Source organism: Arachis ipaensis, chromosome B4, assembly GCF_059453495.1.
Source record: "Arachis ipaensis isolate K30076 ecotype BB chromosome B4, ASM5945349v1, whole genome shotgun sequence".
Classification (NCBI taxonomy): Eukaryota; Viridiplantae; Streptophyta; class Magnoliopsida; order Fabales; family Fabaceae; genus Arachis; species Arachis ipaensis.
The window spans coordinates 104,970,040-105,042,128 of record NC_142439.1 but is presented as its reverse complement, the minus strand read 5'-3'; positions in this window follow the sequence as shown (position 1 = coordinate 105,042,128).

Sequence of the window (72,089 nt, the reverse complement as noted above, 5' to 3'; positions counted from 1 at the left end):
GACGATCTTATTATTTTTTGGTCACTATTGATATTGTTAACTATGGGTCGTTAAGGGCTCAAGCAAATAAATACATAATGTACCGAATAACACACATTAAAAATTGATAAAAAAAAAAAAAACCATGTATTATATATTTATAAATAGGTGAACCTTTGAAATTTGCTCGTGAAAGACATTCATATATGTGAGGAAGTAGAAACTAAAACTTTACCATTATGATAAGTGTAGCATTTCACCAAACACTTGAAAGGCATGTAAAAAATAATAAGATGCATAGACATAAACAAGGAAACGAAAGAATGAAACAAACCATAGTGTAATTGGCAAAGGACCCAAAATCCAAAGGCTCCACCAACACTGTATATCCCATCAATGTGTCTCATCAACCTAGAGCAACGTTTTGCATCAGACCTCATCAGTTAGCCATCGAAAAATCCCAAGAAATGTTACAATGACATCTTATTATTTTAGCTGACACAATTATTAGCACCATATTAAAAGATTGAATGATTATTCAATTTAGCTACTGGTTCACTGGATCAAAGGTTCAACTGTAGTTCAATTGGAATAACCGAATTATAATAAAATAATATATAAAATATAAATAAACATACAAAACATAATTATATTATAATATAAACCTTAAAATCTCATCCAAATTAAAAATTCTACATCAACCAAAGTGTTATATAATCTCATCCAAGTCCGCACAAGTCAAATAATAAAAGAAATATCCAAACAAGATTAATAAGTAGGCAGTAATTAGTATACAAATAAATAATAGAGACGCAAATTTTATAAACTACAAACTACCGGCAAGTGCACCAAATTGTACCAAATAATACCACGAAAGTGGATTATCATTTTCACGAGTATTAACGGATTAAGCAAGCAATGATCGATTGATTAGTCTAGTCAGACAATTAGAATTTAGAGTTTCAATAGCAAAAAGCATAATAAAGTGAATTAAGTAAAACAAATAGTAAATGTGTGAGAAAATAATATGAGAAAAAAAGTTAAGGCTTTGGAGATAATTATTTTTTTGGATTAACAATTCTTGTCGTCTACCTTGATCATGCAAAGATTTAATTCATGGCAAATCCTAGGTGATTGAATTCCAATTCCTTGGCAATCCAATCTCTTCTAACCTAATCAACCGTTAATTCTTGATCAATTAATTGGGTTAAAAGGTTAAATTCAAACTCTTATTCAAGGACCACATAATTCTTAAGAACCCAGAAATAATCTGATTATATGTCACGTATCATATTAAATCCAGATAATTGAAGAATTATGAGAAAAGGGTTTCAATCTTTAATTCCAATGATGTAACTTTTCCAAGATTCAAAGGGATTCAATTTAGATTAGCGTTATTTTCCAATATACTCTAATCCTTAGGATGAAGAACGAAACCAATTCTTGAATAGAAATCAATGCATTAATTAAAAGTAGAAGAACAATAGTATTAATCTATCAAAATAAATAGCGCTCCTAACCATAACAGTGGAGGTTTAGTTGCCCATAGTGTAGAAAAATTAAAATCCTAATCTAATGTGTAAAACCTAAAACTAAACGAATGAAAAATGGAAGAGAGAGAGTCTCCCCATAAAAATGGCGTTGCTTCTTTTATATTAGAGTAAAATTGGGCTCTAGGCCATATTGCTGGCATTTAGCACCAATTGGGTGGTGTTTGGCGCCAGTTTTGATGAAATTCATGATTCCTTGCTGTCCGTCTAGCAGTTAGTGCCGGTTTCCCGACATTTAGCGCTAAGACTCCCGCATGGAATGGTGAGTGGGACGCGGTTTGATATTTAACGCCACTTTCACTGCATTTAGGGCCATGATTCTAGAGAGTAATTGATGACCGGAATTCACACCCCATTCAAAATTGGTGAATTAGTCCTTTTGGCAAGCGCACCAAAATTATCGTCAAGTAATAACCCACAGTGGCGTGGGATCGTATCCACAGAGATTGGCAAATTCGAGCAGTTTTAATCAATTGATGAATTAGTCAAGCGGATCAATAGGATTGTAGAGTGCAGAATTGTAAATGACATAAATGTAAATGACTAGAATATAAAGAAAAGCAATAAAGTGCAGAAATATAAATGGCAGAAAGTAAAGGGCAAAATCATAAATGACTTGAATGTAAATGGGAATGGGAAATTGCTGAATGTAAAAATAAGTTGTAAAGAAATGGATGGATAAGAATGGGGAAATTCATTGAGATTGGGAGGTGTTGTCTCTTTGGATCAAATCTAGCTTATATCCCCTTCAATCATGCAACTCATTGACCTCTTGGCAATCATGATTGATTGAGTCCCAATCCCTTGGTGACTCAATCTCTCAGATCTTGATCAATAGCCAATTCTTTGGTCTAATTGCTCATGAAGAGAGATATGCTTGGTCCTTGATTATACCACACACCATTATAGGTCCAAGTAGAGGGAGGATTATATATCACATATCCAAACACCAAAACCCAGATTCTACTCTAGTGTGAGAAGGGATTTCAAGCATGGTTCCATGTTTCCTTTCCCAAGGTTCCCATGAAACCCAATTGCATTCAATCTCTTTTCCAAGATAATTGAATACTAAGCATTAAGAATGAAATTCCTTCTAGCAAATCAAAGAGAAGATGAAGAGAAGAAGGATTTCAGTATCATCGATCCATCAAGTACAACAGAGCTTCCTCTCTCAATGAGAGGGAAGTTAGCTACTCATAACTCAAAAAGTACTCAAAAGTGAAGTGTAAAAGTGGATCCAAAACTGACTGCTTAACCCCCTTCTTTAGTACTCCTTGGGGGTATTTATACTCCTCCTAGTAAAATAAAAGAATTACAAAAGTGAAAAAGGAAAATTACATTTTGGAGGGAAAAGAAAACACTCAATAAGCATGACTTCTCAGCTGGCGTGTGGCTGGCGCTTTTCTGGCATGTCACGTGCCCTTCATTTCCAGCTTAGCGTGCCACGCCCAATCCTTCAAGTGGCACGCTCGTCCCTCTAACAACGTTGGCGTGCCACGCCTTCGAACTCAAGTGGCACGCCCCTTGCCTTTCTCACTTCTCTTTGCTTCTGAAAACTTGTACTGGCGTGCCACACCCTTGCTTTATGCTTGGCTAGACTTCTCTGGAAAGTTGAACTAGCGTGGCACGCCCAGGGTCTGGCATGCCACGCCCCTTTTTTGAGTGAGTGGTTCCTCTGTTTGGTGTGCCACGCCACGAACTTAAGTGGCATGCCCCAATGCTTCTCTCTGAATGACACTGGCGTGCCACGCCTGGTTGCTCAAGTGGCACGCCTAAATGAAGAATGGTGAATGGCGTGCCATGCCTTCGATATCAAGTGGCACGCCCCCATGTAATTGGCCTCCTTCATCCTCTCTAGAAACTTATACCAGCGTGCCACGCCTAAAGGCTGGCGTGCCACACCCATGATCTTGTCTTGGTTCCAGTAGTTGGCATGCCACGCCTCAGTCTTCAAGTGGCTTGCCATAGTGAAATGCTAAGGTTGGCGTGCCACGCCTTCGATACCAAGTGGCACGCCCAGTCCTTGCTTTTGGTCCTTTGTGCATTGGCGTGCCACGCCTGGTTGCTCAAGTGGCACGCCCAGTCTTCAATTGCCTTCAGCCACTTCTCTGGATTGTTGTACCAGCATGCCACGCCATGCTGCTCAAGTGGCACGCTCATGGATTTGTGAAATCTCCAAGGTTGGCGTGCCACGCCTAGGTTCTCAAGTGGCACGCCCAAGTGACTTCTTGGACCTGGCGTGCCACGCCTTCGACACCAAGTGGCACGCCATAGTGAAGGTTCTTCTTGGAATGGTGAGTTGGCGTGCAACGCCGCTTTGCTCAAGTGGCACGCCCATAGTAATTGATGGCCCAGGCGTGCCACGCCCAGCTTGGCGTGCCACGCCCCTTTTGTGTCCTCCATTGTAGCTCTCTGGAATTTTGTATTAGCGTGCCACGCCCAGTCTCTGGCATGCTACGCCCACATGCATGCCTGGACTTCTTCTCCGGACTTTAGTACTGGCGTGCCATGCCCAGCTCCTGGCGTGCCACGCCATTGCATTTTTGTGGCGTTTGCTTCAAGTGGCATGCCAGTTTCACACGCCCAGCTTCTTGTTTGTCTTCTACCCAATTTTTGATGCTTTTCTCACCTGAAATTCAGCACAACTCATCTCAAAGTAGTGTACCATAATATTCATCAAATAATGCATGAATTATACTGATCAAATGAGATTTATGCTCTTTTATGGTCTTCTTTATGCAAGAAAGAAGGGTAGATGATGCAAGTCATCACAACACCAAACTTAAGTTTTGCTTGTCCCAAGAAAATCAATGTGAGTAAACTTTTATAACTTGAGGCTTTGCCTTTGAGTGACTGTAATACAACTAAGAGTAAGACTAAGTGTTCAACACATGTATGAATGTTTTAATGTCATGAAAAGCTCTTGGATCCTTGAGGGTTCTTTCAGGTATAGGCTTTAGGGGTCCTTTCTATTGATTGTCACCTTGAAGTAGTAAGAGTTGTTGTGCTTTCTTGACCACGACTCTAAGTGTTTTGTCTCAAGACAACCCTTTAATTAGTCTTTAAATTAGCACTCCCAAACTAGTTGGTTTTAGGGTACTAGGTGTTGAGACACCCCTAAGAATTTACTTGCCCAGGTCTCTTCTTGACACATCTTCACCACAAGCATCTATTAAGATCTTTAATTCCTTTTTAAGCTTTTTAATGTTTCTTTTTCTATCCTAGTAATTGATGCTCAGAGCCTTGGGTCTTTATTGCTTACTACCTCTTGGTTCTATGGATATCCAAGGAACACTCCTTAACCTTCCCCTTGTTGTACCTTCTAGGACTAGTTGCTCTTCCATGACTCATTTTCTTTTTAGTTCATCCAAGGTCTCACAATTGGCTACTTATTTCTTAGTTTGTTTGATGATCTCTCTTGTCCTTGGTCTCTCTCATTGTTTTTGCACAACTCACAGTGACTCTTAGGGGACAAACTCTACTTTTATTTATGTTGGAATGAAGACTTGAAATACATGACATTTTCTTTCTTGAAAAAAAAAAACTCATAAAGATTTCAAACAAGAATTAAAACTAAGCATAAAACATAAACTATCCTAGCATGACTATTTATTCAAAAAGTAAATAAAGTAAAAACTTAAACAAGATTTCAGAAGTTGGGAAATGTCAACCATGGGACTCAACAACCTTGAGCAGCTTCATCTTCAGTTCATTGGCCCTTTCCCTTTGTCCTTCTTCTTGGAGAAGGAGGAGCCACCTTCATCTGGCTTGGAGGAACCTTCTTGTGCTTTGGTGTCCTTGGGCTTCCAAAATCCTAGCCTCCTCATGTAGGATTTCACATTCTCCTTGTGTTGGTATGCTATTTCCTCTTGCCTTGAGCTAAGTTCCTCTAATTTCTGCATATAGGTGGGGTAGTTGGGGTTCATGTTAGCTACTGCATTGCATAGGTAGCTCAACTTTGTTTGCGCATAGCAATCATATTCCCCTATGGCTACAGTTCTTTCTTTATAAAGGTGTCTGAATTCAGCAAGGTTCTCCATTTGTTGTAATTGCCGTCTCAGAATCATTCCTAAACTGCCTTGCATTTCTCCCCAGTTAATTTGATCTTGCTGCTCCTTGAGATCCTCAAAACCCCCTTGGAGTTGTTGAATGTTTTGGTTGACTTGGCTCCATTGTTGTTGTTGAGTTTCTTTGAGTTGATTGACATCTTCCCTCAAGTGGTGTAGATCTCCCTTCATTTGGTGTACATCTCCTTGTAGTTGCTCCCAGTTGAATCCCTATGGAAATTGCTGATATTGGTATTGTGGTGGTGGTTGGAGTGCCAGGAATTGAGGTTGCTCTTCTGCCTCCTCTTCTTCTTGTTGTTGTGGTGGTTCATGGGCATGAGCTCTTCGTTCTTTGGCCCTGTTGAGTGGGTGCACAGCTACCATCTTGGCCATCTTTTTGGCAGTTATGAACTTGTCTTGCTTCACAAGCACTTCATCAATGATCTTTTCAACTCCAGCCTCATCACATAGCCTTTGTATAATGCTGGGGAATGCCAACCTTGTGTTGTCATTGGTGCTTTTCAGCACTTTGTTGATGTTGTTGGCAATCATCTCCCCCACGTTGATGTTCTCTCCTTTCATGATGTTGTAGATGAGTACAGTTCTCTCCTTGGTCACCTCTGAAGTGTTGGATGTGGGGATTAGGGACCTCCTCACAAATTCTAGCCACCATCTAGCTTGGGGGCTCAAATCTCTTCTCCTTAATTGATTGGGTATCCCATCCTTGTCATTGATCTAATGCACATGCATCTCACAAATCTCATTCAGGATCTCATCAAACCCAGGGTCTTGCTGCTTCATTCTTTCTTTATAGCTCCGAGTGGAGCTTGTCCTCTTCACCATTAGCATTCTTTCTATGCTAGAGGGACTGTAGTCAATGGACTTTCCCCTTACATAGCTAATGTAGCCATAGTGTTGCCCTGGTTAAGGTACTGCGTTGGCATAAAATTCCCTCACCAAGCTCTCTACTACTTTCCTTGGTGGGTTGCATAGAAGTGACCAACCTCTATTGTTGATCTCATTGTTAATTTTAATGTGCTCGTTCCTCCCTAATTAGAACCCAACTTCTGGAATGATCTCCCTCTCACTCACCCAACCATAGAATTGATTTTAGTTGAATGCAGAGAAGAACTTGTAGTCATTGAAGGAACTTGAAGATCCAAAGGTTGGTTCCTTAATTTTTCTTTTCTTTGAGGCTGAGCTTTTTGGTGGTGCCACGAGGTTGAGAGAGTGTGTTTGAGAGTGAAATGGGGGTTACAAGAAAGAGCAAGCAAAACAAGGTTTTGCTCCAACACCAAACTTAGGACTTGATTGTCCCAATCAAGAAAAAAAAAAGAAAGAAAGAAAGTAGGGAAAGAGATGGTAAAAGATGAACAGAGAAAGGAAGGTGAGGGCTGTATGCTCTTCGTGTGTGATTGGGGTTGTTGAAGTGGAATAGGAGATGGTGAAGTGAGGCTTTTATAATGGGTGAATGTTGTGGTGGGAAGGATGGGAATTAAAAAGGGTTAAATGTTTTCCCACATGGGGAGTGACGCCTAGCGTGGGAAGAGGCGCCAACTCTTTTCTCACTGTGTCTTCTGCGTGTGTTGAGTTCCAAAGTGTAAGTACACTTTGACTTCCTTGCTTTGTGAGTTGATTACCATGTGGACCCCATCTTCTCTCCTGAAATGAAACTGAACCCATTAGTAATGACAAAAGAACCCCTTCACATTCATTCTCATCAAGCGTGAATTGGATTGCAACTGATGGGTGTCCCTTGGGACACCAAACTTAATTCTTTGGCATCTTAATAAATTAGTTTCATCATTGTGTATTTAGTGTGTTCATAAGAGTGGAATAACATCAATCTTTTCATTTTCTTTTGATTCCAATTCCTCTGAACTCATTAAACCATATTCATGTTCTTACCAAAAGCATTAAGTGCTTTCAAATTGGGTGACTTGGGCTACTAGATGATTCTTGGTGGTGGCCACACCAAACTTAATCCTTGGGCTTACTCTTCAAATCAAGATATAAATTGTTTGTACGCCTAGATTAAGTTAGTGAGAGGCCACACTAAACTTAGCAATTTAGCTAGTCCTCAGCCCATTCACTCATCATGATCTATGGCTTCATCAAGTTGCAATTCCGGAAAAAAATGTAAAGAAAATCTAGCTACCAAAGCTAAATTCAAATTTCTAATATGCAATTGTAAACTAATCCTGATATGGTAATACAAGATAAATGGGAGACTGAAAATTAAACTACCTAATGCAACAAATTTTTAAACTACTTCTAAGAAAAGTAACTAAATCAAAAAGGATAAAGTGTTGGGGTGCCTCCCAACCAGCGCTTCTTTATTGTCATTAGCTTGACATTCCTTCATCTTTAGCTGAGCTTGTAGCTCACTCCCTGCTCCTTTAAGGAGCCTCCCAAGTAGTGTTTGAGTCTATGGCCATTGACAGTAAAAGTTCTCTGAGTCTTGTCCTCCATGAGCTCCACATGACCATAGGGAAACACCTTGAGTATGGTGAAAGGTCCTGACCATCTAGACTTCAGTTTTCCAAGGAAGAACTTGAGTCTTGAGTTGTAGAGTAACACCTTCTGTCCTTCAGTGAACTCCCTTCTTGCTATCTTTTGGTCATGCCACCTTTTTGTGTTCTCTTTGTAGATTTTTGCATTCTCATATGCTTGATTCCTAAATTCCTCCAGCTTATTGAGTTGCATTAATCTCTTTTCTCCACCAGCTTACTCATCATAGTTTAACATTTTTAGAGCCCAAAATGCTCTATGTTCAAGTTCAACTAGCAAGTGACAAGCCTTGCCATATACCAGTTGGTATGGAGACATCCCAATGGGAGTCTTATAGGCTGTCATATAGGCCCATAGTGCATCATCCAGCTTCTTAGACCAATCATTTCTTGAGCTTCCAACAGTTTTTTCAAGGATTCGTTTCAGCTCTCTGTTGGAAATTTCAGCTTGCCCGTTGGTCTGTGGGTGGTATAGAGTTGTCACTTTGTGCTTTACTCCATATCTGAGAAGGAGTGTCTCGAGTTGTTTGTTGCAGAAGTGTGTCCCTCCATCACTGATGAGAGCTCTGGAAACTCCAAATCTACTGAAAATGTTCCTTCTCAAGAAGCTTATCACAACCTTGTTGTCATTTGTTGCAGTGGCTATGGCTTCTACCCACCTTGAAACATAATCAACAGCCACCAATATGTAGCTATTTGAGTAGGAGGTTGGAAAGGGTCCCATGAAATCAATCCCCATACATCAAATAGCTACAACTCTAGTATGAATTGCTGTGGCATCTCATTTCTCTTGGTTTGATTACCAGCTCTTTGGCATTCATCACATCTTGACACCATTTCCTTGGCATCCTTAAACATTGTTGGCCAGTAAAATCCGGATCGAAGCACTTTTGCTGCTGTCCTTTCTCCACTGAAGTGACCTCTATATGCAGATCCATGGCACTGCCATAATACTTCCTGTCCTTCCTCATGGGGTATACACCTTCTTAGGATTCCATCAGCACACTTCTTGAACAAATAAGGGTCGTTCCAGATGTAGTGTTTGGCATCTTTAATTAGCTTCCTTCTCATGTGCCTATTGATGTTGGTTGGTAGTTCCCTAATAGCCTTGAAGTTGGCTATGTCTGTAAACCAAGGAGCTACTCGAATCATCATCAATTGTTCATCAGGGAAGTTTTCATTGATTGCTACTTGCTGCATCACTTCTTCTTGTGGGATCCTTGAGAGGTGGTCAGCTACCTTGTTCTCTGCTCCGCTCCTATCTTTAATCTCAATATCAAATTCTTGGAGCAACAAGATCCACCTTATTAGTCTGGGCTTAGATTCTTGTTTGGTAAGCAAGCATTTGAGTGCTACATGATTAGTGAACACAATTACTTTTGAGCCAATAAGATATGATCTAAACTTGTCAAAAGCAAAAACTATGGCTAAAAGTTCTTTCTCTGTGGTGGTATAGTTCCTTTGATTCTCATTGAGAACCTTGCTAACATAGTAAATAACATGTACTAGCTTGTCTTTGCTTGGGGTTCCTTCTTCTACAACCTTCCCACTTCTTAGAGTAATGGCTTTGCATTTCTCTCTTGGGTTAGCCATGGTATCACTAGGAAATGTGTGTGTGGGAAGTGGGATTTGCTTGGACAAAATCCCCACTTGTGCTTCCAACTTTGAGATTGCTGCGCCTTGATTTTTCAGATTTGACCTGTATTCCTCTTGATTAGCATCTATCCTTCTGTCAGTTTGTGCTTGTCTGCCCATGAGGGTGGAGACTGCTCCTGTAATTTGTGAGGACAGTTGTGCTATTGCAGCTTCCATCCTTTCAAAGTTGCTCTTGATTTCACATGGTTGCATAGTTGAGGATGGTGTATCTTGATTGAGGTTGTTGCGTGTGGGTTGGTTACTATGGTATGATGTGTTTTGCGAGTTGTGGTAGGGTCTATGGTTCCCTGTTTGATGGTTGGGGTTGTGGTTGAAATGCTGATTTGATGAATAAGGCTTGTTGTGGTCCTGGTTGTGGTTTTGTTGATTTTCCCACCCAAAGTTTGGGTGGTTCTTCCAACCTGGGTTGTATGTCTTAGAGTGTGGGTCATATGGTGGTCTGGATGAATTTTTCACATAATTGGCTTATTCCTAGTCACCTTCAGATTCTGGTGCATTCCCTTCTTGTTGAGGAGTTTGGTCTTGAATGACTGAGGCTTGGTTGGCCTCCATCCTTTTGGTTAGAGCTGCTATTTGAGCTGCGATTGCTTTGTTTTGAGCTAACAAAGCATCTACAGAGTTGAGCTCTAGCACTCCCTTCTTCTGAGTCCTCTCTGAAGCATAGAAATACTCATTTTCAGCTACAGTCTCAATGACATCTATGGCCTCTTCAATGGTTTTCTTCTTGTTGAGTGAGCCTCCTGAAGAATGGTCCACAACCTTCTTTGCTTCATAGGATAGTCCCTTATAAAAGATGTGTAGTTGTACCCATTCATTGAACATTTCTGGTAGGCATCTTCTTGTCAGATCTTTGAATTTTTCCCAGGCCTCATAAAGTATTTTTCCATCTTGTAGTTTGAAAGTTTGCACCTCAGCTCTCAGCCTATTAATTCTTTGTGGGGGGTAAAATCTTGCAAGAAATCTGTTCATGACCTCCTCCCATGTAGTTAGGCTATCCTTGGGGAATGATTCTAACCACTTTGCTGCCTTATCTCTGAGTGAGAAAGGGAACAAGAGTAGTTTGTAGATGTCGGGGTGTACCCCGTTGGACTTTATAGTATCACATATCCTCAAGAATGTGTTGAGATGTTGATTAGGGTCTTCTTGGGCACTTCCTCCATATGAGCAATTGTTCTGAACAAGTATAATGAGCTGAGGTTTCAGCTCAAAATTATTGGCATGAATTGTTGGCTTTAGGATGCTTCTGCCACAATTTCCTGGGTTTGGGTTGATGTAGGAGCCTAAGACTCTCCTTTCTTGCCCATCATGATTTACTGGGCCTTCTCTAGCATTGTGAGCTTCTTCTTCATGGTGGTTCTCCATGTTCTCCTCCATGTTTGTTTCAAAATACTCTTCCTCTTCCTTAGCACCAACGACTCTTTTCCCTCTTGCTTCCCTCCTTAATCTAAGGAAGGTCCTCTCAGGTTCAGAATCAAAGGAAGTTGAAGCCCCGCTTCTTCTACCTGTCATACAACCAACAAGGCAAAACAAAAGAGAAAAAAATTGAATAAAGAAGTTACTCTTGTTAGAGTGGATGTTAGTGTGAGTGGTGCAATTAATCAAACAGTTAGAAGAGTGGAAATATGGATGATAAAAAAATAGTCAAAGAAGAAAGAAATGGAACTCAAAATTAAAGAAAATAAAAAGGTGCTAAACAAAATAAAATAACAAGGAATTTAAATTGCTTAATCTAGCTCTCCAATTGTTTTAATCACTGTCAAATTTAAGCCAATCTCTGGCAACGGCGCCATAAAACTTAATGACCGGAATTCACACCCCATTCAAAATTGGTGAATTAGTCCTTTTGGCAAGCGCACCAAAATTATCGTCAAGTAATAACCCACAGTGGAGTGGGATCGTATCCACAGAGATTGGCAAATTCGAGCAGTTTTAATCAATTGATGAATTAGTCAAGCGGATCAATAGGATTGTAGAGTGCAGAATTGTAAATGACATAAATGTAAATGACTAGAATATAAAGAAAAGCAATAAAGTACATAAATATAAATGGCAGAAAGTAAAAGGCAAAATCATAAATGACTTGAATGTAAATGGGAATGGGGAATTGTTGAATGTAAAAATAAGCTGTAAAGAAATAGATAGATAAGAATGGAGAAATTCATTGAGATTGGGAGGTGTTATCTCTTTGGATCAAATCTAGCTTATATCCCCTTCAATCATGCAACTCATTGACCTCTTGGCAATCATGATTGATTGAGTCCCAATCCCTTAGTGACTCAATCTCTCAGATCTTGATCAATAGCCAATTCTTTGGTCTAATTGCTCATGAAGAGAGATATGCTTGGTCCTTGATTATACCACACACCATTATAGGTCCAAGTAGAGGGAGGATTATATGTCACATATCCAAACACCAAAACCCAGATTCTACTCAAGTGTGAGAAGGGATTTCAAGCATGGTTCCTTGTTTCCTTTCCCAATTTTCCCATGAAACCCAATTGCATTCAATCTCTTTTCCAAGATAATTGAATACTAAGCATTAAGAACAAAATTCCTTCTAGCAAATCAAAGAGAAGATGAAGAGAAGAAGGATTTCACTATCATCAATCCATCAAGTACAACAGAGCTCCCTTTCTCAATGAGAGGGAAGTTAGCTACTCATAACTCAAAAAGTACTCAAAAGTGAAGTGTAAAAGTGGATCCAAAACTGACTGCTTAACCCCCTTCTTCAGTACTCCTTGGGGGTATTTATACTACTCCTAGTAAAATAAAAGAATTACAAAAGTAAAAAAAGAAAATTACATTTTGGAGGGAAAAGAAAACACTCAATAAGCATGACTTCTCAGCTGGCGTGTGGCTGGTGCTTTTCTGGCGTGTCACGTGCCCTTCATTTCCAGCTTGGCGTGCCACGCCCAATCCTTCAAGAGGCACACTCGTCCCTCTAACAATGTTGGCGTGCCACGCCTTCGAACTCAAGTGGCACGCCCCTTGCCTTTCTCACTTCTCTTTGCCTCTGGAAACTTGTACTGGCGTGCCACGCCCTTGCTTTATACTAGGCTAGACTTCTCTGGAAAGTTGAACTAGCGTGGCACGCCCAGAGTCTGGTGTGCCATGCCCCTTTTGTGAGTGAGTGGTTCCTCTGTTTGGCATGCCACGCCACGAACTTAAGTGGCACGCCCCATTGCTTCTCTCTGAATGACACTGGCGTGCCATGCCTGGTAGCTCAAGTGGCACGCCTAAATGAAGAATGGTGAATGGCGTGCCACGCCTTCGATATTAAGTGGCACACCCCCATGTAATTGGCTTCCTTCATCCTCTTTGGAAACTTATACCAGCGTGCCACGCCCATGATCTTGTCTTGGTTCCAGTAGTTGGCGTGTCACGCCTCAGCCTTCAAGTGGCACGCCATAGTGATATGCTAAGGTTGGCGTGCCACGCCTTTGATACCAAGTGGCACGCCCAGTCCTTGCTTTTGGTCCTTTGTGCATTGGCGTGCCACGCCCGGTTGCTCAAGTGGCACGCCCAGTCTTCAATTGCCTTCAGCCACTTCTTTGGATTGTTGTACCAGCGTGCCACGCCATGCTGCTCAAGTGGCACGCTCATGGATTTGTGAACTTTCCAAGCTTGGCGTGCCACGCTTGGGTTCTCAAGTGGCACGCCCAAGTGACTTCTTGGACCTGGCGTGCCACGCCTTCGACACCAAGTGGCACGCCATAGTGAAGGTTCTTCTTGGAATGGTGAGTTGGCGTGCCATGCCCCTTTGCTCAAGTGGTACGCCAATAGAATTGATGGCCCAGGCGTGCCACGCCCAGCTTGGCGTACCACGCCCCTTTTGTGTCCTCCATTGTAGCTCTCTGGAATTTTGTATTAGCGTGCCACGCCCAATCTCTGGCGTGCCACTCCCACATGCATGCCTGGACTTCTTCTCTGGACTTTAGTACTGGCGTGCCACGCCCAGCTCCTGGCGTGCCACGCCAGTGCATTTTTGTGGCGTTTGCTTCAAGTGGCACGCCAGTTTCACACGCCCAGCTTCTTGTTTGTCTTCTACCCAATTTTTGATGCTTTTCTCACCTGAAATTCAGCACAACTCATCTCAAAGTAGTGTACCATAATATTCATCAAATAATGTATGAATTGTACTGATCAAATGAGATTTATGCTCTTTTATGGTATTCTTTATGCAAGAAAGAAGGGTAGATGATGCAAGTCATCAGTAATCATAGAGTATTATACATCGTTGGAAAGCTCTAAAAGTTAGCTTTCTAATGTCGCTAGAACTATATCATTTAGACCTCTGTAGCTCAAGTTTTGTGCATTAAAGTGTGAAGAGGTCAAGGTTGATAGCATCCACAAATTCTCTCTGCCCATGTCTTCAATTCTTGGTTCCTCCTTGTGCTTTTGCTTATCTTTTCTTAACATTTCCCTAGAAGAAGCATGAAACCAAGAGAATCAAAGTACTAATAGAATAGCTTTAAAAATCATATAATTATCAAGAAAAAGTCATAATTTTTCTATAATAAATGCCGATGAAAAGTGCTTAAGATGCTCATGCATCACAACACCAAGTTTAAGCTCTTGCTTGTCCTCAAGCAAGCAAAGAATAATGGCTTAGTCATTAAACTTTTCAACCTTAAAATACAAGGGTGAATGATTGCAATCTAAATAAGTGTGGTTAGCTGTTTCACTTATGCACAATTCAATATAATTGGTTATAATCTTTCAAGGCCTTTGTCCAGATTAGATTATAGAATTCTTTCTTGAATCATCACCATGAAGCAAGCTTGTTTACTTTCTTTCCACAATTTATTTTCATTGGGTGCTTTGCACCTTAAGCCTAGTCGTGACTCTAAATGTTTTGTCTGAAGCTTTTCTCAATACAGAAACACTAAAAGCACTTGATTGGAGAGCTCTTTGAGGTTACAATGTCCTTTTAACATTTCCCATCATTGGTGCTCAAAGCCTTTGGCTTTCTCTTCTTTTTTTTTTGGGTGGGGGGGGGGGGGGGGGGGAGGGGGTTTGCACCTTAAGCCTAGCCGTGACTCTAAATGCTTTGTTTTCAAGCTTTTGCTTGATACATAAGCACCACAAGCACTTTACTCGGATCCTTAGTCAGTGGTACTCAGAGCCTTTGGCTTCTCTTTCAACCCGTTTTTATTTTTTGTTATTCATTACATGTTGCTCCTTCAAGGCTTTGTCAAGTGTATAGATCCCATAATAGTCCTCTAGACTAAAGTCTCAAGCAATTTGGCTCAACTTGGGTTGAACATTCTTAGTTAGTTTGGCCTTCCAAACTCACATTGTCATACTCTTTATGATCAATCCTTTTTGCTCCCTCTTTTTTTTATGGAATATGATCCTTGGCCACATTTAGAAGCAAGCACAATTATAATTGTGTGTTGTGATGGATAAATAATGATATGTACTTGATTAACAAGATTCATAAATGCATTATATAGGATAGAACAAGATAACATATGCATATAATTAAAAAAGAAGGAAGAAAATAGAAGTCAACAATCTTAGTTCTCATTGTCATCATCTTCGTCATCTTCCTCTTCATCATCCTTTTAGGCTATGTAGAGCATAGCCTCCAACACCAAACTTAGAATGGTTTCTTATTCTCAAGAAACAAAGAAAAACAGTGGTGACGGAAATGGGAATAATCATGATTATCTAGTGGGAGCAAGTAAGCAAGGCAGAAGCTCATTCAAATAAAACAAACAAAAATTAAAAACAAAACGAAAGGAAAGATACAATAACGTAAAATAAACATGTTGCTAATGTGTTGGCATGGGGTGGACCTTGCATGGGTGAAGTGTAGAAATACCAAACTTGGTGTGAGAACACCAAACTTAGTGTGATACAATCAATGAGAGGCTGAGCCAAGTACCCAGTGAAATGCAAGTGTCATGTTGGTGTAACAACACCAAACTTAGTCCATGAAACACATATGCAACAAAAAGAAAGATGAAAAGATATTACCTAACATTGGGTTGCTTCCCAACAAGTGCTTCTTTAACGTCACTAGCTTGATAGTTGATTATTGTTAAGGTGGAGGTTGATCACAATGCTTCAATTCCTCCCCTCTCACTGTGAATTGTCTCCTTGTATCTTCATATAGTAGCTCAACATGCTTAAGAGAGAGAATTTTATTCACTGTATATGGCAACAATAGATGGTGAGTTAACACCACTTTCAATCTTGGTGAAAAGTCTTCAGTAGGAATCTTCTTGTTTCTCTATCCTCGGGGTACTTTCTTCTTAGGAAATTCCTTTTCTTCATTAGATAATATACTCCCAACACCAAACTTAGTTTTGATGTCAGGGAGAACGTTGTTGATTTCCATAAAAGGGGGCTTGGATTGCAATTTCTTTTTAGCTTCATCAGGGGCTTCGTTGAGGCTTGGATCACTTGATTCAATTTTTATGCAATTCTCCTCCTTACTTGAATGATGCATGGTCTTGAAAACATGAAAGACCAAGTACTTATTATGCACTCTTAACATCAATTCACCTTTTTTCATGTCAATGAGAGATCTCCCAGTGGCTAAGAACGGTCTTTCTAGAATGATGCAAAGATTTTCATTCTCCTCTATGTCAAAAATCACAAAATCTATTGGGAGGAACTTTTCCACCTTGACCAAAATATTCTCAACCACCCTATGTGCATGCCTTATTAACTTGTCTAACAGTTGGAGAGCTATTCTTATGGGTTTCACCTCTTGAATTTGTAGCTTTTTCATCACAGAGAGCGGCATCAAATTGATACTCACCCCTAAATCACACAATGCTCTTTCAAAAATGTTGTTACCAATGGTACAGGGGATTTAGAAACTTCCATGATCTTGCTTCTTGCTGGCAGATTCCTTTGAATGATTGCACTATACTCCCTAGTCAATACCACTGTTTGGCCTCCCTTTAGGGCTCTTTTCTTGGACAATAATTCTTTCATGAATTTAACATACATCGGCATTTGTTCAAGTGCTTCTATGAATTAAATGTTGATGTGTAGTGTCTTGAATATCTTCAAGAATTTAGAGTATTTTTTTTGTTCTCTCCCTGAAGTCTTTGATGGTATGAAATTTTTGGCTTGTACTCAGGCACTAGAATCTTCACCTTAGGTTGCTCTACCTTGGCATGAACTGGGTTGGAGGGGGGGCTTGCAAGGGCATGTTCCTCATGGTCTTTGGTTTCCTTCATAACTTCTTCAGCTTGCTTCTCTTCACTAGAGGTTTGAGTATCCACCACTTTTCTACTTATCACATAAATAGCCTTGCATTCCTCTCTTGGATTTGGAATTGTATCACTAGGGAGGGTGTTGGTAGGCCTCTCAGCAACATGCTTACTTAACTGATCCATTTGAACCTCTAAATTTTTTACGGAGGCTCTAGTTTCATGTATGAAGCTATTTGTATTTATGGAGAGTTTTGCTAATGCTACTTCCAAGTCTGGAGGTTTCTAAGAAACTAGGGGTGGATTGTGTGATTGAGGAGGTTGATATTGATTATTGAAATTATTCTGGTGAGGGTTGTTGTTGTTAAAATTGGGCTACCTTTGATTCTTATTTTTCCAGCTAAAGTTTGTGTGATTTTTCCATCCTAGGTTGTAGTCTTGGAAAAGAAATCATTGTTCGGTGGTCTTGAAGAATTACCCATATAATTGACCTATTTAGCAAGAGGTTGCTCATAGCCATAGCTTCCAAAATGAGTTACTCCACCACTCATGTCATAAGAATTATCTTGGGTAGCCACGGATGAAACTTGCATACCTCCCAAGTATTGAGTGATGGCATTAATCTGCTGAGACATGGCTTTGTTTTGAGCAAGAATGACATCTAAGGCATCCAACTCCTTGACTTCCTTCCTCATGGTTCTCTCTAAAGAGTACAAGTTCTGATTATTGGTCATCATTTCTATCAAGTCTAGGGCCTCATCAGTGGTCTTGATGTGTAATGATCCTCTTGCAGAATTATCCAAAGAAAGTCTCGAAGTCGGAGTCATCCCATCATAAAAAATCTGCAACTGTACCCAATTCGTGAACATGTCGGGGGGGGACTTTCTCATCATAGCCTTGTACCTCTCCCAAGGTTCATAAAGAGACTCGCCATCAAGCTATCTAAAAGTCTGAATATATGTCCTCAACTTAGTTCGCCTCTGAGGTGGAAAAAATTTTGGTTAAGAACTTACTAACTAAATCATCCCAGGCTGCTATACTTTTCTTGGGTTGTGTCTCGAGCCACTGACTAGCTCAGTCCCTCACAGAAAAAGGGAATAACAACAACCGGTAAATATCAGGATGAATCCCATTTGTCTTGACTGTATCACAGATTCTTAGGAAATTAGAGATGAATAAGTTGGGGTCCTCTTAAGGGCTTCCTCTAAACTGACAATTCTGCTGGACCAAAGTGATGAGTTGAGGCATCAACTTGAAGTTGTTGCCATGCACAACTGGTGGCACAATGCTTCCCATACAATTCCCAGGACTGGGGTTAGTATATGACCCCAGAGTTCTCCTAACCGACAGGACATTGCTGGGGTTGTTGACAACAACATGCTCATTCTTGTCTGTCATATTGACATCAATTTTATCTTCTGACTCGTCCCTGAGATTTCCTGTAGCTCTTTGAGTTCTTGTTTGAGCTTTGTTTCTCCTACAAGTTCTTTCAATTTTGGGATTGTACAGAAGAGGTTCTTCGTCCCTATTTCCCTACATAAACAATCAGAAAACAAGGAAAATTAGAATTCTCAACGTCACAGTGAAGAGAACCCCAGTAAAGCACACGAAAATAAAAGAAAAATAAATAGGAAAATAAAGTGGCAAACATTAAAGAAAAAATAAAATAAAAATAAAAACAAATAAAAAGTCTAATCTAGGTAATCAATCAACTGGTAGTTGATAATCACAGTTAATTTCCCGCAACGACGCCAAAAACTTTATGCAAATTTTATAAACCACAAACTACCGGCAAGTGCACCAGATCGTACCAAGTAATACCACAGGAGTGAGTTATCGTTTCCATGAGGATTAACAAATTAAGCAAGCAATGATCGATTGATTAATCTAGTCAGACAATCGGAATTTAGAGTTTCAATAGCAAAAAGCGCAAAACATTGATTTAAGTAAAACAAACAGTAAATGCGTGAGAAATTAATATGAGAAGAAAGTTTGCTTTAGAGATAATTAGATTTTTGCATTAACAATTCTTGTCATCTACCTTGATCATGCAAATATTTAATTCATGGTAAACCCTAGGTGATTGAATTCCAATTCATTGGCAATCCAATCTCTTCTAACCTAATCAACCATCAATTCCTTGATCAATTAATTGTGTTAAAAGGTTAAGTTCAAACTCTGATTTAAGGATCACACAATTCTTAAGAACCCAGAAATAATCTGATTATATGTCATGTATCACATTAAATCCAGCTAATTGAAGAATTATGAGAAAATGGTTTCAAGATTTAATTCCAATGATGTAACTTTTTCAAGATTCAAGGGAATTCAATTTAGATTAGGGTTATTTTCCAATATACTATAATCCTTAGGATGAAGAACAAAATCAATTCTTGAATAGAAATCAATGCATTAATAAAAAGTAGAAGAATAATAGGATTAATCCATCAAAATAAGCAGAGCTCCTAACTTTAATAGTAGAGGTTTAGTTGCCCATAGTGTAGAAAAATTAAAATCCTAATCTAATGTGTAAAACCTAAAACTAAAATAACGAAAAACGAAAGAGAGAGAGAGTCCTCCCATAAAAAACGCTACTATTTCTTTTATATTAGCGTGAAATTGGGCTCTAGGCCGTATTTTTGGCGTTTAGCACCAATTGGGTGACGTTTGGCACCAGTTTTGATAAAATTCATGACTCCTTGCTATCCATCTGGCGTTTACTATCGGCTTCTTGGTGTTTAGCACCGAGACTCTCGCATGGAATGGTGAGTGGGACTCGGTTTGGCGTTTAGTGCCACTTTCACTGCGTTTAGCGCCGTGAGTCCAAAGAGTAATCATAGACTATTATATATCATTGTAAAACTCTAGAAGTTGGCTTTCTAATTCAACTAGAATCGCATCATTTGGACCTTTATAGCTCACATCATGCACGTTGGTGTGTGAAGAGGTCAGGGTTGACAGCATCCATGAATTCTCTCTGCAGTTGTCTTTAATTCTTAGTTCCTCCTTGTGCTTTTACTTCTCTTTTCTTAACATTTCCCTAGAAGAATCATAAAATCAAGAGAATCAAAGTACTAATAGAATAGCTTTGAAAATCATATAATTATCAAGCAAAAGTTATAACTTTTCTATAATAAATGCCAATGAAAAGTACTTAAGATGCTCATGCATCAAATAGCTAGAACAATAAGTAGGCAGCAAGAACAATAACAGCTAGGCAAATAAATTAAATAACTACATAGCAAAAAATTTAATAACACCTAACAAAATATTAGCAAAAGAATTATTAGCAAGAACTAAACAATTATTAGCAAAAAGTTTAACAAATCAACAAGAACAATGATAGCAGCAGCAACAATCACTAACAAATCAACAAGAACCATAACAGTAATAACTATGAGAACTGAACAATTATTAACAAAAAATTTAAGTAATCAAGAACAATAACAGCAAATAAATTCTATAACACCCTAACATTCTAATCCTTATGCTCGAGTTATAAGTCAATGATACTAAGGCGGTACGATTCAAAGAAGATTTATAATACAAATATAATTAGAATGAATTATTAATCGAGAAGCCTAAAAAGGAATAAAAAGAAAATCGCGAGTGGAAACACACACGTATCGAAAGTATCGCATTCAGGTAAGTGAGGTAAAAATAAAACTTAAAGGAAGAATTTGTATGTATGTATGTGATACGCACGGAAACTTCTCTCTCAACAAATCTCCCTCGGCAAGTGTACCGAATTGTCGTCAAGTAAAAACTCACAATAGAGTGAGGTCGAATCCCATAGGGATTGATTGGTCAAGCAACTTTAATTAGAGGAATGTTCTAGTTGAGCGTAGCAGAATTTGGTTTGAGTGTTGCAGGAAATTAAATGGCGGGAAAGTAAATAGCAGAAAATGTAAATGCAGAAAGTAAAGAGCTGAAAGTAAATGACGGAAAGTAAATTGCAGAATTGTAAATGGGCATGGGGAAGATGCTCATAAAAGTAAATTGCAGAAGTTAAAGAGAATGGGTAAGATCAGAAATGGGGATTCATTGGGCGTAGGAGATGTTGCATTCTCCGGATCAAGTTCATTTCCATCTCTTCCTCAATCAATGCATTCATTGATCTCCTTGGCAATCTTAAGTGATCGAATTCCAATTCCTTGGTAATTCAATCTCTCAAATCTTGATCAACAGCCAATTCCTTGGTCAATTGCTCATGAGAAGAGATGAAGTATGGTCACTGATTATACCACATGCATTCCCAAATCAAGTGTTGGTAGGATTATAGTCACCATACCCATCCAAACCCAATTTGGTCCAACATGAGAAAGCATTTCTAGCATGATCTCTTCATTCCTCTTCCAAGGTTCAGAAGAGATCCAAGTATGAATAACTTCTTTTCCAAGATAACTATCCAATTGGATGAAGATTGAAAGCTTTCTAGTAAAATCAAGAGAAAAGATAGAAGAAGAGTAATGAAAATTAGTATTGATCCATCAAATTACAACAGAGCTCCCTAACCCAATGAAAGGGGTTTAGTTGTTCATAGCTCTGGAAATAGAAAACAAAGATGGAGAATACATCATGAAACTAGAACTAGAAGTGCAGAGAAAGTAAATTATACAGAGAGTAGTTCTCAATTTCCAATTCCCCCAAAAGCTCCTTTCCTAATTCAAAACTACCCCTATATATACTACTCTTCTGATCTTCTAGTTGGTTCTTCAAGTTTTGGATATGGGCCTTTGGATCTTGAGTTTGAGGCAGTTATACTCTTCAGTGGGCTTAGCTTTACTTGCAGAGAGAAAGTGTAAAGTAGGCAGGGTGTTTAGCTCAGGACGTTAGTGGCGTTAATGTTAAGTGAGAGTGTGGGTTCGAGAACGTTAGTGACAATCACCTTTTTCACTAACGTTCCTCACCCAGGGATGATTCACGTTAACTTCAACGTTAGTGGCACTAATGTGACCACTAACGTTGCCTCTTGGTCCTTCGCACACGTTATTGGGACTCACCTTTCCCAATAACGTTGAGAGTCTTCCCTTCCCCCTACGTTAGAGTCCACGTTAACTAGGTTAACGTGGCTCTTAATGTAAGCTTGCCAATCTTTCGAGAACGTTAGTGACACTTACCTTTGTCACTAACGTTCCAATATGCCCCTACTTCCCACGTTAGAGTCCACGTTAACTAGGTTAACGTGGCTTCTAATGTAGCAATGATAGCCATTTCCAATGTTAGTAACAAAGGTGAGTGTCACTAACGTTGGCTCATCATTCCCTTATCCACGTTAGCTTCCACGTTAACTAAGTTAACGTGGGAGTTAACGTTGCTCACATTGGCTCATTCCAACGTTAGTGACAAAGGTGAGTGTCACTAACGTTGGCGATTCTTTCTCCCTCCACGTTAGCTTCCACGTTAACTAAGTTAACGTGGGAGTTAATGTGGCTCATTGTGGCTTAGCTCAACGTTAATGACAAAGGTAGGTGTCATTAACGTTGGCTTCTCTTTTGCTTCTCAACGTTAGAGTCCACGTTAACTGAGTTAACGTGGCTCTTAACGTGGCCAATTGTGAGCTTGGTCCAACGTTAGTGACAAAGGTAAGTGTCACTAACGTTGGCTTCATTTCTTTCTTCCACGTTAGAGTTCACGTTAACTTAGTTAAGGTGACTCTTAACGTTGGCTATTATGGCTTCGAGGGCGTTATTGGCAATTACTTTTCTCATTAACTTTGCAAGTTAGCTCCCATTCCTCGTTAGAGGTTACGTTAGTTAGACTAACGTGGCTGCTAACGTGGTTCTTCCTTGCTTCCTTTGTCCTGAAATCAAGCAATAAAGTGCATCAAAGCTCTAGTCCCAGTCATGGGAAATGCATCATCCAATTTGTCATTCAATTCATGCAAAATCCTCATGAAATCATGTAAAGTGCACAATGTATGCCTGAATCAAGATGTAAGTGAAATTCTACCCAAAACTTGCTTATTCCCTAAGAAAATGCATGAAACTACCCTAAAAACAATAAAGAAAGGGTCAGTGAAACTGGCCAAAATGCCCTGGCATCACAACACCAAACTTAAAGCTTGCTTGTCCCTAAGCAAGTACTGGAACAAGAGAATGATGAATGGAATGCCAAGAGAAATGAGTCATTATTGTGGAAGTTATGTCCTTTGGTTTTATGGTGGTTTCATGCATAGCAACTTAGGTTCAATCCTTCACTGGCTTTCAGACCTTTATCATGTCCTGGAATACTCACTTGATTCCACCCTATGAGACTTTTATTCATTGATCCTTTTTGTTATTTCAGGGCTTGTTTGTGTTCTTAGACTAGGTGCTCTGTGAGGGGGCGACTCTTTAAGATAAGCTTTTAGCCAGCACTCCCAAACCAGTTGGTTCAAGGTGCTAGGTGTTGAGACACCCCTAAGGACTTACTCCCTCAAGTTTCTTTCCCCCATACATACACACCACAGGCACATGGTTTGTTTATTTTCTTTCTTGAGACCTTGGTGTCCAGCACCTCTTTGGGTTACTAAATGTTCTGTAGCAAGGTTGCTCTTGATAGTAGATTTTTAGTTGATAATCCCGGGTTAGTTAACCGAAGTTACCAAGTGATGAAGCACTCCTACGAACTTATTCATCCAAGCAGATCCTTGGTACAGGAGCACCACAGACACATCTCTCAAGATTCAAACCCTTGGTGCCTAGCCTTATTCTTTATTAACTTTTCTTTCTTTTTCAACTCTAATTGTTCTTTTCCCCTTTTTCTTATTAGGATCTTGTTTTTTTTAGCTAGTCTCATGGGGTGTGTCTCAAGCATATGATTCAGGACAAATAGTTATCTTTCCACCTTGTGGTTGAACCAACTTAGCTAACTTATGACCACATCACAAACTAAGGAATTTACTCCACAATATGAACTCCACTCTGGTCTTTGATAACACACATTCTCTTTTTATTTGATTAGAAAGGACAAGCATACAAGTAAGCAAAGTAAGGATGCAGTGACATCTAGACAGCACACATATGACAAGAGCAAATAAGCAACATTAAACTCTAATTATCTAAATCAAGTTCCTTTGGACTTCCAAGTTTTAGCATTTTAAGTATATGGAATTAAGTAACAATACAACCTTCGGGTGATGTTTTCTTGCTATCCCCTTGTTGTCCTCGTCCATAGTTTTTGCTCTTTCACTTCCTTGGATGATGGTGCACCATTTTTTTTCAGAAGGTTCCTGCAAAGTTATTGAAAGTTGCTTGTTTCCAAAGCACTTGAGACATAGTTAGCTTGCATGTATGCTTGCAAATTTCTGAACTTAATTTGGTGTGTGAACACCAAACTTAGTTTTTTTGCCTAGTGCAACAGATTGCTTACTTGCAGAGAGCCTCATATGTTGTTATTAACAAAACAACCATTAACTTCAGACTAAACTACTGCTAAGTGGTTCCCCTGATTGTTTGGAGCTAGCAATCTGTCATTGGAGTGTAGTGTGATTATAACTCATATCTTTGGTGGAACACCAAACTTAAAACTACACTTTCACTCTTGGATTTGTTTTGGTGTGGAACACCAAACTTAGCTCCTCGCAATACAGGGGAAACAACTTGTGATTTTTATTGAAATGACGATGAAAAAGAAACTAACTCAGGTTGGGTTGCCTCCCAACAAAGCACTCTTTTAGCGTCGCTAGCTCGACGATTCCTCCATTACTTGAGATGATACTTCACTTTGGGGTTTTCCCCCATGTTGCCCAGGTAATGTTTGAGCTTTTGTCCGTTCACAATGAAAGTCCTCTCCGAACTTTTATCCATGATTTCTATGTGCCCATATGGCGAGACCTTTGTGACAAGGAAGGGTCCTGACAACCTTGACTTGAGTTTTGTAACACCCTAACTACCAAAGCTCACACTTCCGGCTGCGCGACTCTGATAGCTCGGACATTACGACGACACTTATATTATTTAATACTAAAATATGAGCCTGTTTAAAACTTTAAACCGCAATACCGCTCCCAAAGATACTTTCGTTCGATAACGTACATCCATAAATACCATTCAACTTACAACAACTCATAAATAGTACATCCATATATATACATAAATATATATAAATAATACTACAAACATAATCCAATACAATTCCTATCCCTCTTACAGATTATATCAAATGAAGGCGAGGGTGCAGTAAGCCATAACTAAAACAATACAGAGCATCACAACAATAACTAAATAAGCTCTTCGTAACTTCTGTGCCCATATCCTGAAAGGGGAAAAATGTAGGGGGGTGAGAACATCATCCTCGAAAGGGTTCTCAGTAGAGGGTTTTTGGGAATTATTGTAATATGATACATGAAGATAAACCGTACCAGTGATTCATAACCGTCTTATGCCTCTTTTCAAAAACAACGGTTTACAATGAAAGTAAAGTCTGAAATCTTTTCGGAAAGAAGAACCGTTCAATTCTCAAAAACTCAAAAGTCTTTCAAAACGGTTTATCTATGCGGAACCAAAATAGCCTTTCATAATTTTATTCCAAACCAGAAACACAAAACCGAAATCAACCATCAGTTCATCTCATTCCAACCACGGCCCTAGGCCCAAACAATCCAACCAACAACCAATCACCACAATCCAATAGAGTCCCAGATGCAAACACAAATAGGAAGATGCAGGCACAAACAAACAGTTATTGCAAGTAGGACAATTAGCAATTAATCACAAAGGCAAGCCAAGTACAATATGCACACCCAAGCAATGTCACATAGATGCATATGATGAATGCCTGTCCCTACTGGCTGATGATATCATCTGTCGGTTATAGAGCCAACCCGACAAGTCCTGGTAGCTAACCATTGGACTGTCCCTCTGTCGTGCATCCCCAACTCGAGTTATACTCATCATAAACTTGATCATAATCATGATCCATATCCATCACCCTCACTGGTGAATATTTACAGGGGCGAGCTCATCCGGGGCTTTCACAGTGTCCGGCCACACTTGCGACATAGGGTCAACAGAGTATCAAGTCTCAACCTGGAGCACGTGGTGGCTAGCCACTGCTACTACCCAGGAAAACGCGTATCTCAGATAGTGGAAGTGCAACATTCACATTTATCAATGATTCAGCATAAACATGCAATCAATCTCATCCATGGATCAACATCCATCTCAGCCATCCGGCTCACGGTTCATTCCAGAACCAGCCAATATTCATATCATACACAGCCATTCTGGCTCACAGTTCAATCCAGAACCAATCAATATGTATAAACATACACAGCCATTCCGGCTCTCAACAAAACAGCACTTCCACATTCAAAATCATCAAATTCATGAAATCGGCATTTAAGCCATAAATCATTTTCTCAACTCATTTCACTTTGAAATCAAGTTTCAACTCTTTTCAGCCTTGGCTTTAAAGATCTCATTTCTCAAATCATCTCAGGCTCATAAGCCACTTTTAGTCAAGGTAAATTCTCCTTTCAAAACAATGCCACTCTCGGCATCCTCTTTCCAAAACTTCCATAATCATGGCAAGTTAAAAGCCTCTTTGAGATATTCAAAATCACCCATCCAACAATGGGATTTTATAACAAAAGTTTCTGGGCAGAGTCCCAAGTCTTTAGGGGAGAATAGCATAACTCATTTCGCCGAATTCATTTAAAATCATTAAAACCTTGGCTTTCCAATTTGAGTAATAAAATAGGATCTAAGCCAAACCGAGTCACGTAATCATTTACTTCTTTCAAAGCCATTTCCTTTCCCTAGGCAAAACCAGCTTCAACCCCCATGATAAATTCTAAAGCGTTTCAACTGTTCAAAATTGTTTCAGTTTTGCAAAAGTTCAGAGTTCAAAGAGTACTTAAAACCTTTCTCAAAACATTTCAAAATAAAACTTGTCAATAGACATTCAGGTTCTTTCAAAGTCATTGAAACCTCTTTAATTGGAACCCCCAAGTCAAATTCAAAGGCATAAACCCTTTTCGCATTCAAACAGCTTTAAAACACAAGTTTCATCTAAATAACTTTCTTTTGAAAGAGATACAGTGCCTTTCTTAAGAAGCAAGACTAAATCACAATTTCCTCTTTACTAACTCATTTCGAAAGCATGAATCATCCTTTTCTTGATAATTCAAATAAAATAGCAGAAGTCTTTAACTCATCATTTTCCAGACAACATTTCAATAAAGACTCGGATTTTATAGAAATTTCGGCAGCACCTCCGCTAAAACTTGGACTTTTGCCACCCGGTTCGGGTCCCAACTAAACCATTTCTCATTCCTTTTCAACAGTTCAAAACCAGAATTTAATTCAAAAGCAAGCTAAATTAAACAGTCGCCTCAGTGGCATATCTCAAGGAAACCAATTCAAAAATCAACTCAATATCAACCGATTTACTCATTTCTAAAACTTTAAAGAATCGGTTCAGCAATAAATCATTTATCAAAATCAAATCAATTAAAACAACCCAGGCTGAATTTCAAAAGTATTCTATCTTTCACATCATCAAAATAATTGACTCCATTCAAGCCAATCCTCAACGGATTAAAATCATTTCAAATCTTTAAAGAATCGATTTCCAAACATTACATTTCACAAGCCACACAACAATTCAGCCAAACCAACATCCGTAGTCATTCGAGTCAATCAAATAATACATAAGGCAGATACAATCACCAAATACACAGTATCTCACACCGGTATCCATATGTAATAATTCCAATACATAAAACATAGTTTTTGGAAAGCGCCCCTACCTCAAAACGCAATTCCATAATCCAAACGTCTCATAGAGTCCTTTACGCCTCAACCCGATCTGACGGCAACCAAGACCTCAGCTTCCAGCCACTTTCGCAATAGCCATCGTAACATTATTCGCAACATATAATAATCAGGACTCAACCCCACGTTATCAAAACTCATATTCCTTAACTAAACACAACAGAATACTAACGCGTGGCTTTCCGAAACATCAATACTTACCGAAACTAAGAAAGGACGGCTGAACCGAAATAGCGGCGTTCTCCGGGCCGGCTCGGCAACAGCCCGGCAGCCACCTCAAGCGGCAGCGGCGACAAATTCCAATAACGACATCTGAAACCAACACGCAGCGACTATAGTATTTCCGGAATTCAAAAAGGACAGAAACCACAATGAAAACCCTTACCGGCAACCTTTTCCGGCGACAGCAGCAGGGTCTCAAGCGGCAGAGGCTCAGCCCGGAGCTCCGCCAGAGATCCCGGAAGTCACAGTACCATCCCCAGCGGTCAGAATCACAGAGATGCAGCTCCCTTATCCGGCAGCGACACTGACGGTGACCTGAGCCCTTTTCTGATGGCGGCAGCGACAACCGGCGTCCTCAGTGATGATGGAGGCACGGCGGCGGCGCTCTTTCTCCGACACGGCTTGACGGCGACCCTGTGAAAGCTGGCCGCGGCGGGTCTGGCAGCACAGGCGGAGATTGGACGGAGCGGTTCCCTCCATCGCAGCCTTCTCTTTCTCACCTCTGTTCGCAGTTCATGGTAGTGGCAGAAGCTTCATCCATGGTGACGCTGCAGGACCGGTGACAGATCGGCAGCAAGGTGCGGCTCTACGGGGCGGCGACGCATGCGACAACGACGGCGGTGAGGCAGCAGACGCGACCGGCTGGGTGACGGCGCGGTGAAGCTCCCTTCCTCCTCCTCTCTTCAATCGCGTTGCTCCCTCTCTCTATGGTGATAACGCGTGTGGTAGATCCAAGACAGTCCGGCGGCAAGGCGCGGCTCATGGCGCCGTGGACGGGACGACCATGGCAGCGCGGATTGGTAGCAGCATCAACGCGGCCTCCTTCCTCTCTTCCTTCTCTGATTATTTTCTTCCTCAAGCTCCCTCCTCCATGATTTTCTGTTTCTTTTTTTTTCTGAAGTTTTTCATTGAAGAGGGTGAAGGGGTGACGGCTGCTTCTGTTAGGGTTAGGGGTTGGGGAAAATTAGGGTTTCATTTTTGAAAATAAGGGTTAGGGTTACTTTTGTAATTTCAAATAAAAGTAGGGGTAATATAGTAATTAGGAACAAATTTTAACCCAACAAAATTAGTGTATAAAAATACTATTTGCTCATCAATTTCACAAATTATTTTCAATAAAATGCCCAAATCAAATAATTAGAAATAATGTACTTAATTTTCTTCATTTTTCTAAAATAGCAATATTAATATTTAAAATATTATTTATCTAATCCAAATCATATAAAATCCTTATTATTTCATAACTATCAACTTTATAATTCAAATATAGAAAATAATCCAATAATTGTGAAATTGGATAATAATCATAACTTATCTCAAATCCAATAAATCAAAACTTGCCTTAATTATCTTTAATAAAATAATCCCTGAAATTAAGGCTATAAATAACTGTAGGATTTGAGACTCGATCATAATAAGACTTTTCAAATATTCTGGGTCTTACATTCTACCCACCTTATAAAAATTTTCGCCCTCGAAAATTGATACAAAATGAAAGAAATTCCATAACAGTTCACCTTGGAACACATTTAAGAAAGAAGCAAAAATATCTCAAAATATAATCATATATACGATTTTCAAATACTTTGATTGTCATAAGCATAAGGATGTAAAGGTAGGAGTGTGATTGCAAAGCAAACGTTACAAGATAGGCTCAATGCACAAGGTCATATGATCTCAAAGCTTTAAAAAAACTTGAGGTACCAAATAGGATGCAAATCAAGATGGGCATTCACAAAGCAATGGTGACATGATTCAAACATGTGATAGTAAGGCAAGGCATTGAAGGTTATAAAACATGATGGGGTTAAAACGACGTGCTTATTATCCGCACACTAATCTCATATCAACCTCAAGGCTTCAACTTTCTAACCTCATTAGGCACTTTTCAACCTCATAGCCAATCATAAGCCTAACACCCGCAAGCTCGTTTGCAAGGGACAAAACACCCACAACTCATCATAACGTTACACCTACCGCTTCACCTTTCATATACACATATCACGTCTTAAAGAACTAACGTATCGCGTTACTACGTCTACAAGTCGCACGTGACATCAAAACAATTCTCGAGTCTACTCAGAAGGATACAAGATTTAGGAATGAGAGATAAATGTCAACAATAATACTCATAGATTTGAGAGAGTGTATCCAATTTCCAGATAAACAAAGACGCTCAAGCAATGAAGTTTGCTAGAAATAAATCAATTGACAACTTCAAGGATAACCCTTGGATAAAAGAAATTCAATAGGTCCAATAAGAAGAATCAGCACATTAATTTGAACCAAATTCAAATTGGGTCGAAGAAGTATGAAGTTTACAGAAGAGAATATTTCAGACCCAAGACAAAGCTCACAGAACTCAAGAGCATAATTAAAATACTTCCAAATACATTGTTCATAAAAGAATCGAAAACTTGCGGAAAATCACTTTGCAATTTAGAAGAAAAGCTCAATAGCAAACATTCCTCAAGGGGCAACAAAAGCAATAACATGGCTTTGCTTTAATGCAAGTTCATGTTGAAGTAGATTTTATAGAGTTCTAAAACAAAGTGCACGCAAGTTTGACTAATAGCTAAAATATTTCCTCAAATATTTTAGAAGGATAGTTAGATGCACAATCCTAACCAAAAGCAATTCATAAAACTCGGGAGAGAAATCAAATGCTTGTTCAAAAATTTCCAAAGTCCATATTCAAACAAGCGTGTATAATATTCATAGCAAGTACGAAAGAGGGAGTTAAACTCTTTTCAGACAAGAAACTCCGAAGTAAAAATTTGCTTACAATTTAGTGAAGGAATTAAGTAGTGCATTACAAACAAACCGGTTTCCACTAAACAAGGAAACCTTCCAAAACCTCATTTAAAATAGCGCATGTCAACTTTAAAACAATTTTGTCAAAAATTGAACAATGGTTTCAATTATAACCAAGCAACTGAAAAATAAGTTCGATTTGGAACTTTTTCAAAGAGAATTCAATCTGCTTTATAAAATTCAAAATAAGATTCCAAAAGTGTTCTTAAAATCACCATCTCAGAAGAACATTCAAGAAGTTCAAGATGTACAAAAAAAGAGTCAAGCCTTGCAAGAAAGGATCTTAAACCAAGATAGTTCAAACAAGATTCACTAGACATGAGTCATTAAACAAGCTTTCAATTGATCTAAAAGAATACAAAAGTCATAGGAAAAGACAACCCAATCATTAGTAATTTTCCAAAGATATATCTTTGACCAAAAACTCTTGTAAAGACAATGAGAGGATAAACGATGCACTATTTTGAAACAATATCAAACTAACTCACTTAAGGATGAGATTCACAAGAGAGGACAAACCAAGATCAATGGTAATGTTCACAAGATGTAAAAGATTAGTTAAAAACAGAATCACGTATGACATTCATAGAGGTGAAAAGCTTAAGAAGGAACGAGTCCGTTCATAAGAAGAAAGCTATGAGTCCAACATTTTCAAAAGAACAACAATGGCATGAATCATATAGCATGCTAAATCAAACTCAATTCAAAATAATTTAAGTAAAGCTTATCAAACGAAACTCAACCGAGACCAAAGTGGTAAATCCTTTCTTTTCAAAATTTTGAAAAATATCCAAATACATAATCAAATGAAGATATGCATTGGAACTATAGTAAAATTACTAGAATGCCAATTTACTTTTAAAGTAAGTGCAATTCCGTAAACCAGTAAAAGTACAGGCGAGGTATTAGAGATAAGTAGTTGTTAAACTGTATAAGAAATCTCAAAGTTTCATATATAGATAAGTATATATCTAATCAACATCAATTTTTTTATAAAACCTCAAATTGGCTGTAATCACTGCCAAACAAGAGAAAAACTAAATCAACAATTTCTCTAAGAATAGACTCGGAATCCGAAGTTAAAATGAACAACGAATTAGGACAAGTTCGAAACCATATCAAAGAATAGATGAACCAAGAAGAATTCAAATAGAGGAAGATAGATGCAACAAGGATTTTAAACAAGCATATGCACTTAAGGTCAAACAAGAATGCATATGATTAGAAGAATAGAGTTGAAAAATCAAACTGCTTCTCAAAAGGGTTAGCAAACAAGAACTTCAAGTTAGGACATGGAAGAACAGGTCAACTCGAACAGATTTCAAGACTCACAACTGAATAGCCTTGAGAAATAGTTTCCAACGTCTCCAAAACCCGCAATTCGCTTTACCCAAAACTCGTATATCATCTATGATAACCCATTAGTACTTTCATATACATAATTCACTAGTATTAAGCCGGCCAAACTTAATACCAAGAATCATGCAATACAAGACTAACAGCGTTAATCAATAGATCGTCATGTGCATAAAGCTCTAATTCTCGTCATCAGACAAGACCTATTACATGACAAAAGCTCAGAGTATGCAATTGAAGCATAGTCAGTCCATTCCTCAGGCTCTACAGGAAGAACTGCTCTGATACCATAATGTAACACCCTAACTACCAAAGCTCACACTTCCGGCTGCGCGACTCTGATAGCTCGGACATTACGACGACACTTATATTATTTAATACTAAAATATGAGCCTGTTTAAAACTTTAAACCGCAATACCGCTCCCAAAGATACTTTCGTTCGATAACGTACATCCATAAATACCATTCAACTTACAACAACTCATAAATAGTACATCCATATATATACATAAATATATATAAATAATACTACAAACATAATCCAATACAATTCCTATCCCTCTTACAGATTATATCAAATGAAGGCGAGGGTGCAGTAAGCCATAACTAAAACAATACAGAGCATCACAACAACAACTAAATAAGCTCTTCGTAACTTCTGCGCCCATATCCTGAAAAGGGAAAAATGTAGGGGGGTGAGAACATCTTCCTCGAAAGGGTTCTCAGTAGAGGGTTTTTGGGAATTATTGTAATATGATACATGAAGATAACCCGTACCACTGATTCATAACCGTCTTATGCCTCTTTTCAAAAACAACGGTTTACAATGAAAGTAAAGTCTGAAATCTTTTCGGAAATAAGAACCGTTCAATTCTCAAAAACTCAAAAGTCTTTCAAAACGGTTTATCTATGCGGAACCAAAATAGCCTTTCATAATTTTATTCCAAACTAGAAACACAAAACCGAAATCAACCATCAGTTCATCTCATTCCAACCACGGCCCTAGGCCCAAACAATCCAACCAACAACCAATCACCACAATCCAACAGAGTCCCAGATGCAAACACAAATAGGAAGATGCAGGCACAAACAAACAGTTATTGCAAGTAGGACAATTATCAATTAATCACAAAGGCAAGCCAAGTACAATATGCACACCCAAGCAATGTCACATAGATGCATATGATGAATGCCTGTCCCTACTGGCTGATGATATCATCTGTCGATTATAGAGCCAACCCGACAAGTCCTGGTAGCTAACCATTGGACTGTCCCTCTGTCGCGCATCCCCAACTCGAGTTATACTCATCATAAACTTGATCATAATCATGATCCATATCCATCACCCTCACTGGTGAATATTTACGGGGGCAAGCTCATCCGGGGCTTTCACAGTGTCCGGCCACACTTGCGACATAGGGTCAACAGAGTATCAAGTCTCAACCTGGAGCACGTGGTGGCTAGCCACTGCTACTACCCAGGGAAACTCGTATCTCAGATAGTGGAAGTGCAACATTCACATTTATCAATGATTCAGCATAAACATGCAATCAATCTCATCCATGGATCAACATCCATCTCAGCCATCCGGCTCACGGTTCATTCCAGAACCAGCCAATATTCATATCATACACAGCCATTCCGGCTCACAGTTCAATCCAGAACCAATCAATATGTATAAACATACACAGCCATTCCGGCTCTCAACAAAACAGCACTTCCACATTCAAAATCATCAAATTCATGAAATCGGCATTTAAGCCATAAATCATTTTCTCAACTCATTTCACTTTGAAATCAAGTTTCAACTCTTTTCAGCCTTGGCTTTAAAGATCTCATTTCTCAAATCATCTCAGGCTCATAAGCCACTTTTAGTCAAGGTAAATTCTCCTTTCAAAATAATGCCACTCTCGGCATCCTCTTTCCAAAACTTCCATAATCATGGCAAGTTAAAAGCCTCTTTGAGATATTCAAAATCACCCATCCAACAATGGGATTTTATAACAAAAGTTTCTGGGCAGAGTCCCAAGTCTTTAGGGGAGAATAGCATAACTCATTTCGCCGAATTCATTTAAAATCATTAAAACCTTGGCTTTCCAATTTGAGTAATAAAATAGGATTTAAGTCAAACCGAGTCACGTAATCATTTACTTCTTTCAAAGCCGTTTCCTTTCCCTAGGCAAAACCAGCTTCAACCCCCATGATAAATTCTAAAGCGTTTCAATTGTTCAAAATTGTTTTAGTCTTGCAAAAGTTCAGAGTTCAAAGAGTACTTAAAACCTTTCTCAAAACATTTCAAAATAAAACTTGTCAATAGACATTCAGGTTCTTTCAAAGTCATTGAAACCTCTTTAATTGGAACCCCCAAGTCAAATTCAAAGGCATAAACCCTTTTCGCATTCAAACAGCTTTAAAACACAAGTTTCATCTAAATAACTTTCTTTTGAAAGAGATACAATGCCTTTCTTAAGAAGCAAGACTAAATCACAATTTCCTCTTTACTAACTCATTTCGAAAGCATGAATCATCCTTTTCTTGATAATTCAAATAAAATAGCAGAAGTCTTTAACTCATCATTTTCCAGACAACATTTCAATAAAGACTCGGATTTTATAGAAATTTCGGCAACACCTCCCCTAAAACTTGGACTTTTGCCACCCGGTTCGGGTCCCAACTAAACCGTTTCTCATTCCTTTTCAACAGTTCAAAACCAGAATTTAATTCAAAAGCAAGCTAAATTAAACAGTCGCCTCAGTGGAATATCTCAAGGAAACCATTTCAAAAATCAACTCAATATCAACCGATTTACTCATTTCTAAAACTTTAAAGAATCGGTTCAGCAATAAATCATTTATCAAAATCAAATCAATTAAAGCAACCCAGGCTGAATTTCAAAAGTATTCTATCTTTCACATCATCAAAATAATTAACTCCATTCAAGCCAATCCTCAACGGATTAAACTCATTTCAAATCTTTAAAGAATCAATTTCCAAACATTACATTTCACAAGCCACACAACAATTCAGCCAAACCAACATCCGTAGTCATTCGAGTCAATCAAATAATACATAAGGCAGATACAATCACCAAATACACAGTATCTCACACCGGTATCCATATGTAATAATTCCAATACATAAAACATAGTTTTTGGAAAGCGCCCCTACCTCAAAACGCAATTCCATAATCCAAACGTCTCATAGAGTCCTTTACGCTTCAACCCGAACTGACGGCAACCAAGACCTCAGCTCCCAGCCACTTTCGCAATAGCCATCGCAACATTATTCGCAACATATAATAATCAGGACTCAACCCCACGTTATCAAAACTCATATTCCTTAACTGAACACAACAGAATACTAATGCGTGGCTTTCCGAAACATTAATACTTACCGAAACTAAGAAAGGACGGCTGAACCGAAATAGCGGCGTTCTCCGGGCCGGCTCGGCAACAGCCCGGCAGCCACCTCAAGCGGCAACGGCGACAAATTCCAATCACGACATCTGAAACCAACACGCAGCGACTATAGTATTTTCGGAATTCAAAAAGGACAGAAACCACAATGAAAACCCTTACCGGCAACCTTTTCCGGTGACAGCAGCAGGGTCTCAAGCGGCAGAGGCTCAGCCCGGAGCTCCGCCAGAGATCCCGGAAGTCACAGGACCATCCCCAGCGGTCAGAATCACAGAGATGCAGCTCCCTTATCCGGCAGCGACACTGACGGCGACCTGAGCCCTTTTCTGATGGCGGCAGCGACAACCGGCGTCCTCAGTGACGATGGAGGCACGGCGGCGGCGCTCCTCCTCCGACACGGCTTGACGGCGACCCTGTGAAAGCTGGCCGCGGCGGGTCTGGCAGCACAGGCGGAGATTGGACGGAGCAGTTCCCTCCATCGCAGCCTTCTCTTTCTCACCTCTGTTCGCAGTTCATGGTGGTGGCAGAAGCTTAATCCATGGCGACGCTGCAGGACCGGCGACAGATCGGCAGCAAGGTGCGGCTCTACGGGGCGGCGACGCATGCGACAACGACGGCGGTGAGGCAGCAGACGCGACCGGCTGGGTGACGGCGCGGTGAAGCTCCTTTCCTCCTCCTCTCTTCAATCGCGTTGCTCCCTCTCTCTATGGTGATAACGCGTGTGGCAGATCCAAGACAGTCCGGCGGCAAGGCGCGGCTCATGGCGCCGTGGACGGGACGACCATGGCGGCGCGGATTGGTAGCAGCATCAACGCGGCCTCCTTCCTCTCTTCCTTCTCTGATTATTTTCTTCCTCAAGCTCCCTCCTCCATGATTTTCTGTTTCTTTTTTTTCTGAAGTTTTTCATTGAAGAGGGTGAAGGGGTGACGGCTGCTTCTGTTAGGGTTAGGGGTTGGGGAAAATTAGGGTTTCATTTTTGAAAATAAGGGTTAGGGTTACTTTTGTAATTTCAAATAAAAGTAGGGGTAATATAGTAATTAGGAACAAATTTTAACCCAACAAAATTAGTGTATAAAAATACTATTTGCTCATCAATTTCACAAATTATTTTCAATAAAATGCCCAAATCAAATAATTAGAAATAATGTACTTAATTTTCTTCATTTTTCTAAAATAGCAATATTAATATTTAAAATATTACTTATCTAATCCAAATCATATAAAATCCTTATTATTTCATAACTATCAACTTTATAATTCAAATATAGAAAATAATCCAATAATTGTGAAATTGGATAATAATCATAACTTATCTCAAATCCAATAAATCAAAACTTGCCTTAATTATCTTTAATAAAATAATCCCTGAAATTAAGGCTATAAATAACTGTAGGATTTGAGACTCGATCATAATAAGACTTTTCAAATATTCTGGGTCTTACAAGTTTGCCAGGGAACAGTCTCAATTTGGAGTTGTAAAGGAGTACTTGCTGCCCCTTTTCGAAACTCCTTGGTGCCAGATGCAGGTCATGTCTTCTCTTCGCCTTTTCTTTATAAATCTTGGCATTTTCATAGGCTTGAGATCTAAATTCCTCCATCTCTTGCAGCTGCAGGATCTTCTTTGCACCAGCAGCAATGCTGTCAAAATTTAGTACCTTGAGAGCCCAGAGAGCTTTGTGTTCCAGCTCCAGTGGTAAATGACAAGCTTTCCTATACACCAGTTGATATGGGGACATTCCAAGTGGAGTTTTGAATGCTGTTCTGTATGCCCAAAGAGCATCATCCAGCTTCTTCGACCAATCCTTTCTTGATGCACCCACAGTCTTTTCCAGAATCCTTTTTAGCTCTCTGTTGGATATCTCAGTTTGCCCGCTTGTTTGGGGATGGTAAGGAGTGGCCACCTTGTGTTTTACCCCGTATCGTAGGAGAAGAGTTTCTAGTAGTCTGTTACAAAAATGGCTCCCTCCATCACTGATGAGTGCTCGTAGAACTCCAAATCGGCTAAAGATATTCTTCCTAAGGAAGTTCATGACCACCTTGTTATCATTCGTTGGAGTTGCAATAGCCTCCACCCACTTGGAAACGTAATCCACTGCCACCAAGATGTACTTGTTTGAATATGAAGTTGGGAATGGTCCCATGAAATCGATTCCCCACACATCAAACAGTTCTAGTTCTAAGATGAAATTTTGTGGCATCTCATTTCTCTTGGGCAAGTTTCCAGCTCTTTGACACTCATTGCAGTTCTTTGCTAGTTCTTTGGCATCGTTGAAAAGGGTGGGCCAAAAGAATCCGCTTTGTAACACTTTGGCTGCAGTTCTGTCCCCTCCAAAATGGCCTCCATAACATGAGCCGTGGCAGTTCCACAGGACCTCTCGTCCCTCTTCTTCTGAAACACATCTCCTCAGAATTCCATCTGAACACTTCTTGAAGAGATATGGCTCATCCCAGACAAAATACTTTGCATCATTTAAGAGCTTTCTTTTTTGATGTTTATTGATCTCTGGAGGTAAAGCCCCAGTTGCTTTGAAATTGGCAATATCTGCAAACCATGGTGCTTTGTAAACTGCCACAACTGCTCATCAGGAAAGAGCTCATTTACACTTGTATCATGTGTTCTACCTTCATCATGAGGGATTCTGGATAGGTGATCCGCTACTTTGTTCTCTACTCCCTTCTTGTCTCTGATTTCAATATTGAATTCCTGTAACAATAAAATCCATCTTATTAGTCTTGGTTTTAATTCTTGCTTGGCAAACAAATATTTAAGTGCGGTGTGATCTGTGAAAACAATCACTTTAGCACCAATGAGGTATGATCTAAACTTGTCAAATGCAAAAACTATTGCTAGCAACTCCTTTTCAGTAGTGGTATAACTTCTTTGAGTTTCATTGAGGACTTTGCTAGCATAGTATATCACATGGACTAAGTTATCTTTCCTCTGCTCTAACACGGCCCCGACTGAAAAGTCAGATGCATCACACATCAATTCAAAGGGTAAGTTCCAATCTGGTAGGGAAATGATAGGGGCAGAGGACAATCTTTTTTTTAAATTCTCGAATGCTTGCATGCATGTTTCATCGAAGATAAATGGTGTATCAGATACAAGGAGATTGCTCAAGGGCTTGGCTATCTTTGAAAAATCTTTAATAAATCTTCTGTAAAAGCCAGCATGCCCTAAAAAGCTTCTAATTGCCTTGACATCACTAGGTGGAGGAAGTTTTTCAATAAGTTCCACTTTAGCTCTGTCCACCTCAATGCCTTGGTTAGAAACCTTATGGCCAAGGACTATTCCTCCTATCACCATAAAGTGACATTTCTCCCAGTTCAAGACTAGCTTGGTCTCTTGGCACCTTTTTAATACCAAGGCTAGGTGATTCAGGCAGCTAGGAAAGGAATCTCTGAATACCGAGAAATCATCCATAAAAACTTTAACAAATTTCTCTATCATATCTGAGAAGATAGAAAACATGCAGCATTGGAAAGTTGCCGGCGCATTACATAGCCCAAATGGCATGCGCCTGTAGGCAAACACTCCATATGGGCAAGTGAATGAGGTTTTCTCTTGGTCTCTGGGATCAACCACTATTTGGTTATATCCTGAATAACCATCGAGAAAACAATAATATGCGTGTCCTGCGAGTCTTTCCAACATCTGATCCATGAATGGGAGGGGAAATGATCCTTTTGTGTAGCCTCATTGAGTTTCCGGTAGTCTATGCACATTTGCCATCCTGTGACGGTCCTTGTAGGAATTAGTTCGTTCTTCTCATTGTGGACTACAGTGATCCCTCCTTTTTTGGGCACCACATGTACGGGGCTGACCCAGGGGCTGTCTGAAATCGGGTAGATTACCCCTCCCTGCCATAACTTCATAACTTCTTTCTGCACCACTTCCTTCATGATTGGGTTCAGCCTCCTTTGGGATTGAATGGATGGTTTGGCATCATCTTCCAACAGTATCTCATGCATGCATATGGCCGAACTGATTCCTTTCAAATCAGTGAGGGTCCATCCAATGGCATCCTTATGCTTTTGCAACACTTGGAGTAACTCTTCCTCTTGATCTTGGCTGAGGGATGAGTTTATGATCACCGGGTAGCTTTCATTCTCTCCTAAGTATGCATATTTGAGAGTGGGTGGTAATGCCTTGAGTTCAAGTTTGGGTGCTTCTAACTTTTCATTCTCTTCCTTTTGGTGCACCTTGTATATGAATCTCTGCTGTTGCAACCTCTTCACTAGATGTTAATCCCTCCTCTATTAATCCTTCAGGTTCTTCTTCTTCAAAACACTCCTGTATTGCATCTTCCAGTGAGTCCAACCTCATACATTCTCCCCATTGTTCTGGTGGATAACTCATGGCCTTGAACACATTGAATGTCATCTTTTCATTGTGTAATCTCAAGGTGAGATCACCTTTTTGGACATCAATGACAGCTCCAACAGTAGCTAAGAACGGTCTTCCCAGGATGATGGAGGCCTTGGCTTCCTCCTGCATGTCCAACACCACAAAGTCTGCTCGGAAAATGAAATCTCCCACCTTCACCAGCAAATCTTCCACTATACCATGAGGGAACTTGAACGATCGCTCTGCCAGTTGTAGGGCCATTTTTGTTGGCTTAGCCTCCTTGATCTTCATTTTTCTCATCATAGCTACTGACATCAGATTTATGCTGGCTCCTAACTCACATAGAGCTTTCTCCACTGTGATCTCCCCTATAATACAAGGGATCTGGAAGCTCCCAGGATCCTTCAATTTCTGGGATAGTTTATGCTGAATGATAGCACTACATTCTTCGGTTAGTATCACAGTCTCGTTGCTCTTCCAACTTCTCTTCTTAGTCATCAATTCCTTCAAGAACTTGGCATAGAGCGGCATTTGCTCTATTACTTCAGCAAAGGGTATGTTAATCTGTAATTTCTTGAAGATTTCTAAAAATCTGGAGAACTGGCTGTCATCCCCCTTCTTCTTCAGTTGTTGAGGATATGGTACTTTCGGAACATATGGCTTCAGCTCTCCTTCCTTTTGACGTGAGTTAGAGGTGGGGATTTGAACTTCATCTTGTTCCTCCTTTTTTCCAACTGCATCTTTCTCTTGGGGTTGCTTGGGAGTCTCCTTCAATTCTTTTCCACTTCTGAGGGTTATAGCCTGACACTCCTCCCTTTGGTTTGAGTCTGCATCGCTGCGAAGGTTGTGGCTAGAAATTCTCTTGAATAGGTAGCCAATTTGTGTCTCAAGTTTCTTGATGGCAGCATCTTGATTCTGCATATTGGACTGTACTTCTTCTCGGAATGCCTTACTGTCTTGAATCTCTTTGCATATGCCCTCAAGCACAGTCTCAATTTTGGAGAATCTATCTTCAGATGAGGGAGAGTTGAGAGTGGAGGGGTGAGTTGGGTTATTCTGGTTTTGGTATGGATGTGGAGAGGTGTTGTTAGGGTGGTGTTGATATGATCTTTGTGTGTTGGTGAGCTGCATGGTTGTTGGGGTTGTAACGTCTCTGATCTTGGTTTTGATCTTGTTGATTTTCCCACCCAAAGTTTGGGTGATTCCTCCATCCAGGGTTGTAGGTTTTGGAGTATGAATCATGGGTTTACCTGGGTGAGTTTCCAATGTAGTTGGCTTGTTCTTGCTCCTCCTCTGCCTCCGCATTCACTCCCTCTTGGGTTGCTGATGAGGTGGTGATTGTTGCCACTTGGTTCCTCTCTATCTTCTTGGTTAGGTCAGCCAGCTGCTTGGTAATAAGCTTATTTTGGGCCAGCAGTGTATCCACATTGTTCAGCTCTATCACTCCTCTAGTGTTGCCTCTTTCAGAAGCATAGAAGTAGTCATTCTTAGCTACAGTTTCAATGACATCTATGGCTTCTTCAATGGTCTTCTTCTTGTTCAGAGATCCCCCGGATGAATGGTCCACTGCCTTCTTTGATTCATAAGAAAGGCCTTCATAGAAAATGTGTAGCTGCACCCATTCATTGAACATATCTGGTGGACACCTCCTTGTCAGGTCCTTAAACCTCTCCCATGCTTCATATAGAGTCTCACCATCCTGCTGCCTGAATGTTTGCACCTCAGCTCTCAGCCTGTTAATCCGTTGAGGAGGATAGAATCTTGCCAAGAATTTGTTTACCACATCTTCCCAGGTTGCTAAACTCTCCTTTGGAAAGGATTCCAGCCATTTAGATGCCTTGTCCTTGAGTGAGAAAGGGAACAGAAGTAGTCTATAGGTGTCAGGATGAACACCATTAGACTTCACAATATCACATATCCTCAGGAAGGTGGTTAGATGTTGATTGGGGTCTTCTTGGACACTCCCTCCGAACGAACAGTTGTTCTGAACAAGGGTGATGAGCTGTGGCTTTAGTTCAAAGTTGTTGGCATGTATGGTTGGCCTTTGGATGCTACTCCCACAGTTTCCTGGGTTTGGATTGATGTAAGAACCCAGAACTCTTCTCTCTTGCCCAGCATGATTTGCTAGACCCTCTCTGCCATGGTTGTGAGCCTCTTCTTCATGATGGTTCTCCATGTTTTCATCCATGTCTGGTTCAAAGTACTCTACCTCTTCCTCAGCACCAACTACTCTCTTTCCTCTTGCTTCCCTCCTTAATCTAAGGAAGGTCCTCTCAGGTTCAGAATCAAATGAAGTTGAAGCCCCGCTTCTTCTCCCTGTCATACAACCAACAAGGCACAAGCAAAGAACTAGATGCAGAGACTATTCTTGTTAGAAATGTTGTTAGTGTGAGTGATGCAATATATCAAACAGTTAGTGGGTTAGTGAACTGAATGGTAAATAACAAAGAAAAAGGAGTAGGGGGAAGGGAGGAAAATAACTAAAACTGAAAGTAATTAACTCAAACAGAAATTTAAATCAAACAAAAGAAAAATGCTCAATCTAGTTATCCTCCAATTTAATCATTGTTGATACAAAATCAATCCCCGGCAACGGCGCCATAAACTTGATACGCACGGAAACTTGTCTCTCAACAAATCTCCCTTGGCAAGTGTACCGAATTGTCGTCAAGTAAAAACTCATAATAGAGTGAGGTCGAATCCCACAGGGATTGATTGGTCAAGCAACTTTAATTAGAGGAATGTTCTACTTGAGCGTAGCAGAATTTGGTTTGAGTGTTGCAGGAAATTAAATGGCGGGAAAGTAAATAGCAGAAAATGTAAATGCAGAAAGTAAATAGCTGAAAGTAAATGACGGAAAGTAAATTGCAGAATTGTAAATGGGCATGGGGAAGATGCTCATAAAAGTAAATTGTAGAAGTTAAAGAGAATGGGTAAGATCAGAAATGGGAATTCATTGGGCGTAGGAGATGTTGCATTCTCCGGATCAAGTTCATTTCCATCTCTTCCTCAATCAATGCATTCATTGATCTCCTTGGCAATCTTAAGTGATCGAATTCCAATTCCTTGGTAATTCAATCTCTCAAATCTTGATCAATAGCCAATTCCTTGGTCAATTGCTCATGAGAAGAGATGAAGTATGGTCACTGATTATACCACATGCATTCCCAAATCAAGTGTTGGTAGGATTATAGTCACCATACCCATCCAAACCCAATTTGGTCCAACATGAGAAAGCATTTCTAGCATGATCTCTTCATTCCTCTTCCAAGGTTCAGAAGAGATCCAAGTATGAATAGCTTCTTTTTCAAGATAACTACCCAATTGGATGAAGATTGAAAGCTTTCTAGTAAAATCAAGAGAAAATATAGAAGAAGAGTAATGAAAATTAGTATTGATCCATCAAATTACAACAGAGCTCCCTAACCTAATGAAAGGGGTTTAGTTGTTCATAGCTCTGGAAATAGAAAACAAAGATGGAGAATACATCATGAAACTAGAACTAGAAGTACAGAGAAAGTAAATTATACAGAGAGTAGTTCTCAATTTCCAATTCCCCCAAAAGCTTCTTTTCCTAATTCAAAACTACCCCTATATATACTACTCTTTTAATCTTCTAGTTGGTTCTTCAAGTCTTGGATATGGGCCTTTGGATCTTGAGTTTGAGGCAGTTATACTCTTCAGTGGGCTTAGCTTTACTTGCAGAGAGAAAGTGTGAAGTAGGCAGGGTGTTTAGCTCAGGACGTTAGTGGCGTTAACGTTAAGTGAGAGTGTGGGTTCGAGAACGTTAGTGACAATCACCTTTTTCACTAACGTTCCTCACCCAGGGATGATTCACGTTAACTTCAACGTTAGTGGCACTAACGTGACCACTAACATTGCCTCTTGGTCCTTCGCACACGTTATTGGGACTCACCTTTCCCAATAACGTTGAGAGTCTTCCCTTCCCCCTACGTTAGAGTCCATGTTAACTAGGTTAACGTGGCTCTTAACGTAAGCTTGCCAATCCTTCGAGAACGTTAGTGACACTTACCTTTGTCACTAACGTTCCAATGTGCCCCTACTTCCCACGTTAGAGTCCACATTAACTAGGTTAACGTGGCTTCTAACGTAGCAATGATAGCCATTTTCAACGTTAGTGACAAAGGTGAGTGTCACTAACGTTGGCTCATCATTCCCTTATCCACGTTAGCTTCCACGTTAACTAAGTTAACGTGGGAGTTAACGTTGCTCACATTGGCTCATTCCAACGTTAGTGACAAAGGTGAGTGTCACTAACGTTGGCGATTCTTGCTCCCTCCACGTTAGCTTCCACGTTAACTAAGTTAACGTGGGAGTTAACGTGGCTTATTGTGGCTTAGCTCAACGTTAGTGACAAAGGTAAGTGTCACTAACGTTGGCTTCTCTTTTGCTTCTCAACGTTAGAGTCCACGTTAACTGAGTTAACGTGGCTCTTAACGTGGCCAATTGTGAGCTTGGTCCAACGTTAGTGACAAAGGTAAGTGTCACTAACGTTGGCTTCATTTCTTTCTTCCATGTTAGAGTTCACGTTAACTTAGTCAACGTGACTCTTAACGTGACTCTTAACGTGGGCTATTATGGCTTCGAGGGCGTTATTGGCAATTACTTTTCTCATCAACTTTGCAAGTTAGCTCCCATTCCTCGTTAGAGGTTACGTTAGTTAGACTAACATGGCTGCTAACGTGGTTCTTCCTTGCATCCTTTGTCCTGAAATCAAGCAATAAAGTGCATCAAAGCTCTATCCCAGTCATGGGAAATGCATCATCCAATTTGTCATTCAATTCATGCAAAATCCTTATGAAATCATGTAAAGTGCACAATGTATGCCTGAATCAAGATGTAAGTGAAATTATACCCAAAACTTGCTTATTCCCTAAGAAAATGCATGAAACTACCCTAAAAACAATAAAGAAAGGGTCAGTGAAACTGGCCAAAATGCCCTGGCATCAGTATGTATGTATGTATAATAGCAACCAGTCACGACCCATGAAATTTAGGTCGGCTAGGATTACAGAAATTAAAACAGTTGATAACAATTCCTATCTCTCCCAAACTTACAACATAGCCTCTATAGGCACGTTCCCAAATATTAATATATACATACACATCATTAATATTTTTCCAAAAATAAAGGAGGAGAGAAATCTAAACAAAAATAATATACATAATTTAAGATAATTTTGCCGTCTTCCAGACAAACTCCATCTCACCGCGGAGCACTAAGACCTGCATCTGAAAAACAGTCCTGACCCATGGGTTCCCAGTACGGTAAAAGTGTCAAATAGATACAATATAAGATAACGGGAAATACACTAAGCAATCTTTAGCTCCATATATCAATATATCCATCCTAGGTTCTTACTAATCCGTAATTAGGCAACTGTCCTAGGGGATTCTACTCTAATTAACTTTCCTCTTTATTTCCAAAACTCTCCACTTCAACCAGAATAGCCCTCAAATATTTCGAACTCAGTGATCCTATGTCAACACATCAAATCTCCACCCAGAGCAAGTGGAATCACTCCACTGCATCTACCCAGAGAGCTCAAATCATCTCGTTTAATATTTATCTTTATTATCCAATCATTTAATCATTTCATCTCATCAAGGACAGCCCGCCCTTAGCGTCAACTGACACCAGCATGAGGAACCTCTCAGATATGCAAACACAAGCAAGACAAACAAATAAACCACAAGTATAATTAAGTAAAGCAATTAGCACAAAGTCATTTAATATGCACAAATTAACAAGCCAAAAGTATAGCAAACCCAAACAAAGCAATCAAGTGCAAATGATGCATGTCTGTCATATGGCTAATGAGCTCATCTGTCAGTTATACAGCCAAAACCCGACACATCTGGTAGCTAACCCGGATATCATCTCTCAACACGAAGAGAATCCTCAACCTTCCAGGAAGGAATCCTCAACCTCCCATTCAGAAAGAGACTATAATGTAACAATAGGGAATCCTCAACCAAATTCATTTACACCACAGCCAGAAATTAAATTGACGGGAATCCTCAACCTTCTCTATTCAATTTTTTGATGTAGTAAGAGAGGGAATCCTCAACCCCGCTTGCCCATCACAATAAGAGAGAGAATCCTCAACCTCAACTTGTCTATCACAATAAGAAAGAGAATCCTCAATCTCAACTTGCCTATATGTGACTGGGACAAAGCCACCATCCTCACCATATCAATCCAAATCTCAATTCAATCAAACATGACAGAGGGAATCCTCAACCTCAACTCGCATATTCATTTTGGGTTATAGTACCTGCCACACTCTTGGGATATAGTGCTTGTCACGCTTTTCAATCATAATCTTATCATAATCTTCATTTCTCGTATATAACGTATAATCCAGAGGGAATCCTCAACCTCCCCAATCTGTCATCAGTTTACCAAGCTCTGGCTCCCTACTCCCCATCATTCATTATCAAACTCGTTCTCAATCTTATTTCACCTCATTCATAGTCATAGTCAAAATCAATCATCGCCATCTCTTATTATCATAATCATTCTCATCTTCCTCAATCAAATCAATCATCATCTTTCCTCATCATTATAATCATCCTCATTTCTCATCACATTTGATCCATCTTTCTTCAATTCACTAACTCAACTCATACATTCTCATTCCAAACTCCTCTACTATATATTACATCGGCTCTAGAATCATAACAAGGTTTACAAAGGTTTAGAAGACTAAAAAATAGTTGAGAACTTAAAAATTCACTTTTCAGAAAAATAGGGGGTGGTCGCGTACTGATAAACCACGTTTTTATGGTAAATTTGGATTGAAATGAGTGGATTTTATCAACTTATCTTGTATTTATTCACTGAAATAGCATGGTATTGTGAATTTTTCCTAATTGTGCTTAATGATTAAAAACATTTTTTAGGCCCTTAAATTGCAAAATTTAATTCACTTCTATTCCATTCGATGCCTTGATGTGTTTGTTAAGTGATTTCAGGCTTAGAAGGCAAGGATGGCTTGAAAAAATGAAGAAAAAGTATGTAAAAGTGGAGAATTCATGAAGAAATGAAGTTTTAGAAATCTGCCCAATTGTGCGTCCGCATGACATGCGTACGCATCTTTTGGAAAAATCGCCAATTTGCATTTACACATGCCTCATGCGTACGCATGTCTGTCAACACGTGATTTACTTAAGTAAACATGTGGATTGCAATTTGAAGGCAAGACCAAGGGAGAATCAACCAAGTAGTGATAGAATAGTTTAGAACCATGTTTTAGAATAGAATTCTAGAGAGAGAAACTCTCTCTTCTCTCTAGAATTTAGTGAAATTTTCTTTTATGTTTCCTTTTTCTAGTAGTTTAATTTGCTTGATTCTATTTGCTAGTTTCTTTAATTTTTGTCAATTTTAGTATATGAACACTTGGATTTCATTTTCTTCTAATGTAATTTTATGTTCTCATGCTCTTTGATGTTTGCTTTAATTGTTATTATTGTTATCTTGACTTGGTAGTTATAGATCTTAAAATTCATGCAATTTACCATGCTTTTTTTTTATGCATTCTAAGTGTTTGATGAAATTCTCCTTTCAGTTTTAGAGTATATTTTTGCATTCTTGGCTTGGGTCGGTAACTTGGGTGACCTTGAGTTACTAATGTCCAAGTTGATCGATAATTTAGAGATTTTTATTAATCTTGTGTCCATTGACGCTAGTCTTTCACTAAGTTAATTAGTGAGTTGGTTAGGACTTATGGATTAGGATTAGTTAAGCCCATTTGACTTTCCTCCGATGTTAGGGATGACGACGTGGGTTTGCTCTTTGTAATTATCATATTGTGGTTAGTAACAAGGAAAGTGATCCTTAACCATCAACCCTTGCCAAGATCTTTTTACAATTGAAATTTCTTTCCATTGCGTAAATTGCTTTTTAGTTTAATTCCTTGCATGCTCATTTAAATTCTTGCTTTTTACATTTTATGTTTATTGCTATCAACCCCCGATTTTCCTCATAGCCAATAATTGAGCACTTGATTGCGATTCCTAGGGAGAACGACTCGGGATTCTACTCCCGATTATTTTGATTTGTATTGTGATATTCTTTTAAACTTTGATTAAGAGTTATTTGTTGGTTTGGACTATACTTACGACGTAATTCTTTTGTGAAAATTCCAAACCGACGTTTGGACCTCATCAAGTTTTTAGTGCTGTTGTCGGGGAATTGCAATGGTGTTATATTCTTGGCTATTGTGAATATTGTGAATAGCTTACTTTTTTGTTATTTCTTGGTTTTTGCTAGTAGTTAGGAGTTTGTTATTTTCTTTTCTTTTTGATATTCTTTGTTTTTATTTTCTCTCTTCTTTATGAATTCTCATTCTTTTAGCTTTGGGTATGGTTGTCGAAGTTTTGTAGGAAATGGTAATTCCAATGATGGTTTTTACCAAGGAAGGAATTATCACTTGATAGAGGAACCACATGCATATAGACAATCCTCATGACAATCACCTCCTCCACCCCACTATGATTGTAATCTTACCTATGGTGCATACCCATCCAATGAATATAGTGGCCCTTGCAATAGTTATAAACCTCAACCACCATATTCACATGACCTTCATCCTCGACATTGTCCTCAACCACAATACTCTCAAATCCCATTCCACCATCAAGTACCTCCATGCGATCCAAGTCCCTATCTACATCACAACCCACCTTATGAACCTTACCACCAACCTTGTAAGCCTCATGCATAACCATACTTTGAACTACCCCAAAACCAACATCAATATTCCCATAACCCTTTTGAACCGTTACCCCCATATACACCACCTCCATATTCTCACCCTTATGAACCCTCTGTTCTACCACAACCTTCCATGGATGATACTCTTCATTTCTTCCTTCAAGAACAAATGGAGGCAAGAAAGGAGAAGCAAGAATCAATCAAGTGATCCAATGCTATCGTGGCTACCCTAGCCAATGCTCTAGCCCGATTAAACTCAACATGTTCTTGTAATAATCCAAGAACTTCCACGGGTGAATGTGTAAAGTCCACTTCAATTGAAGCATGTGGAGTGAAAGAGAGCTTGGAGCTTCAACACGATAAATTCTCCTTTTCTCCACAATCATTAACGAAAGAAACGCATCATCTATTGATCCAAGAACAAAAACAGTTTCTCCTAGAGCAAGAAAAATTCCAAAAGAGGCGAGATAACTACATGGCTACTATAGACGAAGGCTTGGCTCGTTTAGCCTCACAACGCTCTTGCAACACCAAAGCACTCCCGTTGGTGGATGTGAAGACTTAATTTCAACCAAAGAGCGTAGTGTGGAGAAAAGATTGGAGCCTCAAATGGAAGAAGAGGGGTTGATGAGTGAAACTCAAAAAGAGGAGGATGTTTAAGAGGGAAGGTTGGAGGATTCATTTCTAAAAGGTGAAAATGTTGAATGCATTGAATTAGAAGGAGTGGTTGAAAGGTTAAAACAGTTGAGAAAGTGATGGATTCGATTAAGGATGATTCCACGCCAAGCAATGTTCTCAAGGAGTTTGTTGAGCCTTTTTTCGTTGGATTTGAAAATGATATTGAGGAAGACCGTGCACAACTTCCGAAACATGTTTTGAGCAATGAAGATGATTCGGAAGAAGTTGGCGATCAAGAAATCAAATTTGTAGAAGCTTGCCAATAGGTAGAGGTTGTCAACGAAGAGTCAAAGGGAGAGGGGACAACCATAGTATATCCATTGGATATCTCCCTTGCTAAGTTACCATCCATGTTACAAGATGAGTGGATAATCATTCCATCCTTTAATTTCCTTACCCCATATCAAACAAGCTCTCGTCACGTATGCATGCACATTTTTCACGTACGCATGGATATAAATTTGCAAAGCTCGCATACACGAGAGCACTTATCCTAGCCAAATGCTCGTGTACGCATGAGTGTTTTCACATACACATGCATATCAGGTTTTCAAAAGCTGATATGCTGCAGAATTCAGTTTTCAACCCAATTTTTAAACTTTTATAACTTTTTGTACAAAATTTATTTTTCAACCATTCTTAAACCATTGAAAAGATTATTCTTATGATCCCAAAGTTGGTCAAAAATTAATTTTTTCCTAAAAACAAAACTTACCAATCTTTCCAAAGTTTCACAAGCCACCTCAATTTATACTCAACAAAATGATCCCCCAAACCATCAAATTCAATCATTTACGACCAAGTTCAAACCTACTCAATCCACATATTGTAACTCTAAATCATCAACTTCTCATCTCAAATCCTCAATTTTGCTATTCTAACAAATCATTACCAAATTCCACATACTCAATTTCATAATTACCATTTCAAGCTCATGCATCAACAATCAATACATTCACCACTTACCAAACTTACCTTTCACGGCCTCCGACCCAAATTCATAGCCTCCGGCCCAACATTCATTTATCCGATCAACTTAATACTTCAACAATTCATCAATTCATAATTTCAATCATTAATTCATACCACATTCTCATACAAGTAGTCATATCTCAATTCATCAATTACCACATTTAATTTCCATCCAATCACACAATTCAATCTTATTCCTAGGGGCACCTAGCCTAGGATTTCATGTCACATTACATGGTACTTAAATGAAACTTAAATCGTACCTTGATGACAGTGGTTCACACCCAACACTTGGATTTTCTTCTCAATTACACCCAAGCTCCAAACAAGCCACCGAGGTTCACCCAAAGGCTCCGCAAGCCAAAATCATGCTCCCGATGTGTATCAAAATCACCCAACAACTCTAATGTAACCAATTTCACACATATATCAACCTAGGGTTCATAAAATTTGATAAATCACAAGGATTTAGTGATTTCTTACCTTACCCACTGGAAAATTGGGATAGAACTCACCAATAGCTCATACTAGAGTACCCTTAAATCATCAAAATCACAAAAGCTTTCAATAATCAAAACTAAATTTTCAAAAATAGAGAGATGGAAGAACTGGGCTCGAAATTCAAAATTTCTTACCAATTTGTTCAGTTAAAATTGAAGAGCTTGACGAGAGTTTTGCATGTCCACAAACGGCTCGTCAATTGGAGCTCCAGAGAGAAAGTTATGGAGCTTTAAAGATCAAAAGGGGGTTAAGGTTTCTCTCTTCTTCCTCTCTTTTCCATTTCAGTATGTATCTCTCTTCAAAGGGGGGAATATGTTGTTTTGTGCTGAAAAAAGGGGATTTATATAGTGTGAACTTGGGTCCACTTGGGCTCGGTTCATTCAATTTAGCCCGTTGGCACAACTTTGGGTCAAAACCTTTAAGATTAGTATTTTAATTTGTATTCTAATTATTTTCATTTCCCCAAATTATAATTTTTAGTTTCTTAACCTCTGATTAGTCCGTTTATTTTTTCTCCGGATCTTACATCATACTTACCTAATTAGAAATTTTACCCTTAAAATTTGGTCCACTATAGAGAATAGATGAGAGTAGTTCTTCTCTTCTCAGCGTATCTTATTCTAGAAACTCATTCACTATCGGGGTTCGGTCTAAGCTCGGTTCATCTCATAACAGGCTAACAGTTTGAAGAACATTCTCTTAAAATTTTGGGCTTAACAATCATTAAAGGTTTTCTCACCTTCCACTACTCTAACACCATTAATTTTACCATTCTTCAACATAAATTTAAATACCTATTTACATCCTTTGCTCTCCTACAAAATGTTATAAACTTAACTAAATTCAAGTCTATGCCGTATTCATCCATTTCACTCTTAGCTTCCTCTAGGTTTCTCTCAATAGCTAATCAAATATCAAGTTCATCACAGCCTTCATAAAACTTCCTAACCCTTATTCAAAAATAACATCAAAACTCCCAAAACTCTTTAAATCCTTACAAAAGAATTTCGGCAGAATCTCCCTTAAAACCGGAGTTTACCACCCTTTACAGATTTTCTCAATTCAAATTCAACACAAACTCAGCATGTCAATTCAGCATATTCAAATTTGTCATTCAAAACCAATCATCATCAATTTCAATATAAAACCATAGTCAACATGATCAAACATCGTAATATTTACCTTTCAAATGCAACATTTTGCACTCACTTATCACCCAAATCTAATTACATACCTACAATCATTTCCACAACCATACCTACAATCATTTCCACAACCATTTCGGATTCAATCTAATCTTACAGCCACAATCAAACTCAATTACCTGAAATTCATTATTTGCATTAATCTACTAACCTTTCAGGTATTCAAAGTCTAAAGCATTTCTTATCACCCCTACTACTCCTCACTGCAAATATCTTATGTCAATGCTCCCGCAAGCTTCCGCTGCGTCACTCTGATCATTTGCCATAAGAACTTAATTATTCCTCTATGTTAACCAAAAATTACCTTGTCTCAATAACCAAAAGTCATGGACCAATAATTCATTTTAAAATCACGCTCCTCACAATATAATCAAGTGTTACAAATGAATGTCACACTCCAATATTATGCAAGGAAGTTAAACTTCAATTGTCCATATCACCATCACGACTACCTTAACCTCGTTGTTGAGATCGGCCCTCTCCTTTATTCTTCCTGTATGGACAATCTCGGGAGATGTGCCTTGGTCTCCTACAACCATAGCACAAGCCTAACTCAGTTTGGCACGGCTGGTCCGGATGGTATCTTCCACAACTTGCGTAAAGTCATCCCTCAAACCATCTTGATACTTCATATACTTTCACTCTTCATACCCTACAGGGCGCCCTGACAAACCCTCAAAAAGCAGCACAACTCTTCAAACTTGCTCGTATAAGCAACTACCGTCATGGATCCTTGTCTCAGTTGTAGTAGCTCCAACTTCTCAGCTTGTCTTGTAGAGTTCAGGAAGTATTTCTTATAAAACTCCTCTCTGAACATCTGCCAGGTAATTATCTCATTACCATTTCTTTGCTGCAGTAACTGGTAGGCTCTTTGTCACCAATGTTGTGCTTCTCCAGCCAACAGATAAGCAGCAAATTCAACCAACTGACCCTCGGGTACATGCTATGCTTGCAATGACCTTTCCATCACTTCGAAAAAATTATCGGCTTCCGTCGGATTAATTGAACCCTTGAACATTAGGGGATTGATCTTCAAAAAAGTCGCCAAAGTCATCGGACCTCCGCCAGCTTGATGGCTTCCAAGTCCATTACTGCTCCTGCTCATTCTCTCCATGGCCTGGTTAATAGCCACGGTATTCACGTGCATAGCATTCACAAGAGTGGTCATAGCAACCAAGAGTGCGGTCTGGTTGTCCACCGGTACGCTTTCTTTATTTTTTCTCCGTGTACGGGTTTGACCACCCCTATCTACACCAAATAAGCGATATCAAGGTGATCAGTCTCAAAAGTATACTCATGAACTTCATGCTATACATATCACTTAGATATCCTAAATAGCATAGGCACAGACTCAGAGTATTCATTGAAGCATAAGCAGTCCATCTCTCAGGCTCACGAGGAAGAACTGCTCTGATACCAAAATGTAATACCCTAACATTCAAATACTTATGCACGAGTTATAAGTCAATAATACTAAGGTAGTACAACTTAAGCAGTATTTATAATACATATATAATTAGAATGAATTATTAATCTAGAAGCTTGAAAAGGAATAAAAAGAAAATCGCGAGCGAAAACACACACATATTGAAAGTATCGCGCTCGGGTAAGCGGAGTAAAAATAAAACTTAAAGGAAGAATGGAGTAAAGACAAAATATATATATATATATATATATATATATATATATATATATATATATATATATATATATATATATATATATATATATATATATATTATGTATGTATGCATGTGTGTAATAGCCACTAGTGACGACCCGCAAAGTTTAGGTCAATTAGGGTTACAGAAATAAAAGTAGTTGATAACAATTCCTATCTCTCCTAAACATACAATATAGCCTCTATAGGCACGTTCCCAAATATAAATAAATACACACATCATTAATGTTTTTCCAAAAATAAAGGCGGAGACAAATCTAAACAAAATGAAATATAGAATTTAAGATAACTTTGCCGTCTTCCAGACGAACTCTAGCTCACCGCGGAGCACCAGGACCAGCATCTGAAAAACAGTGGATATATACGGAATGATAACCCCCGACCCATGGGTTTCCAGTACGGTAAAAGTGTCAAATAGATAGAATATAAGGTAACAGGAAATATGCTAAGCAATCTTAAGCTCCATACATCAATATATCCATCCTAAGTTCTCACTAATACGTAATTAGGCAAATTTCCTAGGGATTCTACTCTAATTCACTTTCTACTTTATTTCCACAACTCTCCATTTCGACTGGCACATAGTGCACGAAATTAGAACTAGCACAACTTAACTGACAAGTGCACCAGGTCATCCAAGTAACACCTCAGGCGAGTGACGGTCGATCCCATGAGGATTGTGGACTAAGCAAGCAATGGTTATCCTGTTGGACTTAGTTAGGCAAACAGTAAAGAGAGTTGTTGTTGTTGTAACACATACAAAAAATAAACAAGCAAATAGAGAAAAGCAAGTAAAGGTTTAGTGAAAGACAATGATGAGAAATCAGTTAAGGTCTCGAAGATGTTTATCTTTCCGGATTAAAACTTCTTACTAATTAGTTTAACAATGAATGATTCATTCTATGACAAACTGTAAGTGATTAAACCTTAATCCCTTAGTGATTTAATCTCCTCTAATCCTTATCAAACGCCACTCTCGTGGTCATTCAATTCGGACCGGAGGGTGAAGTTCAGAAAACTAGTTTATACCACAATGGCCCTAATCACCCCAATTCTGTTTGAATAGATGTTGCTTATCCCCATTAGGTTTTGTGATTAGCCATCTAGGAGTAGTGTTTTTAAGTTGTAGTTCAAGCGAGATAACTCTCCCAAGAATCACAGAAACTCATGTAGAAAAAGGTCATACTCCCATTCCACCCAATTCATAAGATTAAGAACGAAACAACACCTTAGAATTGAATCAAACATATATTAAAATAGAAGAATAAAAATCTTAATCCATAGAAATAAACAGAGCTCTTAACCTTAACCAGGAGGTTTAGTTGCTCATAACATACTGAGAAAACAGGGTTCTGAAAAGTGCGGAAGGAAGAAGACCCTAAACCTAAGTTATCCTTTCCTTTAAATACTAACCTAATAATAAATGCTAGAACTAAAAGATATTATTTGTAAATAAAAATTACAAAAAGAAAATAAAATAAAACTAAGGAGTTGTAAATCCACCTGGAGGCCCAATTGAGTGTGATTCGAGCTGCTACTGGCATTTTACTTCAGAATTTGGACGTGAGACACCAGAGAAGGAGAGTAATATTGCTGGCCCTGCTCCCCTGCTGGCGTGAAATGCCGAGTGGCCGTTCAGCGCCCAGGTGGTGCTGGCAGTATTTCCTTCTTTTGCTTCAGGCTCCTCCAAACTGCTCCGAATATCACCTAAAACAATAAAAACACAAGAAAAACTCAAAGTAGCATCCGAAGGTGATTTTTGCACTAAAATTAAGTAAAAGTAAATAAATCTAACTGAAATCAATATAAAAAAAAACTAGAAAAAAGGGTATAAGATGCTCACGCATTACAACACAAAACTTAAACTGTTGCTTGTTCTCAAGCAACCAAAAACAATATAGGACCAAGGAAGAGAAAACACACAAGATTAGAGTTGTCATTCAAGCTCAGGTCTAATTACTGAATGGTGTAAAACCCGGTTAATTAATGACTAATTAACCCAAAAATTAAAATATGTTCTAGAAAGTGAGAAATGTGGTTTTTATGGTTTAATGTGATAGAGGAATTCAAAACGAGAATTTTAACACCAATTTTAAAGAAATCGGCCCAAGATTGGGCCGAATGGGCCAAACCGGGCCAAACCGGGCCAACCGGACCTAAGTTGGGCCCAAGGCCCAGCCAAGCTTCATTTAATTAAAGAAACTCAGCTCTCTCTTTCCCCTCAAAACACAACAAACACGCTGAAATTTGAAAGGGAAAGGTGGGAATGTTCCAAACCCTTGTTCCATCTTCCACTGTTGATAACTTTTGATCCGGAGCGTCGATTGATGCACCATTTGCTGTCACGTGACCGCGGCGTCAAGCTCTACAAAACCCATATCATTATTCTTGAGGTAAGCCATAGCTTCATCTTCGAATTCACAGCCCTTGATTTTGAGTTTGTTGGGCAACAATGTTGAAATTGTGAGCTTCTTTGTGTTATAGGATCAAATTAGCTTGAGGGGAAGGCTTGTTCTTACTTCCTTGATCCTTGGGTGAGGTAAGAGATCTCAAATCCTAGTGAAAATATTGAGTTTAAGGTATTGGGTATTGAGTTATTGTGTTTTGGTGTGATATTGTGGCTTAGGCATTATATATATATATATATATATATATATATATATATATATATATATATATATATATATATAGAACTTGATTTGGTGGTTTTGGAAAGCTTGGAAAGGGGCTCGGTACTTGGAAATCTGTTGGTGAAGCTTTGGGGACCTTAAAGGTTGAAATTAGAAGTATTCCGGGTGGAACGGGAATCGGCCAATGTATGATTTTGGTTTCCTGTATCTAAAATCTAATGTGATTGTGAAAACGTAGCCTAATGACCATAGGATAGGGCTTTGGAATTGTTGATGTGGTTGTTGAATAATTTGGATTGAGTTAAATATGTATGAATGATGGTGAAAATCATTGAGTGGTTGTATTGGTTGGTAAATCATGTAATGTTGTATGAGATATGGATTAATATGTTGGATTGATGATAGAGTTGAGACTCTTGTTGATGAACATGATTTGATGTAAGAAATTGATTTGTGAATATATATGTATATGTATATGGTGATGGATAAATTGAATATTTGATTGGAGGTTGAGATATGAAACATTGATGTTGATGTGAGATTGGGTTAAATGAGGAACAATTGGTGGGTTGGTGTTTGAATGAGTGGATAGAAGTGTTTGATGTTGGATGATTGAGTTTCGTTGGTTTTTGGATGAATTTGGAATGTATGTTTTAAAAATGGGGAGTTTTTGAGTTTTGGTAAAAATAGAATTTTGATGAACTTCAATGGATCATATCTTGAGCTATTGTTTTCGGAATTTGATGATTTTTATATCAAAGGAAAGAAAATTTCATAAGCTTTAAAATGGTTTAAATTTGGTGGAAATCTGATTTTTGTGGAAGGAGATATGATCGTTGGAAGGTCAGGCCAAAAATCTCAATTCTGCAACTTCTGCAGAATTTGTGGTTTCTGGTTTGTGTGCGCACGCACAGCCTTGTGCACATGCACACTCCGCGGAATTTTGAGCCTGTGAGCACACACAGCCTTGTGCGTACGCACACGCGGGAATGGGGCTGCTGTTGGGAGTGCTAGCACATTCTGTGCGTGCACATGGACAAGGAAGTCTTGCAAGTTGTGCGTACGCACAGACCTGTGCGCACGCACACGTTGGGAATGGCATGCTGTTGGTGGCGCTAGCACACCTTCTGCACGCACTCAACCCTGGAGATTTTGCTTCCTGTGCGTACGCACACTTTTAAAAAATGCTTCTGGGTGTGCGCATGCACACCCCTGTGCGTACGCACGCGACCCAGTCCTTTTCTAAAACTTTTGTTCTCAAGTCTTTCATATTCCCAGCAAGCTTGTACCCTTCCAAGATGTTATTTCACACTCATAACCTCCAATTTCATCCCCTAAACCTTAAATTAATGTAAAATGCCTAGCGAACGAGAGGAAGCTAGGGAAGAGGGTAACTTATGGAGGAAGAAAGGGGATGTTATGATGAGCATGATGAATGACGATGATATGAGTTGTTGAGGAGGATGGTGGAGTGCTTTATATGATATGAGCCGAATGGCTGGATATGATACGAGCTGAATGGCTATGTTTAATGATGATTATGGCTGATTACAGATTATGATTTGTAAGCCGGAAAGCTGAGATGAATGTTAATATATGGCTGTGACTTATATGCATATATGTTGAATTGTGATTATTGGATTGTTGCACTCCACTTATATAAGATACGAGTTTCCCTGGGTGAAAGCAGTGGCTAGCCACCACGTGCTCCAGGTGGAGACTCGATACCCTACTAACCCTATGTCGTAAGCGTGGCCGGACACTGTGAAAGTTCTGGATGAGCTCGCCCCCGTAAATATACACCAGTGAGGGTGTTGGATATATATATATATGAAATTATGATTTATGTTGAGAATAAATCGATTTGGGGATGCACGACAGATGGACAGTCCAATGGTTAGCTACAAGGACTTGTCGGGTTGGCTAACTGACAGATGAGACTCATCAGCCACTAGGACAGGCATGCATCATATGCATTATATTTGATTTGTCTGGATTGCTTAATTGATTGCATCATTACTTGCTAATTGCCTAATTGTCTTACTTGCTTCCTACTTGTGCATCTCTTTATTTGATATACTTGTGTTTGCATTTCAATTACTATTGCGGTTGGGAGGTTTGCAGGATTTGGAAAGGGGATATCTAGTTAGTTTGAAGATTCTTAAGTTAGTCACCTATTTATATTTGTTATGGTTTAGTTATGTTTATACACTTTGATTATAATCTGGAAGTTCTAGGATTGTCTTCGGCTTTCCCAGGACATTACATGTTAGATATTTGGGCACTGTTACCATGCAGAGAACCTCCAAATCTCACCCATGCGGATTTAGTGGTTTTCAGATGCAGGACGTGAGGCTCCTCGCGGAGGCATGCTGGAGACTTCCTTTTAGCGAAGATCCTTAGCTCTCGGGATTGTATTTTGGGTTTATATACTTGTTTAGATACTATGTTCTCCACTGTTCATATATATTTTGTATTAACTCCTCTTAGAGGTTATTCTGGAGAAGCAGGTTTTGTATTTTTCCTTTTTGGGTTGTTTTTGGGCAATTCCTTTATATATATCTATGTATACTTATATGCTCGGACCAGTTATCTTCGCAAGCCGAGTCTTGAGTCTTGATATATGTATTTTGGCACTCTTTTATGTATCTCTTAGAGTTAGCTTACTCTCTATCTGTTCGTTTACGTTATCAATCGGAGTGTTGCGCTTTTCGATTTAAACGGTTTTGATTTACCCCTTTTTCTTTGAAGGCTCCTAGTTATAAATATTCTTGCAATACTATGTGTACTAAATTTTACTTTTAGAGGTCGTAATACCTCACAACCTCTGTTTTATGACTTAAGCATAAGCCTCTGTGTGGTAGGGTGTTACATTATGGTATCAAAGCAGTTCGTTCCTGTAGAGCCTGAGGGACAGACTAACTATGCTTCTGTGCATTCTCTGTGTTTGTGTTTATGTGCTATTAGGATATCTGACTGATATAACTGGCATAAATGTTCATGAGCATACATTTGGGACTTTGAGCATTAGATTTTCGATATTGAGACTGATCAACTTGATATCGCTTGTTTGGTGTGTATAGGAACCAGATGGCGCCTCGTGGACGTGGTCGAGGCCGTGGGAGAGGACATGCCGGTACTCATTGGCCGGAAACTAACCCAAATGATCTGGTGAACTTCAGGCTGTGTTGCAAAATATGGCTGCTGCTATGCAGGCCACTGCTGAGGCACTCGGGCAGCAAATGAACAATAATCACAATGGAGGAAATGGCGGAAACAGGACTCAAGGTCAGATAATGTTGGAGACCTTTCTAAAGGTTAATCCGCCAAAGTTCAAGGGAACCACCAATCTGACTGAAGCCGATACCTGATTTCAAGCTATGGAGCGAGCACTGCAAGCGCAGTTGGTGCCAGAAGAGCAGTGTGTTGAGTTTGCTACTAATCTGCTCACTGGAGAAGCATCACATTGGTGGCAGGGAACCCGACGTCTCCTACAACAGGTCCGATCACCTGGGATTCCTTCCAGGAAGAATTCTACAAGAAGTACTTCCCAAATTCTGCCAAGACGGCCAAGGAACTTGAGTTGCTGCAGCTGAAGCAAGGAACAATGTCTGTATCTGAGTACACGGACAAGTTTAAGGAGCTGTTCAGGTTCTCCCGCATATGTCAAAGAGCTCCGGGAGACTTTGAGGAGTAGAAATGCATCAAATATGAAGGAGGGCTCTGAAGCAACATCTACAACTCAGTAGGGCCTATGGAGATCAGGACTTTCTCCAAGTTGGTAAACAAGAGTAGAGTTGCCGAAGAGTGTGTGAAGAAGGCACCTGCAGAGAGAGGGAGTCAGAGGGGACATTCCCACAGAACCGAGGGAAGAGTTTTGCTCCTAAAGGACCTCCTTTCAAGCAGGGAGGCTTCGCACCACAGAGGACTCAGGGTCAGAATAATTTCAGAAGGCCCAACAACAACAACAATGCTTCGGGGAGGAGATTTGGGAAGCAGCCTCTGAATGAGCAAGCTTGTACCAGATGTGGGAGTTACCATCTTAGTGTTCCGTGCAAGGCTGGATGGGGATTGTGCTACTCATGTGGTAAGCCGGGGCATAAAGCCTCCAATTGTCCAGAGAATCAGAAACAGGGTGCTGGGAGAGCACAACAGCCTGGTCGGGTGTTTACTACTTCAGCTGTGGGTGCCAAGGGGTCCGAGGCACTTATCCGAGGTAAATGCGAAATGACTGGTCAAATTTTAAATGCCTTATTTGATTCTGGAGCGTCACATTCATTCATCGCATTTGAAAAGGCTAGTGAGTTTGGATTGAAGATTGTGGTTTTAGGTTATAACCTAAAGGTGTATAATCTTACCCATGAAGCCATGGTAACTAGGCTAGGATATCCGCAAGTTTTGTTTAGGGTCAAGCTGCGTAATTTTGTACATGATTTAATTTGCTTGCCGATGACTGGTCTTGATCTTATCTTGGGGTTGGACTGGTTATCTAAGAACTATGTTTTGCTCGACTGTTCTGCAAAATCAGTGTACTTTATGTCGGAAGATACAGAAGGGCCGGTTGTGGTGAATAACTATTACTTGAATTCTATGATGATGAGTTGTTCTGGGGCCGAATGCCAGGGTATTTTGTTGTTAACCACAGGTGTCTCGGGTGATGATCAAAGCTTGGAACAAATTCCGGTTGTGTGTGAATTTTTGGAGGTTTTTCCCGACGATATTGATGAATTCCCATCTAATCGAGAGGTTGAGTTTACTATTGAGTTGGTACCTGGAACGGCGCCAATCTCGATTGCCCCTTACCGAATGTCGCCTTTGGAAATGGCCGAGCTAAAGTCTCAGTTGGAGGATCTGTTGGGTAAGAACTTTATCCGACGAAGTGTTTCTTCGTGGGGAGCGCCGGTGTTATTGGTGAAGAAGAATGACGGGAGTATGCGGCTTTGTGTGGATTACAGGCAACTGAACAAGGTCACAATAAAGAATAAGTATCCACTGCCGAGAATTGACGATCTCATGGATCAGTTACAAGGACCCGGAGTTTTCTCCAAGATTGATTTGAGATCCGGTTATCACCAGATAAGGGTGAGAGATGAGGATATTCCTAAGACCGCTTTCAGGAATCGTTATGATTATTACGAGTACACTGTAATGTCTTTTGGGTTAACAAACGCTCCTGCAATGTTTATGGACTATATGAACATAATCTTCTACCCGTTTTTGGATAAATTTGTTGTTATCTTCATTGATGACATACTGGTTAGTTCCAAGACTAAAGAAGAGCATGCCGAACACTTGAAGACTGTGTTGTAAATACTAAAGGAAAAGAAGCTCTATGCGAAACTATCTAAATGCGAGTTCTGGAAGAGTGAGGTGAAGTTTCTGGGTCACGTAGTCAGTAAACAAGGGATAGCAGTAGATCCTGCCAAAGTGGAAGCAGTGATGGAGTGGAAGGGACCGACCTCAGTTACTGAGATAAGGAGTTTTTTGGGATTAGCTGGCTACTATCAGAGGTTCATCAAAGGTTTCTTGCAATTGGCTTTTCCATTGACAAAGTTAACCCGCAAGGACGCGCCATTTGTTTGGACTTCTGAGTGTGAGGAGAGCTTCCAAGTGTTGAAGGAAAAGTTGACTACCATGCCTGTGTTGGTGTTACCTGAACCAAATGAACCATTTGAGGTGTATTGTGATGCCTCACTAAAGGGCCTGGGGTGCATGCTGATGCAGCACCAGAATGTAGTGGCTCATGCCTCACGACAGTTGAGACCTCACGAAGTTAATTACCCAACGCACGACTTGGAATTCGCTGCAGTTGTATTTGCACTAAAGGTGTGGAGGCATTACCTCTATGGGGTGAAGTTCCAAGTTTTCTCTAATTACAAGAGCTTGAAATACCTCTTTGATCAGAAAGAACTTAATATGCGGCAGAGGAGGTAGATGGAGTTACTAAAGGACTATGACTTTGAGTTGAATTACCATCCAGGGAAGGCGAATGTTGTGGCGGATGCGCTGAGTCAGAAATCGCTGTATGCTTCTTGGATAATGCTTTGAGAAGAGGAGTTGCTCAATACATTAGAGAGTTTGAAGATCGGTGTTCAGGAAGTGTCTGGAACTCTGTGTTTGAGCCAATTACAGATCTCAAGTGACTTCAAATCCGAACTCCTAAAGGCTCATCAAAATGATGACGTGTTATCGAAGGTGTTGCCAGCTATTGGGCAAGGGAAGCAGTGGAGAGTATCAGAGGATCAAGATGGGCTATGGAGATTTAAGGGTAGGATCATTGTGCCAGATTTTGGGACTTTGTGACAAGATATCTTGAAAGAAGCACACAAATGTGGATTTTCTAAAGGCTATGTTCTGGTGGCTTGGTATGAAGAATGATGTAGCGAAGTATGTCTCAAAGTGCTTAACTTGTCAAAAGGTGAATATTTAACATCAAAGACCTTTGGGATGTTGCAACCTTTGGAGATTCCGCAATGGAAGTGGGAAAGCATCGTAATGGATTTTGTGTCGGGATTGCCGAGGACTAGAACCAGTTTTGATGCTGTCTAGGTAATTGTGGACCGGCTGACGAAGTCGGCTCACTTCCTACCCATTCGGATGAACTATACTCTTCAGGAGTTAGCACGCCTGTATATAAAGGAGATTATGAGACTTCATGATATGCCTACGACTATAATTTCTGACAGAGATCCCCGTTTCACTTCAAGGTTCTGGGGTGCATTTTAGAAGGCTTTTGGAACCCGTTTGAGCCTAAGTATAGCTTACCATCCTCAAACAGATGATCAATTTGAGAGGACGATCTAAACCCTAGAGGACATGTTGAGGGCTTGTGTTTTGGACCAGCCGGCGAGCTGGGATCGGTATATGCCGCTAGTCAAGTTTGCGTACAATAATAGCTATCATGCGAGCATCAAAATGGCTCCGTATGAGGCTCTGTATGGGAGGAAATGCCAATCTCAGCTATGCTGGTATGAAGCCGGGGAAAAGAGCTTGTTAGGGCCTGAATTGATAAATGAGACTACCGAGCAAGTCAAAAAAATCAGAGATAGGATGCTTACTGCTCAGAGCCGTCAGAAAAGTTATGCCGATCAGAGGCGGAAGCCCTTAGATTTTGAGGAAGGAGACCATGCTTTCCTTAAGGTTACTCCGACAATAGGAGTAGGTAGAGTGATTAAGACAAAAAAGCTGAATCCTCGATACATTGGTCCGTTTCAGATTCTTGAGAGGGTTGGACCGGTGGTGTATCGGATGGCTCTACCGCCTCACCTTTCGAACCTGCACGACGTATTTCACGTGTCGCTACTTCCGAAGTATACTCCTGATGCTAGTCATGTGTTAGAACCAGAATCGGTTCAGTTAAGGAAAGACTTGACTCTACCGGTGACTCCGGTCAGGATTGATAACACGAGTAATAAAAAGTTGCGCGGAAAAGAGGTTTCATTAGTGAAAGTTGCATGGAGTCAAGCCGGTGTTGAGGAACACACTTGAAAACTTGAGTCAGAGATGCGAGCAAACTACCCGCACCTATTCTCAGGTAACTGAAATCGAATTTTGTGGGTATAATTCCTAATTAGGTGGGTAGAATGTAAAACATAGTTAATTAATGACTAATTAATCCATAAATTAAAATATGTTCTAGAAAATGAGAAATGAGGTTTTTATGGTTTAATGTGATAGAAAAATTTAAAACGAGAATTTTAACACCAATTTTAAAGAAATCGGCCCAAGATTGGGCCGAATAGGCCAAACCGGGCCAACTGGACCCAAGTAGGGCCCATGGCCCAGCCAAGCTTCATTTAATTAAAGAAACTCAGCTCTCTCTCCCCTAAAAACACAACAAACACGCTGAAATTTGAAAGCGAAAGGAGGGAATGTTCCAAACCCTTGTTCCATCTTCCATTGTTGATAACTTTTGATCCGGAGCTCTGATTGACGCACCGTTTGTGGCCACGCGACCACAGCGTCGAGCTCTACAAAACCCATATCATTATTCTTGAGGTAAGCTACAGCTTCATCTTCGAATTTACAGCCCTTGATTTCGAGTTTGTTGGGCAACAATGTTGAAATTGTGAGCTTCTTTGTGTTATAGGATCAAATTAGCTTGAGGAGAAGGCTTGTTCTTGCTTCCTTGATCCTTAGGTGAGGTAAGAGATCTCAAACCCTAGTGAAAATATTGAGTTTAAGGTATTGGATATTGAGTTATTGTGTTTTGGTGTGATATTGTGGCTTAGGCATTATATATATGTGTATTGGAGCTTGATTTGGTGGTTTTGGAAAGCTTGGAAAGGGGCTTGGTACTTGGAAATCTGTTGGTGAAGCTTTGGGGACCTTAAAGGTTGAAATTAGAAGTATTCCGGGTGGAACGGGAATCGGCCAAGGTATGATTTCGATTTTCTGTATATAAAATATAATGTGATTGTGAAAACATAGCCTAGTAAACATAGGATAGGGCTTTGGAATTGTTGATGTGGTTGTTGGATAATTTGGATTGAGTTAAATATGTATGAATGATGGTGAAATGATTGTGAGTAGTTGTATTGGTTGGTAAATCATGTAATGTTGTATGAGATATGGATTAATATGTTGGATTGATGATAGAGTTGAGATTCTTGTTGATGAACATGATTTGATGTAAGAAATTGATTTGTGAATATATATGTATATGTATATGGTGATGGATAAATTAAATATTTGTTTGGAGGTTGAGATATGAAATGATGATGTTGATGTGAGATTGGGTTAAATGAGGAACAATTGGTGGGTTGGTGTTTGAATGGGTGGATAGAAGTGTTTGATGTTGGATGATTGAGTTTGGTTGGTTTTTGGATGAATTTGGAATGTATGATTTAAAAATGGGGAGTTTTTGAGTTTTGGTAAAAATGGAATTTTGTTGAACTTCAATGGATCATATCTTGAGCTATTGTTTTTTGAATTTGATGATTTTTATATCAAAGGAAAGAAAATTTTATAAGCTTTAAAATGGGTTAAATTTGGTGGAAATCTGATTTTCGTGGAAGGAGATATGAACGTTGGAAGTTCGGGCCAAAAATCTGAATTCTGCAACTTCTGCAGAATTTGTGGTTTCTGATTTGTGTGCGCACGCACAGCCCTGTGTGCACGCACACCCCGCGGAATTTTGAGCCTATGCGTACCCACAGCCTTGTGCGTAAGCAAACACGGGAATGGGGCTGCTACTGGGAGCGCTAGCACGCACTATGCGTGCACATGGCCAAGGAAGTCTTGCAAGCTGTGCGTACGTACAGACCTGTACACACGCACACATTGGGAATGGCATGCTGTTGGTGACGCTAGCACACCTTGTGCGCGCACTCAACCCTAGAGATTTTGCTTCCTGTGCATACACACACGACCCAGTCCTTTTCTAAAACTTTTGTTTTCAAGTCTTTCACATTCCCAGCAAGCTTGTAACCTTCCAAGATGTTATTTCACACTCATAAACCTCTAATTTCATCCCCTAAACCTTAAATTAATGTAAAATGCCTAGCGAACAAGAGGAAGCTAGGGAAGAGGATAACTTATGGTGGAAGAAAGGGGATGTTATGATGGGTATGATGAATGACGATGATATGAGTTGTTGAGGAGGATGGTGGAGTGCTGTATATGATATGAGTTGAATGGTTGGATATGATACGAGCCGAATGGTTGTGTATAATGATGATTATGGCTGATTACAGATTATGATTTGTAAGCCGGATGGATGAGATAAATGTTAATATATAGCTGTGACTTATATGCATATATGCTGAATTGTGATTATTGTGATTGTTGCACTCTACTTATCTAAGATACAAGTTTTCCTGTGTGAAAGCGGTGGCTAGCCACCACGTGCTCCAGGTGGAGATTCAATACTCTGCTGACCCTATGTCGTAAGTGTGGCCGGACACTGTGGAAGTTCCTGATGAGCTCGCCCCCATAAATATACACCAGTGAGGGTGTTGGATATATATGAAATTATGATTTATGTTGAGAATAACTCGAGTTGGGGATGCACAACAGAAGGACAGTCCAATGGTTAGCTACCAGGACTTGTCGGGTTGGCTTTATAACCGATAGATGAGACTCATCAGCCACTAGGACAGGCATGCATCATATGCATTATATGTGATTTGTCTAGATTGCTTAATTGACTGCATCATTACTTGCTAATTGCCTAATTGTCTTACTTGCTTCCTACTTGTACATCTCTTTGTTTGATATACTTGTGTTTGCATTTCATACTGTTGGCGGTTGGGAGGTTTGCAGGATTTGGAAAGGGGATATCTAGTTAGTCTGAAGATGCTTAAGTTAGTCGCCTATTTACATTTGTTATGGTTTAGTTATGTTTATACGCTTTGATTATAATCTAGAAGTTATAGGATTGCCTTCGGCTTTTCCAGGACATTACATGTTAGATATTTGGGTACTGTTACCCCCTTTTTTTTGAAGGCTCCTAATTATAAACATTCTTGCAATACTATGTGTACTAAATTTTACTTTTAGAGGTCGTAATACCTCGCCACCTCTATTTTATGACTTAAGCATAAGACTCTGTGTGGTAGGGTATTACAAATGGAGCTAATGACACTCTATTTCTGAATAGCTGTGGAATCTCACTATCCTTTGAAGCTCAGAAATATTGATGTCCTTCAAAACTAGAACTCGAATGGTATTATTGATTCTCTTCTTTAGGCTCTAGTTGATTCTTGAACACAACTTGTCTTTTCTTTGGTGCTTTGCACCTTTGAGTCTAGTCGTGACTCTAAGTGTTTTGTTTTCAAGCTTAACTTGAAACAAGAACACTACAAGCACTTAACTGGGGAACTCTTTTGGGTTCGAATTTTTCTTTTTCTTTTCTCCCAGACAGTAGTGCTCAGAGCCTTAGGCATACTCTGTAATAACAATGGGTCACGACTTTAGCTGTTCAGCCTCAAGGGTTACTTCACACTTTCACACCACAAGCATATGGTTAGGAAAAACCACTCTTTTGAGCTTGAGAATAGTTTTGACCCTCCTAACCATTGATGTTCAAAGCCTTGGACCTTTTCTTTCGATTTTTCTTTTCTTTTCAATTCTTTTTGTTATTTCTTTTGCTTCAAGAATCAATTTTCTTCTTATTTTCGAGAATCAATAATACTTTTCTAAGTTCCTATTCCTCAAGAACCAATATACTCAATTCCAATATCAAATATGCACAGTTAATGCATACATTCAGAAAAAGAGATAAGGCCACCATGTCTAAGCAACTAGAATAACTCATAATATAACTCAAGATCTCATACATTTTACTACTTCTTTTTCAATAGATTTTTCCTTTTAAGCTTGATGCGTAATACATAAGACATCTTAAAAAACTACTAAACTAAAAAGCAAAGAAATCCTAAGAGCGATCATGCAATTTAGAATAGAAAGCATGTAATATAGTAAAATACTAAAAAAATAGAGATAAAATAAACATAGGGAGAGTGAAACTAGACCACCTCAGTGATGGTGGCTGCTGCTCCCTCCAAAGAATCCTCTGAAGCATTTAAGCTCCTCAATGTCACACCCCTGCCTCCTTTGCTCCTCCATAATCTTTCTTTGTTCTTCCATCATCTGATGGAGGAGAGCAAACTGATCCTGATGCTCCAGCCTCAGCTGATCAACTAATAACATCAGCTCCCCAAAAGATGTGGTCAACTGATCCCAATAGTCAATGGGAGGGAAGTACATCCCCTGAAGCATCTCCGGAATATCCTGTGAAGGCAGTGGAACTGGTTCCTGCTGTGGTCTTTGTACGAGCTCCCTAGCATGCTCCATACCTTCTTTGTGATCGGCCTCTCCTCGTCGATCGAGGTATCTCCCTCTATGTGAGCTCTAGCTGCTGCACATAAGTGGTAGATGAGATAAGAGAATGCCAGCCTCGCAGTGGTGGAGGACTTGCCAGCTACTCTGTAAAACTCAAGAGGAATCACCTCATGTACCTCCACTTCATTGCCACGCATAATGCAGTGAATCATCATTGCTTGCTCGGCTGTAACTTCAGAGCGGTTACTCGTAAGGATGATAGAATATTGGATGAACTCCAACCATCCTCTAGCTACTGGCCTAAGGTCAAGCCTACCCAGCTGGTAAGGCCGACCTTTAGCATCTGTCCTCCACTGAGCTCCAGGTATGCAGATGTCAGCAAGGACTTGATCCAACCTTTGGTCAGTGTTGACCCTGTGAGTGTATGAATAAGGGTCCTCTCATGGTTTTGGTAGTTGCAGTGCCACCCTCACACTCTCGGGCTGAAATCCATGATGTGTCCTCTGACCATGGTGCGCTAATTTTTTGGCTCCAGGTTCACGCTTCATCATGCTTGCTCGTCACCCAAGCGTTGGCATAAAACTCTCGTACCATCAACACTCTAACCTCAGTCACGGGGTTGGCCAGAACTTTCCAACCCAATCTCAGAATTTGGTATAGGATCTCTGGGTACTCATCATCCTTCAGCTTGAAGGGACCTTGGGAGTCATCTTTTTCTTCCTTACCACATCATAAAATTGATCTTGATGGGTCTTGGAAAAGAATCTTGTGAAGTCCCATGGATCGGAACTGGGGGATTTATCCTTTCTTTTCCTTGAGGATTCTCCAATTTTTGGTGCCATGGAAGTAAGAATAAAGAAGCAAAAAGCGGAGCACCCAATACCAAACTTAAAGGCTTCGGCCTTTGGGGTGAAGAAAGGGGTAAAATGAAGAAAAGGAATGTGTTTGGTAAAGGGTAAGTAAGAGGGGAAGAGTAGTGTGAGGTGTGGTAAAAGTGGATGAAGTGAGGGGTATTTATAGGTGGGGGTGAGGTAGGTTTCATTCATGGTAGTGGGAGTGGGGGAAAATTGAATTTGAATGTGTGTTGTTGGGAAGAGAGATGGATAGGATTGATGAGAGGAGATTGCGTGGAGTGGGAGATGGGTTGAGAGAATCAAGGGAAGTAATGGGTGATGGGATGGATGAATATGGATGGAAAAGTGGGTGATAGAGGAGATAGAATGGATAAGATTGAGTGATGAAGTGTTTGGTGGTTTGGGTTTATCCATTGGCCAAAAAAGCTTGAAATTTAAATTATGCATGCTGCCTCTCCCTGGGCGCTGGACGCCGGGCTGGCATTTGGCGCCACCAGGGGGATCTCCATTTCTTTTTTTTGCTCCAGGCGTCGAACGACAAGAATGGGCGTTAAACACCCTAGGGGGATCAAATTTTTTACCTTGGAGTGCTCCCTTTTGGATGTTAAATGTCCAACCTCTGCTCCCTCCCTGGGCGTTAAACGTCATCCTGGCGTTTGGCACCACCAGGGGGTCTCCTCCAAGGTGTGCTGTTTTTCCTCCTATGCTTTTCTATTCCTGTTCTAAGTGCTATACATGATCACAAACATTAGAAAAATGAGGAAAACCATGAAAATTAATGTAAAATAAATTAATATGAAATCAAGCTCAAATAAACTAAAATGAAATAAAAGAAAGTAGAGGTAAACTATACGATACGTATGGTTGGGTTGCCTCCCAAAGAGCGCTTCTTTACCATTATTAGTTTGATGGACAGCTCCTTTACAGAGGGGTATAGGGGCTCAGATCTTCACCCCTCATTGTGAACTTCCTCCCTGTTTTCTCATGAACTAGTTCAACATGCTCCAAAGATAGAATTTTGTTCACAGTGTGTGGTATGACTGGACTTCTTGTGAAGACTACTCTCATGCCAAATGAGAAGTCCTCAGTAGGAATATTCTTATTCCTCCTGCCTTTGGGTACTTTCTTTTTGGGGCCTCCTCCTTTAATGGTGGATGGTAAATGACCAACACCAAATTTAGATTTTATGTTAGGGGGCACTATATGGCTTTCCACTGAATGAGAAGGCTTGAGCACTGAGCTTTGCATGCTAGTACCACCTTTGTCCGAGATAGGTTGAGGCTTAAGAATTTTGAATAGCAAATGGTCCTCATGCATTCTCAGGACTAGCTCTCCTCTCTCTACATCAATCAAGGCTCTCCCAGTAGCTAGAAATGACCTTCCTAAGATGATGGAGTCATCCTTTTTCTCTCCAGTATCAAGTATCATGAAGTCCGCAGGAAGGTAAAGGTCTTCAACCTTTACTAGGACATTATCCACCAATCCATATGCCCGCTTTAGGGACTTGTCTACCATCTCCAGTAAGATCCTTGTGGGCTATGCCTCTTGGATCCCCAGCTTCTTCATCATAGAGAGAGGCATCAAATTTATGCTTGATCCAAGGTCGCATAGTGGCTTCCCAAATGTGATGGTCCCTATAGTACAGGGACTCAAGAAGATTTTGGAATCTGGAAATTTCTGGGGTAGCTTCTTTTGCACTAGTGCACTACACTCCTTGGTCAGCACCATGACGCAAGAATTATTGTCGGTCTAGAATTTCTCTCAATAGAAATAGAACTCTGTTGTAAGCATAGTTCCAAACCAACTGATAACTCTCGATCAAATTTAAAAGATATAGTTGTCACAAAGTTCAACCCCAATAAAAGTAAACTGAAGTATTGAAATCTCAGGTCGTCTCACAAGGAATGGGCAAACATGTGCATCAATATTGGTTAGAATTTCGGGGTTGGGAGTCATGATCAAGAAATTAAACTACTAGACTTAACAAGCAAGACATCTTAAAGTGCAAGAAACTAAATCAAGTAACTAAAGCAAGGTATGAGCAATTTCAAACTAACAAGAGAACATCCAATATAATTCTACTCTAAAACTAAGCAAGTAACTATAACTAGAATTAATGCAATGAAAATTTTTTGGTTTCAAATATGAATAATAAAAGGAACTCTAGGCTAGGCATAGGAATTGGGGTCACCATCCTTGTCTAATAACTATATCTTGATAATTGTGAGGAACCAAGCTCATTAATTTAACTTCTATACTTGAAGTATATCAAATGGCTTGATCAACATCAATCCATAATCCCTAACCTAGCTACTAATTGACTTAATAGTAGGCTAGTGTCAATGGTTATCAAATTGACCACTAAGGGTTCTCAAATCACCAAATCCATTAGACCCAATGACTCAAGTTTGCCCAATTCCCTTAGCCTAGACCAAGAGTAAAGAAAACTACTCCATAATCAAGGGAAGCATTTCATCAAACACATGGTATGCATTAATAAAAGACATATTCAATTTTCAAGTAAATTGGAAATTAAAGATACTCACTAACAATTATCAATGGGAAACTACTTAAACAACACTATTAATCATAGAAAACATCAATGTATCATTAACAATTCAAGATCCACAAAGTTCATAAGATGAATAGAAAATGGAAAATAACAAGGAAACATGAATCTAACACAATATCTCAACAAAATTATACTAGAGAATTCAAATTAAGTAATCAAAACTAGAAATCAACAAAACCCAATTCAGAATTCAACAAGGGAAGATCAAATCAAACTAGATCTAGAGATGAATAAGGGTTTCTCTCTCTAGAAGAACAATAAGGGTTTCTCTCTCTTCATGAATTAATGCAATTACTACTGTTTTCTATTCAATCACACTTGATTCCATTCTAAGATACTCATTCGAACTTTAATATGGAGAATATGATGATCCATGACACTCATCATTATTCTCAAACCTATGAACGCGTGCCTGACAACCACTTCCGTTCTATCTGAGCTCAACGTAGTCATTGGGCGACAGCTTGAGTGCGTATCTCTTGGGTCTCTAATACACAGACCAAGTTCGTGAGATTAGGATCTTCATAGTAGAGGCTAGAACCAATTGGCAGCTGATGAGCGGATAATTTATACCCTTTTTGGCATTGTTTTTACATAGTTTTTAGTATGTTTTAGTTACTTTTTATTATATTTTTATTAGTT